The 70,739-nt window shown below is 52.3% G+C and overlaps 1 protein-coding gene across 2 annotated transcripts; it reads right to left on the bottom strand.

The window, feature by feature from the left end:
- Positions 1-30,954: 30,954 nt before the first annotated feature.
- On the bottom strand, positions 30,955-51,954 carry TENT5C (terminal nucleotidyltransferase 5C). 2 transcript variants are annotated; one of them, XM_037499433.2, is made up of 2 exons: positions 51,910-51,954; positions 30,955-36,523 (listed from the first exon to the last, which is right to left on the bottom strand). In XM_037499433.2, exon 2 carries the CDS (start codon positions 36,497-36,499, stop codon positions 35,324-35,326), a length of 1,176 nt encoding a protein of 391 aa, XP_037355330.1. In that variant the 5' UTR covers positions 36,500-36,523; positions 51,910-51,954; the 3' UTR covers positions 30,955-35,323. The 2 variants fall into 2 exon arrangements, with proteins under 2 accessions (XP_037355330.1, XP_037355329.1); XM_037499432.2 differs by lacking the exon at positions 51,910-51,954 and adding an exon at positions 50,321-50,425.
- Between the last annotated feature and the right edge of the window lie 18,785 nt (positions 51,955-70,739).

The following is a 70,739-nucleotide window of genomic DNA, read 5'->3' as shown; positions in this document are numbered from 1 at the left end:
CTAGGGAAGGGTGGTGAAGAAGCCCACCACCAGGGGGTAACATGGAGCAAAATCCCCCTCTCCCATCCCACCTGCAGCTCAAAGAGCCCCCAATTCAACAGCCACTGGTGGACACATTGCAAGGGGTGCATGGGCTTTGCTTGGAGAGTCTACGTCCACTGGTTTTGTTGCTGTGATGTTAAATTCTAAGTGTGTTCGGAATCATCCACAACACCTCATCACCGAGGGCCACACTTCCAGGCTATCCCTGATTTCTGCAATAAGTAGCAGCCCTCTGTGTGCACAAGCAGACAGCAAGAACAGCAGTGGACGTGCTGTGGCAGTGATGCGCTTGTGCTGAGTGAAGGCCGTGCGGTATCACCCCCAGGCTTGCAGGGCCCACTGGCTTGCAGCCCTGGTGCTGAAGAAGCAGCCCTCGACGGCTGCTTAGGCCAGGCAGCCAACTCGCAAGCCCACCCCCTCCACTGCGTTACGTTGAAGACTCTTTGAACTTTGCTATGCTCTTCCGATGATATTTAGTCTGTCCATTTACTTTAGTTTATGGCTGTATGATTTAGCAGTTTATGCCACGCTCTAGGTGTGTACGTGTTTGCACAATATTATAAAAGGAATTTAAGTCAACACGGGTAGGCTGTGAACTTTCATTTCTTGTGACTTACATGACAGACATGATCAAGTTTAAGTGTGGGCAAGGCGTCCTCGGCACGCAGGTGGGCAGATGGAAGAAGGAGGCTGGTGGCTCTTCCTTTGAGGAGGTCAAGACCGATGGGCTTTTGAACTTGGAATCAGAAGGACTGGGCTCCATTCTCGTTGGGCCACTTTGTAGCTGCCCCTTTGCTTACCCGGGCCACCCTTCCTTGGCGTGATGGTTTCTATGTAAAGTTCAGACTGTCCTCCAGCATACCCTGAGCCGGAGGGTGCGCCAGTGGGGAACTGGCTCCGGACCTCGGCAGCCTGCTCCAGGTGTCTAGCTGCTGTTGGCCCCACTGTCCACCACCAATGAAATCAGCAGCCACTGTCTGGTGAGCCCATCAGCAGAGTCAGAGGCAGGCAAGTACCAGCCCATGACAGGCCCTTACTGGAAGGAGGCCAAGCTGCATGTGTGCGTGGCCTGTCCCTCCCATCAGCAGGCCCAGTGCATGTGGAAACATCAGACAGTGTTTCCGCACACCTGAGGGTAGAAATAGGAGACCCTCAGGCTTCCCTGGTGGCGCAAGGGGTTAAGACACAACCTATCAAGCAAGCCACAGCCACTGCAGCACAAGTTCCATCCCCAGCCAGGGAGCTACCCACATGGCGCAGCAGACCTCCTGTCTCACCCGCTGTTCCCCTCAGCAGTGTACTTTGGTCCGTCTGCCTGTTCTGTTCCCCGCTCTGTCTCTGGTGAATCCTCTCACCCCCGCACCTCTGGCCTATACCCCAGTTCTTGCATGCATACATAAATAAATCTTTAAAAAAATTTTAAAAAGAGTATATCCCTTTGAGTTAGCATTTTCGCCTCGTTGGGTAGATACCTAGGAGTGGAATTGCTGAATCACATAGTAAATCCATTTTTTATATTTTGAATAACGTGTATACTCTATACTAACTCTATGCTTCTATAAACTCCATAGGTTCCTACTTAGGCCTTCACAGACAGGCTCCAAAGAGAAGTATATGCAGGCTCATGTCTGTGCATTTTTCTGGGAAGAATTTTCATTGGACTCTAGAGTGTGGTTCCAAGCCTCCAAGTTACCAAGAACCACTGTTCCCAAAGATGAAGGAACCCAGATATTTTGTCCCAAGAATTGTTCTCAGTTATTTGAGAACCATCACATGAACAAAGGTCAGTGCTTCGTGATGTATCCCCAGAAGGAACTAGAACCAGTGATAAAATGTCAAGGATGCCAGTTCCAGCTCCATATAATGATCAGCTATTTGTATGCTATGAAAATAAAACAGACTCTTGCCCCAAACCATGAGCTCCTTGTCACTGGAGATCTGATCAGCAGTTGCCTGTGGTATTGGCTGCAGGATGGACCGGATCTGAGCCAGCCCTTCTGATTCTCTCAGATAAAAAAGGAGGAAAGAGAGTTGAGCTGTCCTTCTCCATGGACTGAATTGAAGGAACAGCCTCAGTACAGGGAGCTATTTGAACTGACACCTTATTGCCTTTTTCATGGCCCAAAATGAAAGAGAAACTCTTCCAAGGCTTGTGGTACCTCAGAGTCAAGTCTGCAAGAAGTTGGCTGGTGCTGGCGTTCCTGCCTCTCCTGCTGACCTGCCTTGCACAGAATCCAGGCACTGGTACCTGGAAACCATAGTCTCTCTCTGCACTAGTCCAACTTTCTTCAATTGAATTCTATGTAATGGTCTATGAGGCATTTATAGATTTTCTCCAACAACTCATTTTTGAAATATTTAGAAAAAAAAATCATTAATTATATTTTAGCAGTTATTTGTAGGTTAAATATTTTGAAGACAGAATATGCCACAAGGAAAACCCCATTCTCCAAAAGGCCTGTGTTGGAATTTCCAGAACAATTGGTGCTGATCCAGCAGACATTGCCTCAGGTCATGCTGACAGCTGGCTTGTGCTGACACAGTCAATGGGCTTCACATTTGAACACACATTTTTTATTTAGTCAACATTCATTGTAAACTTTTATATTCCACAGACATTTGTTTCTTGCCGACCTACGGCTGCAAGGAAGACAGTTTCACATGAAAAGCAGAGTCATCTGGTTCTCAGCCCCTCTGGATCAAATAAGCAAATAGACACACGACTTCAAAGGGAAGGTGAACAGCCTTGGCCTTTGATTTCTAAAAAAAAAAAAGAAAGAGTGGAGCAGTTGTGGATGAAACAATGGTTTTGGAGCAGCCTAATCAGGATTATCACAAAACTATCACAAACTTGGTTCATAGGGGCAAACATTGGCTCTTATCCTGGTTTTCCTTATTTGTGGAGGTGCCACACCCTCGCTGGCCACCTGGAGGGACCCGGCACCTCTCCAGCAGGAGAGCGGGGCCTCGGGCCTGGGAGCCAGGGACAGACCCGAGCAGGCCTCAGCCACCGGCCGCGGGGATGGCCTTCCCGATGCGAAACAGAAACCCTTTGCTTGTGGGTCTACTGGATTGAGCACTCCTGGTGGAAGACCCCAAAACCAGGGAGCATGACCCAGACTGGAGGAGCAGTGTGGTGTGGAAAAGGTAGATAGAGGAGTCCCTGAGCAGGTGCAATGGCAGCCAGCTGCCCCCCTGTGTTTCCTAGGAAGGGTAAAGCTGCCCTTCTCCGTACTTGAGGAGTGGTGACGCAGCCTCCCAGCCACATGGGTGCCCTTCTGAAGAGTACATTTGAGAGCACAGAAGGCTGTGGGTGCGGGGAGCCAGGGGAGGTAGAAGCAGGAGGGACTGTCGGCTTCCTTTGCTGGCCTTGCAGGATCTATGACAGGTGCTCACAAGAAGTCTGTCCCCTGTGGGAGACAGCAGCTGCTGAGGCGGAAACCCAGTCGTGGACACAGCATTGACCCTTGTCCATCCTGGTTAGACAGAGCTCCAGCTTCTTTGGTTCTCTTAACAGCTTTGGGGGCAGGTGGGCAGGGAAGGCCTCCATGGTCCTGGCTTTGCTGCTGAGTCATGGGGCCGTTGGAGATGGACTCGAGGCTGCCCAGCTCATGGGAGGCAAGGTCAGAGTTTGAAATTAGGTCTTCTAACTCTGAAGTCCAACCTTTTCTCAATATTCAGGGGGCCTGCACATATACCCAGACAGGCCTGATGTGTCCATCCATGAAGGAGGTCCCTGGTTACAAACTACTTTGTCAATCCTGGTGTCCCTTTGTGAGATGTGCTCCCATCCTATCTGTATGATGGGGGGCTCATCCTGAAGCTCGGAGATGCTCAATGGCCAGGCCAACGTCACACAGCAAAGTCAAGATCCATTCAAATGTGTGCACCTGCTCCCAAGAATCTGGAAGGGAGTCCTCCGACGGTAAGGGTTTAACCAGCTCTGCCTCTGCCTTGCTTTATGTGACCAGCTCTTTATTTGGGGAGAATCATTTCATTTTGGGGGAGGCAAAAAAGGCAGCAAAGGAAGTGTGACATCAGGGAGGTTGGTAATTCACAAATATGGGTGTCATCTGTTCCTGGGTGGTTTAGGGCCACGGCTCTCCATGGAGGGAAGGGACAGAAATGACTGTCCTGTCTGAAGTCAGCCTAAAGGTGAAACTCAAAATGTTTTTGACTTCTCAGGGGCGATAGGAGCCCATTAGACTGCTCTGCTTTATAAAAAAAAAAAAAAAAAAAAAAAACAGTGAGCAAGCAGCTGCTTTTATTCTCTCTTCTAAGTGGATGAATTAGAAGTGAATTCTCTCTTCTAATGAATGAATGAATGAATGATAAAGCAAAAGTGATTCACTAAAGGAACCCCAAAGGGTAGCAAGTCGTGCCGTTACAGCCTGACTTGGGCAGTGACAGCGCTGGGTTTGGGGTTAGGAGGTCCAGGCTGTGTGATCTTGGACCCTGAGCCTCACTCAGTGCCTCTGTTGAAGACACCCTCTCTGGGAGTGGTGGTGAGGAGCGTGTGACTTATCGTTGGTTCCAGAGGGCACTGGGGCATGCCATCGTCCCGTAACAGCAGCGCGGTGCACCGTGGTGTTGTCTTCTACTTTGCTGATCAGGCCTGGATCAGCCCCACCACATGACACACTCCGCAAATGTTTTCTGAAAAAGTAAATTGACAGTTATGAAGAGAACCGTGCAGACTTCAGCATTATTTTATTTTATTTTATTTTTTTTACATATAGGCACAGGGGTTGCAATGCAAAAAGAAAAGCACTTTCTAAGCTTCTGGTTAGAGCCAGAAGCCTAAGATTATAGAATATTCACAGACCATCAGAAAAGGCATGAAGTTTTTCATGCTTTTATCTCTGCCCTTTTGGCACACTGAGCTCTGGTGGCAATGAGTTCTGTTCCACCCCCCACCAAGCATTTTCCCAGTGCTGACTTCCCCGATTCCACCTCAGTGCCAGATACTAGGGTGCCTGCAGCTGGAACCCCAGGACTGAGTTCTTATGATCCTCATCCCTTCATTGTCTCCCAGATGGGAAAACTGAGGCCCAGGATAGAGAATTGGCTGGCTCTGGACCCTCCAGGAACTGGCCAACAAGCCAAGGCGATCGCTCAGGAGCCTTACTGGCCACCCAGGGCCCTTTCAGCCAGCTGAGCTCCTGAGAACCCATGTGCAGTGACCAGGGGGTTCCAGAAGCCCTGGATGGCTGTGGTGCATTCGTACGGCTCCAAAATTGGGAGGTTGCAGAGATGACCCAGTAGAGTGCAGAGAGCAGGTTCACTGAGTCCACATTACTGAGCATCTGGGGGTTGCAACAGTTTCTGTCGGGGGGCAGGCTGCTGCTCCTCAGGCCTCACAAAGAGGGTTTGTGTCCCTTCTTAGGGAGAGGAACCTGAGCAGGGCAGCCCTGCAGCCTGCCAGTTGCCCCTCCTAACCTTGGGGGCTTCTCCCCTGGGGGTTTTCTGCTCTGGGCCAGACCCCAAGGTGCAGGAGACACTTCCCCGCCCTGGGGCTGACTCTGCTGGCCCACATCTAGCTGCTCTGTGGCATCAGCGTCTACATATTGTACCAACCTCCATCCTACTTTCGGGGGCTGAAGAGAGTTCAAAACACAAAGTCAAAAAAGCAAAAGCCCTGGATTTCCACCCCAGCGGTGCTGTGTTCACCGGGCGGCGACCTCGGGCCGGTCCCTGCACCCATCTGGGCCTCCTTCTTCTCATTCCTGCCGGGGTACTGACCTCAGCAGTTTTAATCAAGGGAATCCTCAGCCTGGACTGTGGAACCGAAGTGTGACTCCGTTTCACGGAGCAGGAAGCCATTCTGTGAGAAGACTCTTCCTTTTCACTTTCTCTCATTGCCTAGGGAACATGCTCAGGCTTGGAGGCACCAAGCAGCTCAAAGGGGTCAATTTCTCTGTGGGTCAAAAAATTAGGTACTTTTGCATCCTGAGGACCTTCTGGAAGAAACAATTTAATTGGTTTGTTTTAAGATTTATTTATTTATTTATTTATACAAGCAATGGGTACAGTCAGAAGCGTGGGAGGGTGAGAGGATTCACCAGAGCCAGAGCGGGGAACAGAACAGGCAGACTGACGAAATACACTGCTGAGGGAGCAGCGGGCGGCAGGAGAGGTTGGCTCGCCATGTGGGACCCTCGCCGGCGGCCGGGGATCGAACCGGTGCTGCAGAGGCTGCGGGCAGCTTCGCAGCCCAGCGCTCAACCGCTGCACCACCAGGGGAGACCCTGGTGTGTTTGTTTCCTGCAGCAGAGGGCATGCTCCCTCAGCTCAGGCCTGCCTGTGTCACCTCTATGCCACTTCTGCCTTCCCAGCGCTCAAGCCTGGCCTTCCTACAAGCTCATCTAGTCAACACATGTGTATTGAAACCAAAGTTCAATGGAAACTGGGGGCCTGGAACCCCAACTCACGGTGCATGGACAGGCACAGCCTTCGAAGGGCTCAGAGTCACAGAGAGGTGTGTATTGACAGCACAGCCGGGCTGCAGAGAGGATGCGGGCACAGAGGAGGAAGAACAGGAGACCGCAGCCCCGGCTGCGGGGCAGGAAGGCTCCACAGGAGAGTCAAGGGGTGAGTAGGAAGTGGTCAGGTGGCCGACTCAGAAAGGTACCTTCTAGATAAAAAGATGACCTTGGACAAAGAGAGGGAGAGGTAGAAGAACACAGTGGTGTGTGAGGGTTTTGAACTCTGGAGAATATATTAAATAGAAATATTTAAAGCTGAGTTACATAAACACAATGAATTTTTGTAAAGACAATATGATCCAACGTGAGTTGTGTTGGGCCATTTTTTCCTCCACCAATTATGTCTACAAGGCAGTTAAACTGTGTCCTACTTTCTACACTTTTACAAAAGTCAAGGGTTACCAGAATTATTCCTGCCATCTATTCCCTTTTTTTTTTTTGTCCTTTTACACTGTACAGCAAAATCCCCACTCAACGATCTGTTCATTTTATTCACAAATCAACTGTGCTGATTATAACATTTGCCATGATGAGGACAGATGACTTTTTTTTAGTTAAGAAACTCTTTCACCAAGTATAATTTCTGCCATTATGGCTTTTTTCTTTTATTTCTTCTACCAGAAATATGCATCATGTTTTGAGTAAACTAATGAGCACTTTTGTTTCTTAGATTATCCACCAAAAAATGGAGGGAGTTTGTAAGATACACAAGGATGTGGAGAGAGAAAGTGTACAAAGGGGGAGACTGAGACATGGAGGGGTCACTGCGCTTTTGGGGTGCAGTGCCTAACACTGTGCAGAGTGGGGGCTCACTGTCTCTTGCTTAGAGAACGGCACTCACCATCCTCTGAAGGAAGACGAGAAAACCTAAGCTCTCTGCACAGCATCATTCACGTAGCTTAACCTACAGGAAAAAAATTGCTAGACGTGTAAAGCAACAGGAAAGTGTGACCTGTCATCGAGAGGGAAAGCGGTAGTTTCCCTTGGAAAATTTGAATTAGGGGAACAAGGCCCCAGCTGTGTGCCTTCGGAAGCTCCCTCGGGTGGCCAGGGACCAAGCACCAGCCGAGAAGACCTGGCTGGGAGAGAGACTGGATCTGGTTGCAAAACCTCCTAGTGGCTGGCCTCCCTGGTGGCGCAAGAGGTAAGTCTGAACACTATGAAGCTGTCTGCAGCCACTACAGCAAGAGTTCGATCCCCAGGCAGGGAGCTGACCCACATGACGCAGCAGACCTCTCCTGTCTCCCCGCTGCTGCCCTCAGCAGTGTATTTCAGTCAGTCTGCCTGTTCTGCTCCCCACTCTGTCTCTGGTGAATCCACTCACCCCCACACACACCTCTGGCCTGCACCCCAGCTCTTGTCTGCATAAATACATAAAATAAAATAAATCTTAAAAAAAAATAAACAAACCTCCTAGTGGCTCTAAAGGAAGCTGCTCATTTCTTGTAGATCTGTGAGTTTTGTGGTTACATTAAGAAGACAGGATGTCGGAGCAGGAAAAAAATGAGCGTTCTCTCAACCCCCTCTCAGCGCATGTGAGGGAACCGGGACTCAGAGAGGGTAAGTGATTTCCCGGGACCCGCAGCCCTTTCAAAGAGGAAAAGAGACGCGCAGCCAAGCCTCCTGACTCTCCTGGGTCACATGCCCGCCGTGCCCCCCTCGTGCTGGGGCGGCTGTGGTGACGAAGCCTCCTGGTGGGGAAGCCCCAGCCCTCGCTTCCGAGACAACGTCGCGGAGCCGTTTCTGCTTTCTTCTCCCACGCAGCAAGGGGACGTTTCCAGTAAGTCGTCAGCGCCACGAGTCGTCATCACAGACCAGACTCCAGTGCCCACTCACCTGAGAGGCTGATATTTGACATTTCCGAAACGAGATTTCTAGAAATGTGTGTGCGGGAACTCACCTTTGAATCTATTTAGTTGTGGCCCAGAAGCAACGTGACAGGCTGCGCCTGCGACTTCGACCCTCGGTGGAGCCAGGCCAGTGTCACCCAGGCAAGCAGCCCTCGGCCTCGGCGTGTGCTGGCCAACGCCAGGAGGGCACCACTGGCAGCGGATGGACCCTGCCCTGGAAACTGTCCTCCCCAGTGGTTCTCTGGGTCAGTTCTTCCCCCAAACACAGCCACATCCCCAGCCACGCTTGCTTCTGTTTCTGTCATTGTTTGTTTTCTTCCTTCCAAGAAGATGCCGGCTCGGGACCATGACATCAAGGACTGGGAGGCGTCTGTCTGAGACGTCTATCAAAGTTGAAATGAGGCGTCCGGAGCATGTGTGTGCACGTCTGGAGTTGAGAAAAGGTCTGAGACCCGCTGAGCGGGGTCAGCAGGGCGGTGCCCTCCAAACAACACCCAACCTGGCAGAACAGCCACGGCTGCACAGGTGGGGCCGGGAGCTGGTGCTGCACCTGCGAGCATGCTCACCCCACCATGTTCCATAGCGCAGCCTCCATCTGTGAGCTGATTTTCACATTTTCCACTGTTTGAAGTGGTCTTCGTCCCGTCTCTCGGGAAGCACCGTCCAAGAACTGCTATGTCTCACAATGAAGCGGTCTCCCTCCTGTAGGAGGCAGCTCCCTAGCCCCTGGAGCTGGGCAATGAAGCTGCCGTCTGGGAGGTCAGTCTAGCTGGGTCTTGTGAGCCTCCCCTCCCCTACCGAGGGCCCGCTGCTGACGGGAGCTGCGCCGAGGGCAGGTGCCGAGAGGACCCCAGTGACCTAATGAGGCACTGACCGTGACTTCTAAGACAGCTCCCTATTCTCCAGTGGTGAGATGCTCCCACTGGTTACAGAGGGAAAGATGGTTCCTTTATTATGCACAGCCACAGGCCAGGTGGCCAGCAGTGGTTTCATGTAATCCTAACCCCTTGATGTTGTGAAACAGGCAGCCTCACACCCCCAGCTCCAGAGGTCAAGTCTTTGCCCAAGGCCACATGGATTGTTGCTTAGATCAGACCCCTCTGCCTTCAGAGGCCACCCTCCCCCTGCCCGCTCATGCCCTCCAGAACGGGGGGACATCCACCTGAGGAAGCTTCCAGGTCCCTGTGAATTTCTAACCAAGTATATTCATGACATCTAAGTGGCAGGAGAAAACAAAAATATGCCAATGAGAAGCAGCAGCTAACACTTGCGTACTTTCGAGCCACGTGTTGTGGGATATTCAAATCTTTACAAACCAACCCTGGCAGAAGATCAGAAACCAGAACAGAAGGTGAGGGGGTGTGTGTGCACGTGTGTGTCTGTGTGTGTGCACAGTGTGTGTGTGTCTGCTCAGGTGTGGACTCCCACCAGCAGGAAGGGAAGGTCACTCACACACAGGGAAGTGAGTGCCTAAGAACAGATCAGGCAAACCGGTCTCAGGCCAAAACGAATTTCTTTTTCCAAAGCACAAACAAACAAAACACCTCCTGCTTTTAGTCACAAAATTATCTTCAAAGATCTGTGTGACTTGCAGCAGGAACATTGCTGGGGCTTCAAACCATTTATCTAACTCCATGAAAGTGCATGAAGTGGCAGATCCAATTTGTGGGCACCAATCGCGAGGAAGCAAACAACACGATTTACCCAAACAAGTGGTAACCAGGCTCCAGCGGGTCAGGTTCTCTGAAAACCCTTATCTGAGGAGGGCACATGTTGGGGCCAGGGAACTCGGACCTGCCCAGTGGACGGAGGGCGGGGCCGAGGGGCCAGGAGACCAGCTGAGGGTTGTCTCACCGGAGGACCTTCTGCACTCTTATCTGCTCCTTCTGGAACTGCCAGAATGAAGCCGGACCCAGGGCAAGCAACTTATCTTTGGAAAGTGCGTCAAGCCCTTGCCAGTGTACACAGGGCTGAAGAGAAGAGCTGGCTGGCCCGGTGGAAGCTGACAGCACCCCCTGAGGGAGCCAGAGGCCTGAAGCTTCTTCAGCGATGAGAAAGGAAGGCCTGCTGGGGCTGGCGGCTGGGTACAGATTTCTGCTAAGGGCTGGGCCAGGCGACCTCTGCGGAGGATTTCCTCCCCCAGCCCTACAGACACTGGAAACACACCTCTGACCAGGGCATGCATGGCTGACTCCCCTAAGAGCCAGACTCTTCTCCCCGAAGCAGGAAGGGGGACCCCAACTCTGTCCCCAGCTTCGCACACAGTGTTCCCCCTCAGTCCACGTTGAAAACTCAACACTCAACTGTTAAATAAAAACTCAACACGCATCGGCTCCCCTCCCGGTTTGCCCGGATCAGATTTCCAGGATAACTCAAAAGGCAATTGTCCTTTTCACCTGTCAAGCCATCAAAGGAAATGTGGATCCTGTTGGATACTCAGGAGGAAATTCATGCATTTCATCAAAGAACACAAAACAGAACCGGCTCCTGCTTTCATTTACCAGATAGGCTTCAAAGAGCTGTGTGGTTTGCAATATTAACTTTTTCTAGAACTTCAAGTCATTTGTTAAACCATTTAAAAGTGCAGCTAGTGGCAATTCTGAGTTTCAATTCAACTAGTACCGCTGGGCACCCGCAGCCTGCAGGCATGTTGTGCATGCAGCCGAGACGCACAGGGAGCGGCTGGCAGAGGTGGTGAGTCCCCCGGCTCTGCAGCCATGTCACGGCCTCTTCCCACAGGGCCAGAGGTGGCTGCGACTGTCTCCGCACAGCCACCCCGGCAGCCTCTGCAAGAGCCAGGGCGGGCACTGGGAGGGACTGTTGGGCATCCCATAGTGGGGACGGAGCTTCTGGACCACGTTCAGGGAATAAGCCACAAACACACAGCCCCCCGGCTCTGGCAACTTTAACTGGGGAAAAACAGGCACCTGGGAACAGGAGGGCCCCTTCCTGCCTCGCAGACCTGCATGGTACTGAGAACAAGACGCAGTTCAGCTCAGGACACCAGGAAACCGGAAACCCCAACTGTGCCCACAAAACCACAGCAAACACCAGGGCGCCGAGCCAAGGTCTCCGGCCGCCCCCGCAGCCCACCACCGCCAGGACTGGGTTCCTTCAAAGCAGGCCTTCCTCCTGCTCGCTGGGGCTGAGTCCCTGCTCCAGGGCCCCGTCTTTCGACGTCAAGCCATGCATCTCCCCACTTCGCACGTCCCCACAGCCCCGCAGTGCCCACTGTCTCCCATCCTCACGCTGTGCATGATTTGGCTTCAGTGACCGTCCTGAAAGCTGCCGGATGTGAGCTGTTTGGAGGCTCCACACCAAGCTGCTCCAGGGGCATATTTCAGCTATTCTTCTCCCCAGCAAAGCTTCCTGGAGGGGGCGTCCCTGGGCTCAGGGACAGTGAGAGGTCAGCAGCCTGGACTCTTGCAAGGACTCCTGTGTTACGAGGGGCATTTCTTCATGTAAGCTGTGCGGCCCCCACTGTCCACCATGCTCTTACTGTTACTGTCCTGGACGGGCAGCGAGTCCTGCCCGGGTACCCGACTTCTGTTCTGCAGCAGCCACAGTCCTGGCGGGGAAGGGAGTCCTCACCTCATACAGAGTCAGTGCAACCCACCACTCCCCGGCTGGCGCCGAGTCAACAGAATGGACACCCGTGTCTTCGCAGATCTTGGGAGGCGTGTTAAAAATTAGAATAAAATTAGGGCCTCCCCTCGTGGCGCAGGCAGTTGAGCGCTGCACTATGAAGCTGTCCGCAGCCTCTGTAGCGCCGGTTCGATCCTGGCGGGCAGGCGAGGGTCCCACGTGGTGAGGCAGACCTCACCCGCTGCTGTCTCGCCCGCTGCTCCCCTCAGCAGTGTATTTCATCAGTCTGCCTGTTCTGTTCCCCGCTATGGCTCTGGTGAATCCTCTCACCCTCCCGTGCATCTGGCCTGTACCCCAGTTCTTGTATAAATAAATAAATCTTTTTTTAAAATTAGTATTTGAATCAATTATAACTTACTGAGTTCTGTGGGTGCAAGCAAAAAAGAATTGCTAAGTAAGATTTTCAACCTTTTTAAAGATCAGAGGCTGTAAATCATTCTATGTTTTAAGTAAAGATTACAAGATGACATAGATCTGAGGCATCCAAGAGGGAAGTGGGGAGGAGAGGGAAGAGAGAGGGGGTAGGGGAGCACAACCTACTCTGATGGAGGACTTGGGGTGCTTTGGTGGTGGGAGAGCTACACCTGAGGGGAGAAATCCTCTACTGTCAAAATATTAACAAGGTTGTAAAACAATGGTACGTCATTAATGAAAAAAATAAAGATCACATTTAAATGTCAAGTTTTTAGCATTTGCCTTAAAAATATTCTTTCTACCAGAGTTGGGGATGTAGATTTTTTTTAATGATGTGAGGCTTTCAATTTAGGGACACCACTGAGGAAACAAATGCGCATTTATCACGGTTGGCTCACGTCTGTGGGAATTCACCATCTCACACTAAACCTCAGCTGCACCCCCTCCTCTCAACAAGCAGACTGGGCCATTGGATCGTGGAATAGGACGAACAAACATCCAGGTCCATCTGGAAAAGTCAGGTGTTCTGTCGTCTGAAAGATCAGACCCTCCCAAGGGCTAACCCGGTTGGACACATCTGCTCTGCTAGGGGCCTTTTAAAAGTCTCGCTTGACGGTTCCTTCCCGGGGTTGATAGAGGCTGACTGGCCCTGCCGTGGCCAGACCCTCACTTGGATCATTCCAAGTCATCCTTCCGGTTCCAGCATAAACACCACTTCTTCCAGGAAGCCTGCCCAATCTGTCTACAGAATGTGTGCTGACCCCTGAGCCCCCCATATGCTGAGAGTGTGTGGGCTTTGGCTTAAACAGATCTGGGCTAAATTCTCTCACACAGGCTCACTGCTGCAGCTCCAACTCCTTCATCTTATTTTTTAAAATTTATTTATTTATGCATACAAGAGCTGGGGTACAGGCCAGAGGTGGCGGGTGGGTGAGAGGATTCACCAGAGACAGAGTGGGGAGCAGAACAGGCAGACTGACGAAATACACTGCTGAGGGGAGCAGTGGGTGAGACAGGAGAGGTCTGCTGTGCCATGTGGGTAGCTCCCTGACCAGGGGATTGAACTCGTGCTGCAGTGACTGTGGATAGCTTCATAGTGCTGAGACTTAACCCTTGAGCTTCCAGGATGCCCTCAACTCCTTCACCTTTAAAAGAGAAACTGCTGACATGCCAGGGTTTTGTGAGAATAAGGTAAATCCTGATGAGTGACAGAGCTCGTGCAGCACGGTCTCCAAGCTGAGGTCTCCTGGATGCAAGTCCAAAGCCTGACTCTGTCTCTCGCTAACTGGATGGCTCCATCCCTGTGAGGGTGTCCATTCTCATCCATTTTGCAAGGAGGCCAACAGTCTCTGGCAAAACACTGCTTGAGGCGCAGCAGGTGAGCACCCAGGGGAGAGGGTGGCACCCGAGAGGCTGTCTCTGCTGCCTGGCCACATTGCTGAGCACAGGCCCACTGTGGCAGTCTCAGTACCTGGGCCCTCCCTCCACCTTGCTGGGCCCCTGGTCAGGAGGTGCCTGGGAATGCGGAGCCTGCCCTGCTCCCTGGCACGCTGCAGCCTGTGTGGCTCATTCAGTTGCTAACCCTGGGCTCACGAGAGGGAGGTGTTGGCCTAGACTACCTTGGTCTAGATTGTTTCCAGACACTCCTGTGAGAAAACTTTCTGGAACCTCACAAACCATCAGGCTTCCCTAGTCTCACTCTTGGAGAATCTGGCCTGGGAGGCCTGGAATGGAGACAGGGAATGTTCTTCAAACAAGCATCCCAGGTGAGTCTCACTATCATGGTGCTGAGGGACGCTGGACTCCGTGAGCTCTAAGGTCCTTCCGGCCGGAAGAGTTCCACGACCCACAGCAGGTGCAAGAGACGGGGGGAGGGAGGGCTGTGCTCAGGCTGATGAACCATTAAGTGATGACTTTTCAGAAAACTTTTAGGCGTCAGTTTCTGAGAATTAGTGACACGTGACCCTGGTGAAGGTCAGGTGGCCCGAACACAGACTCAACCTGCTTATCTCAGATTCTCACCCCACTGTTTCCCCCAGAGACCCCAGCACCCAGAGGAGGGCACTGGCCAGGCCTCCCCATGGAGCGTCCCCCCCAAGCATCCTCCCAGGCTGTGCTTCTCAAGCTTCTGGAACACTAACTCTCCTTCTAGCCCCTCGCAGAACAGCCAGGGGCCAGGTGGCCCATGTTGAGGGAGATGGATGCACGGCCTGGAACCGGAGCCTCCAGGACAGAGGTCGGCGCCAAGAGCTGGGGCAGAGCTGGGTTCTGGAAGACCAGGCTCTGGGGAGGCAGGGCCCCCATGGGCCGGCACAGTCACACACCTTGGGCGAGTCACCGCAAGGCCCAGGTCTCAGTTCCCCGTCTATAAATACCTCCACAGCGGGTAGCTGTGGGGTGAAGTGAGGTCTCAGGTGAGCCTGTTTTGTAAGTGACGAAACTGCCCCATGTGTGCCGTGTCCACACCCGCTGTTTTCTATTGCTCTTGAAAGTCGCACCTGCACACCCCCGAGTTTCTAGAGACCAGACCGAGTTTTTTCTCAGCCCCTTGGCCTGTGGAAATGCAAATGTCTGCGCACCTGGACGGCCATTTACAGCATTCTTCCTTCCTGAGACCTCTTCTCGACCTCAGAAAGACGGCATCAAATCCTCAGGGTCTGAGGACACAGCTGTGGGGGCTGTTGAAACAGGGAAGACCCTCCTGGGCCACAGGGGTGGGCTCTCGGGCCCTGTCTGTGTGGAGTGGCGGGCGGAGCATTTGTGTTTGTCTCTGTGCACGGGGGTGGGGTGCAGAGTGTCTGGGCAGCGGGCTTACTCTCCAGAAGTTGGCTTCCCGCAGGTGTCCTGTGCTGCTAGACTTGCTACCCACTGAACTGAGGCCCGAGCATTAAAAGTGCTAGGACGTGGTTTCAATTCTGTCCCCCTGCGCCCCAGCTCCCACCCACCAGGCACAAGTGGCTGGAGTGCCCGGCAGTGGTGCGAGTCCCCAGCTTCCTCTCCCTCCACTCTACTTGCCGGGGTCGCCCACATGCATTCTCCAGCGAAGCTTTACCGTGAAGCTGCACAGGCCTTAGGACTTTAGGGCTCAAAGATGACCCGAGCCGAAGGAGACCTTGGAGATAGGGAGCCTTCCTTCCGCGCCCTAGACAAGGAAGCTGACGTCCGTCCACAGGGGGAAGGAGCTAGTGGAAGGCCACACGGTTGCTGATACCCATTTGTCATGTATCCCACGTCGTGCCTAGGACTGTGCCGGATGCTGGGCGGGATAACCAGGGGCCTTAACTTAGAATTTTATCTGACCAGCAAAGGGAGCATCTGAGTTGAGGAGCAAAATATTTTTAAAAGGTAGCTCTGGAGGACAGGCAGGTAGGAACAGAAGCCAAGTTAAGCTCCGAGCTGCTTCTCACCAAGCTGTTACTTGCATCAGCTCATTCGAACCTCATGATGACCTTGTGAGGCGATCACAGTGATCCCTGGCTCGCTGGGGCTGCAGGGCCTTTCTGTTCTCAGCGGGGCATCCAAAAAGCAGAGGCACCCCAAACTCAGCCCCAGCCTCAGACCATCTCACCGCCGCTACTACACACCTGCTCCCAGGCCAGCTCTGTCATTCCTGGACCCATCTTTCCTCTGCCTAGAATATCTGCCCCCTTTTTTCAGTCTGAACTCTATTTCAACTCCACCCTGGACAAACTGAAAAGACACCTCCTCCATGAAACTCTCGGAGATTGCTCTGGAGTTTCACAGCTCAAGATGTGCCCCTCCAGCTTGCATCAACTACAGTGTCCTGTGGCCACGTGCACCAGCTCACACTCACCACACCAGGGCCTAACACTCAGTTTATTGATCATTTTATGCCCAGGGCCTATTGAGTGTGCTGTGCACATGGCCAGTCCCATATAGTGCTTCTCCACAGCCATGCCACAGCCAGCCCAGGGGCTCTTGGCCACCATTTGCATGGAAGACTAGGCTTGGCTGTCACCACGACGGCCCACGGTGACAGTGTCCTCACGTGGGATTTTTGTAAGAACAGAGCTGGCTGAATGAAAGGCTCTTTTATGCACAGAGCCAGGACGTTGTGGACAGGGGAGCTTACCCACAGGAGAACTAAGGGTGGAGGCAGGGGACAGCAGAGAAGCAGGGAGTCACCCAGATGGTGACAGAGATCATGAGAAATCCCCATCGTGGGGCAGGTCAAGGACAGAATGTCTGATCTTCAATTTGAAGTTGCTGGCATTGCTGTTAGAGTTTAGAAAAATTTAGAAAAATTATGTAGTTGGGACAGTGAATTTTAAAAATCATTGTTTATCTGAAATTCACATTTAACTGGGTACCTAGTAATTTTTGGATCTACACCTGCTAGGGTATAAGTCCTCCCACGTGTAAATTTTCAGTCATGTCTAGAATTAGCACCGCACCTTGGATGGTGGAAGTCTTTGGGGGGCCTAGGAAGGAGGCTGAATGTGGGTCTGGGAGCACTGGAGCACGAGCCAGGAGCATTGCAGAGATGCAGGGTAACCCACACCCCAAAAGAGTTCATTGGAATCCGATTAGAGTCAGATGTGACCACCAAAGGTAATGTTGGGGAAATCCTAGGAAGGCCCTGGAACTTTCCAAAGGTAGAGGGTGAGGACTTGGGGCAAACTTATGCAGATAATCTTTAGAACTCAAGGGAGGGGGAGGCCAGGGATATCCAGGTGTATTTAGAACACCCCACCCCTCCCTCTGTTGGGGGCATTGCCCACGCAGAATCTGCAACAAAACTGCCAAGTTCTTAAAATTGGGACGGTGCAGAGGTGAGGTGGAGAGAGGGTGCCTCGATAAGCTCAGGGGTTTTCCACTGTGCACAAGGAGAATTTTGAATGAAAGAGGCAAGTTCTAAAATCATTTTAAAATTTATGATTTTTTTGTAGAGGCGCTATTGATTTACAACACGGTGTGGGGTTCAGGTGTACAGCTTCACGCGGTGACGACAGCACGCCGCCCACCAAAGGTCCAGCTTCCGTTCACCACCCACCACCCAGCCACCGGCTACCAGCCTGCCCACTGGAACCACCAGCTGTTGTCAGAGACCAAGGACTTGCTTTCGTTTGTACTTTTGCTTTGATACTTTGTCTTCTTTTTCTTTTTTCTTTTTTTTTAAAGATTTATTTATTTATACAAGTATTGGGGTACAGGCCAGAGGCGCGGGAGGGTGAGAGGATTCACCAGAGACAGAGTGGGGAGCAGAACAGGCAGACAGACCAAAGATACTGCTGAGGGGAGCAGAAGGCAAAACAGGAGAGGTCTGCTGCGCCATGTGGGTATCTCCCAACCTGGCGGGGAATTGAACCCACGCTGCAGAGGCTATGGACAGCTTCACAGCACTGCGCTCAACCCACTGTGCCACAGGGGAGGCCCCATGTCTTCATTTTTAACATTTTTAAATACAGACAAAGCAAAACTAAAACCCTTAAAGGACATACTCAGGTGATAAAACCACAGACAAGTGAGGACCTTGGAGGTCGGGATCTAGGCACCTGCTCGGGATCTAGGCACCTGTGGGGCGGAAGTGACATCAAATAGGGGCTCTATGGGACTTTAAAGACCCTGGAGGTTTTGTTGGGCAAAACTGGTGATCATTATACAAATCAGGAAAAGTGGAGGATGAATATTCTCCTCTCAGTGATTCGGAAATCACTTTCTAGAAAGCATTCACCAGTTGAGAATCAGGGGCAATTCAGAAGTGGGGCAGGTCGTTTTCCCAGGACTCAAGGATGGGATGGGGGGCTTAAGCCCCTCAGCACCGAGGTCCCTGAGCTACCACCGCCCCACTTCTTCTGGGGAGCCTTAGCTTGTCTTCCTCTTGTGGTGGAGGGGTTTTCAAGCATGGTTGTGGGGTCAGGGACTTCCTGAGGGGCAGTGAGCTGAGCTGGCTGAGGACTCTGCTGCTTCAGGGTCTCACACTGGTGTCCAGAGGAGCTTTCGCTGGAAGAATAGCTTTAGAGGCTAAAAGAAAAATGTTAGGGCCTCCCTGGTGGCGCAAGGGGTTAAGATGCAAGCTGTGAAGCTCTCCACAGCCTCTGCAGCACGAGTTCGATCACCCAGCCAGCCAGGGAGCAACCCACATGGTGCAGCAGACCTCTCCTGACTCGCCCGCTGCTCCCCTCAGCAGCGTACTTTGGTCAATCTGCCTGTTCTCTTCCCCACTCTGTCTCTGGTGAATCCTCTCACCCCCTACACCTCTGGCCTGTACCCCAGCTCTTGTATGCATGAATAAATAAATCTTTAAAAAAAAATGTAGAAAATCCATAGGGTACCATTACTCCTTTAAGTAACAGTTTTTAAAACTTCTAAAGTAGCTGTTTTTCAAAAACATTTCTCCATTCCAGGCTATATATTCCAAGAGACGAGCTTCCATTAGGCTTTGCGCCCTGTGATCTCCAGTGCTGCTCCCCAATGCCCTACCTCACCCCTTGCCATTGGCCACTCCCGCCCATGCACTGAGGCCAAGGAGCTGCCTTGGGGCACATGGGCAGCCCAGCAGTGATGGCTCACCCGGGGTCAGCGTTAGGGGAAGTGTGGCTTCCAGGAGGCCGCATCCTCTGGCTATAGAGGGCAGGGCCCAGAAGAGAAAGGAGCCAGGGGCCAGCTGCCTCCAGTCCAGTCTGGATTCCACAGGAACTGAGTCATATGCTGTTGAGCCTTCTCACATCAGAGACTTGTCTGCTGCTGGGCCTGCGGGAGCCTCCAGTTCAGGACGTCTGACATCCTTGCTGACCTCCCCTATGGCCTCCTCGCTGACCTCTCCTCTGGCCTCCTCGCTGACCTCCCCTTTGGCCTCCTCGCTGACCTCCCCTCTGGCATCCTCGCTGACCTCCTCTCTGGCCTCCTCGCTGACCTCCTGGCATCTGGAGCTGCTGACAGAGCAGTCCCACCCGTGCAGGTCGCCCAGTCCCTGCTGTGGGCACAGCGAGAAGTGGCTACAGGACTGGCCGGAGCCCAGCATCAGCGAGCCGATGCCCAGGAAGCCCAAATGGAAGAAGCTGGACTCAAGGGGCTGCCCAGTCAGCCAGCACCAGCCCAGCCCAGCCTCCCATCTCCCAGACTAGCTCCCGCCAGAGAAATCGCCCCATTGTGACTGAAAGTAAACTCAAAGTCAGGGTGGGTTACGTAACCAAAGGCAACTGTTCCTCTGGCCTCATGCCAGATCCATTGCTAATAACAGCTAAGACCATTTGCTGAGTTATTATTACATTCCAGACATTCTGCTGAAGTGCTTTGTGCACATATCTGGGTCGAGCCAAGTCAATCCTACCTAAGTCCTAGCGTTGATTTTCCCAGCATCACCGAGGAAACACACGCACGGTGGGGCAGGTAGCCGTCGGGGTCAGTCAGCGCCAGCAAGCCCAGGGCCCATGGGCCTATTCAGTCCACGGAAGCCTTGACTTCATGCTGGGGGCTTTGTGCTGCACACTGGGGCGAGCCCAGTATGGCCGCCACTCACACACCTCAATACCCTCCATCAACTTGTCATGGGTCCCTTAACGAAGCTGCTCCCCACCCCGTTCTCCCTGTCCCCATCAATCTCCCTGACCTTCATTTTCTAGGCTAAGCCTGCACAGCTACTTCTCTGTAGGCTCCGAGTAAAACAAACAATGCCAACACAGGGCTCTCCATGAGCCCCCAAATAACACAATTTTGAGGGATCCCGGGTCAATTCTCAAGCCTCCTTCTTCATGTGTGTACATTTATGGCTGTGATCCATTTTCAATGTTTATAGTATCTCTGAATTACCAAGGACAGGTAAAACAACACCTTGGACAAATTCTCATCTCCCTGCTGACGTGTCCTCATCCACAAAATGGTGGTAGCACCTGTACAGACCGCACAGGGCTGTTTTGAGGATTAAATTAATGAATACACACAAGCACTTAAAGCTGTGCCAAACTATGGTTATTATTGTAGGTATTGTCATTTTACTACCCTGGGCAAAGCAGAAAAGCATGCACGGAATTTTAGATAATTCTTTCAAGAAGGTAACATTTTTGAAATTCTGGTCTTCAAGGGTTAATCTTTGATAAGTGAGAAACAAGCTGGCCCAGCAACACCCACCCCTGTCCCACGGGATAACCCAGCCGTACAGCACCACGTGGCCCCCGGAGATAAGAGATAAAGCCCCAGAGAGTCATTCGGTGAGCTCGATCTTTCTCACATTGCCAAAACAGATCCCCTAATTAGCAATGCCTCTCCTTCCAGGCTCAGAGAGAGACTGAGTGATGAACAGCTAGATGAAGCTTCCTAATAAGAAAAGCAGCACTGCTAGTATCTCTTTCTCTGATGATTTCATTTCTATCCCCACCCCACCCCTTTATACCCCTTCTAAAGACAGAAACTGGGTTTCTGATCATTGGGTAAAATCAGTCAAAGTCTCCACTGCTGATTCATCGTTGCCTTGCAGGTCCTGTTCCTGGGAGGGGGGGTGGGTGACGGGCCTCCTGGGTCACTCCCCCAGACCTGAACCTGTGTTCAGTAGATTTTACTTCCATCGAGACAACAACTACTGTGGATTCTAACTATCTGAACACTGCAGGAATAAAGGCTTTTTTTATTAATGAATTGGCTCGATTTAAAAAGAAATCTTTAGACTTTCCTGTGAAATAAAAGGGACCATCCTTACCTCTTGCCTGAAATAACTTAAAACCAGATGAAATATATTAGAGACTCTGGACATCAGCCACAAGAGGCAGCAATTCCTGAACGACGGGAAACAAAAGCAGTGGTCGTCTGATTGCCTCTGCTCTTCGTTCAGAGGTTTTCAGGTTCCTGAGATAGAAGGGAGAAAGGCATGCACAGTCGAGCTTTGGAGATAGAGAGAGGAATCAGGAATCTGGGTGCCCGCGAGCCAGAGAGGCAGGAGCTGCATCCAGGGGGGTCACAAAGCTCTGCAGGGATCTCCTTGGTCCTCAGGGGAGTAATGAGAGGCACATATATGGAAGGAAATTACTCAGATCTGGGGTAAGAGCCACCATAAAGCTCCCAGCCCCAGTGGCTCCCCAGAGTCTGGAACTGTTCCTATTCCCACCAGGCAGAGTGTAAGAATTTACCATTCGTGGAGCATTGAATGAAGGATCCAAAAGGATCCTCAAAGGATCTTGACTCAATAGTGAGAGATCATTACCCTCAGACAAATACTAGGATCCTATTGAACAAAGCTTAAAAGACTAAAAAGAATGTTTCCAAGTAACTTAACTGCATCCTGAAAACAGCTCGAGTTTTTTACAATACAAAAACATCCAGACCCAGCAAAGGGAAATTGACAATAGCTGCAATCCAATAAAAAGTTATCAGCCATGCAAAAAGGAAGGAAGGTGTGAGAGACCCAGAACTGATGCAGATGATACAATCAGTAGAGAAGAATAATAATTCTAAAAGTTACTACACATTAAGAATAACTAAAATCCCAAACACTGACAAGCAGCTGGCAAGACTGTCGAGCAACAAAAACTCTCATTCACTGTTGATGAGAATTCAAAATGGTACAGTTACTTTGGAAGACAGGTTGGAAGTTTTGTGGAAAACTAAACACACTCTTACCATAAGACCCAGCAGTCTCACTCCTTGGTATTTACCCAAGGGAGCTGAAAACTCACATCTAGGCAAGAACTTGTAGATGGATGATGATAGCAGCTTCATGCACAATTGCCTGAATTTGGGAGCAACCAAGATGTCTTTTAGGAGGAAAATGGATAGACAAACCCTGGAATGGTCAACACCAATAAGAATGTGCTTTGAAGCTGTGAAAATACACTAAGGACCTTGAGCTCTTATTGCTGCGTGAAAGAAGTCAGTTTGAAAAGTTACGTGCTCTGGTATTCCAGCTATCTGACATTCTGGAAAAGGAAAAACTAGAGGCAGCAAAAAGCTCAGTGATTGCCATGGGCCTGGCGGGGGGAAGGTGGGTGAACAGGTGGGGCAGTGAAGCTGCTGTGGGTGAACAGATTTTTGAGCAGTGAAGCTGCTATAGGATCATGTAAAGGTGGATGCAGGTGTCGCCCACAGAATGTGCGACACCAAAATGGAATCTTAATGCAAACTACGGATTTTTGTTAACAGTGGTACGTTGATAGCGAGTCATCAATTATAAAAAACTGTTGAGAAGTGGTCAGACAGGCTCTGGATTTGGGGATATCAACAGTAGTTAAGGTATTGCTTTGAAAGTGGAGACTAGATAAAAGCCTATATACTTCACTGCGAGTCAGCTTGGAACTCCAGATATACGTATGACTGGAAGATTCCTCTTGGGGAAACTGATCAATCCAGAGAAAATACCCACAAATATCTACACAAACGAAGCTGGCCACTGGGTCACCCACCCACACCCTGGAGGAGGCTCCTGGCAGAGGTGTGACTTCCCGCTGGGCGTGTGATGCTGGGAAGTGGAAATCTCTGTCCACCGCCCTCTGAATGGACTTCATTCCCCTTGAGTTGATCACCATTCAGTTCACAGCTCCTGCCCTGGCCCAACGACTTTCAAAACCTGAAGTGACGGTGCACTATTTTAACAATAGCCAACTAAAAGCACAAAAGCCAAGCTACCTTTCCCATCTTAAGCCGACAGTCCCAGATGAACCTGTGTGCGCAGCCCTTAAAACACCAAGCTAGGGCCTCCCTGGTGGCACAAGGGGTTAAGTCTCAGCACTATGAAGCTATCGGCAGCCACTGCAGCACGAGTTCCATCCCGGGCCAGGGAGCTACCCACATGGCACAGCAGACCTCACTGTCTCACCCGCTGCTTCCTTCAGCAGTGGATTTCAGTCGATCCACCTGTTCTGCCCCCGACTCTGTCTCTGGTGAATCCTCTCAACGCCCCGCATCTCTGGCCTGCACCCTGGCTCTTGTATGCATAAATAAATAAATCTTTTAAAAATAAATAAACAAACAACATGCCACACTACTTCTAAGTAAGGCCATCTAGTGTATTGGTCTGTTGTCTTGTTGCAAACCCTGACGTGTGGGCCCACCCCCAAGAGTTCTTCTCCCCCTGCAAATGTCATCTTTCACACGGGGCCCCTGTTTTCTGGCTCCTTGCGGGGGCGGGTGGCCCTGCTGCTGTCACATGCGTCTCCTCCTCGCCCTCACCCCATCAAGTCCAAGCGCCAGAGCACGTGACAATTACCTGAGATGATCCTGGCCCTACCCACACCTGCTGAATCAGAATCTTGGGCGGATGCCAGGACTCTGAATTTTTAACTAGTGCCCAAAGTGATTTTAATCAGGTGATCTGAGGACCCAAGTGAACACCCATACTTTACTGAAGAATCACTTTGTTTAAAGACACACACACACGGCATCCTTCATACACAGACATGTATACCCACACGCACGCACACACATGCACTCACACATACAGACATGCTTGCACACACATGCACACACACAGACAGGCATGTGGGCACATGCGCCCTGGCTATCATTTGTTAACCATCTGCTGAACACTCAAGTCTTGGCTAACTTGATCTGCTCTAATCCTGATACTAACCATCACGGCTAAGCATCCCCATTTTTGTAGCCAAGGAAACACAGAAGCTAAATAACCGACCAAAGGTCACAGTTAGGAAATGGCTGGGCAAAGTCCATCCGGCTCCTCTGTCCTCTCCACTTGTCCCTCTCGCCGGCTGTGCCCTCTGGGGGGAGAAGACAGGCCGGGAGGAAGGGACCCCCAGATCCATCTCACTCTCTGCCTGACCAGGCAGGGGCTGCCCTTCCACGTTCTCCTTAGTGCAGCCAGGCCTTTGCAGATATTTTCTTCCCTGCTGAGCCTTCTCAACTTATCCTCAGGAGGGTTTCCCGCTCTCATCGCGGCCCCTCATCCTCTCATCCCTTGGACACCTGGACAGCCCGTGGGGTCTCTCCGAGGTTGTTAGCATCCTCCCGTTTCCCCCTTCCAGACTCACTAAGGAGAACACTGGTAGTTCCCTCATTTGGAATCTCCATCCTTCTGGAACTTTCAATGTGCCTGGCGTTGCTTCTCCAGAGTGCTGGCCGCCTGCGCGCCCACTGCTGAAGCAGAGGCCGAGGTCCTGAGGCGGGAGCTCCAAGCCCGGGACACACTGGCTGGACACGCCAGCAGCTGCATTTCCAGTGACTCCCCAGAGGAGCAGTAAAGGTCCCTGGGGTCTGGGCAGCGGCCCCCCACGCAGCAGTACAAAGGCCGTGTCGGCCTTCGGGAATATTTGACTCGACACTGTGGGGCACGGCTTGAAAGTCTGGAGCACAGAGTCCCACATTCCTCAAAGGGGTGTCCAGGGGCCGGGCCAGCCTGCCATAGCAGTGGTGATATTTGGGTAGGGGGTTCCTATGAAGATCGAGGGAAGGAAGTTACTCTTCCCCGGCTTATAGAAGTTGTGCCCGCAACTGAGCCCTTGAGGGGCTGCCCCAGGGAGGTGAGGGGTGTGTTGGCAGGTTGGCAGAGCAGTCAGCAGAGCTGGAGGCAGTGGTGCCCGCAGGGAAGGCAGGGTCACACCTGGCATCTGCAGCCTCCCCTGGCCCAGGAGCACGGGTGGAGACGGGGGACAAAAAGGCCTGATCCGAGGCCACGGGCTGGCCCACGCCCATCAGAGGGTCCTTCTGCCTGTCCATGTATAGCCAGCAGGTCACGGACAGCCAGCAGGTCAGAGTGGAGTTTACCTTTCAATGCTCAGAAGAGTCAAATAAAATTGTGTGATATTTGAAAATTCAATGAAATGCAAAGTTGGGGTCCATAAATTAGGTTTTATGGGGGTGCAGTAGTCCCCATTTATTTACAGATCGTCTGTGACTGCCTTTGTGTTGGCAGCAGCAGAGTTGAGTACCAGGGACTGGCAAAATGAACTGGTGGCTGACCCTTGAGCTAGAAAAAACTTTATAATGTCCCCAATACGTCATTATTGATTGACTTGGTTCCACAATGGCCAGAACAGGAACTCGCCAAAGCTGACCCACAGGATCCTGGTCGTGCCCATGAGCCTGTGGGTAGAGCCACTGTTGCCACCTTCCCCACAGGTGCCAGAGTCCCGGATGCTCTGCAGTGGGGAGGCACCTGCCTCCCAGACCAAGGGATGAAGTCCCAGGTGGGGCAGCCCAAGCTCCTTCCAGCCCCATCTTGGCCGTTCCCCAGGCTGCGTGGCCCAGGGCCAGGGACGCAGCTCGCCTGTAGGGGCCTGGGGGCTGGCCCTGGGGCTCGGGCAGTGGAGGGACATCTGAAACAGCAGCTTTGGGGAGAGGAAACATCCCTTCCCTGCATAGTCCTCTGTTTATCATCACCATTATCAGAAATGTGCGCATCCAGCAAGCCCAGCAGGCCACGAGCTCACAAAGGGCCCGACGCACAGAAGCAGGAGGTCGGGGCTATTCGGGCTCACGGTCCTAATTCCGGGAACAGGGAAGTTGCTCAGTGAAAGAACAGAAAATGTCATTGTATGGCGAGTTGGCTGTCGTCCTCTAGAACAGGGTCTTCCCTATCTGCTCACCCCCAGCTAGGGGCGGGGGCGGACATTTGAAGTTCTGGGGAATTGTGTGACTTGGCCATGCTTCGGGGGAGAGGCTAATTGGCTGTCTAGTGGAAATGATGATGACACTGCAGTCCGCGGGCCCGTGGGCGGTGGGGCGGCCTGCCAGGACAGGGTGCTGCCGGCACCCGGGCTCCCAGCCTGGCAGCTGGACAGGGTCCACACGCTTGGCTGCAGGTGCGCGGGGTTCGGCCCCGGCTGACTGTCCCCCAGCGGCTGCGTGGGCTGAGTGTGTACTTGACCTCCCTGCACCTTGGCTGTGCATCGGCTCAGTGGGGGTGGAGTGTGGGAGGACCGTCCCGAGCATCAGCGACAGCACAGGTGACGTCCCGCATCAGCCCTGGAGGTTTCGGTAAAGTGGGCGCTGGTGCTTTTCTCGCTTTTCTGATCTCCAGCGGGGCGAGGTGTCCGCGCCACACCTTAGTGCTTTAAATACCACTTGGTTTCTCTTTGCTCCCGAGCAGAGTGTCAACTCCTGGAGATTAGAGGCTGAGGAACAGATCCGGTCCTGTGCTTGAGGCTCCATGCCAATCGGCTGTTCCTTCAATTCTCAGCAAGTCCAAAGTCAGCAGTGTTGCCTGCTGGGGGGCGGCTGGGCTTGGCGAGGCCTTGAGAGCTCTTTGGGGGCAAAAGGAGGCCTTGGATCTGGACCTTTGGGCCCTCACTAAGTTCCTGCTCTTCTGCCTCTCTGCAGCGCGTCTCCCCTTATGCCGCTGGTGCAGGCCTGGCATCAGGCAGGAGGCGAGAAGCGTCACCCTTGGGGCTCAGAGCTGAGAACTGTGGCCTCTGGCCTGTGGTCCGACGTTTCTTGAAATAAAGGCTGTGCTCATTCAGCAGCAGCCAAAATCTAAAAGGCAATGTTGGGCCTCCCCGGTGGCGCAGCGGTTGAGCCCTGGGTTGCGAGGCTGCCCGCAGCCTCCGCGGCATCGGTTCGATCCCCGGCTGCTCCCCGGCCACCGGAGGAGGGTCCCACATGGCGCGCAGACCTCTCCTGCCGCCCGCTGCTCCCCTCAGCAGTGTACTTCGGTCCTTCTGCCTGCTCTGCTCCCCGCTCTGGCTCTGGTGAATTCTCTCACCCTCCCGTGCTTCTGACTGTACCCAGTGCTCGTATAAATGAATAAATCTTTTAAAAAAAAAATAAAATAAAAAATAAAGGCAATGTCAAAGAAAAAAACCACTTTCCTTTAGTAGGATCTAAAATAGGGTGGAAAAGAAGCCACTGCAAAGCTGCCTCTGGCCATAGCTGCGGAGAGGGATTCTCTTCTGGTCTGTTCGGAGCTGATCAAGGTAACCAGGGGGACGGGACAAAAACCCAAGGTCAGTCGGGTGCATGGAGCACACCTTAGGGAGGGGGGCACTCGCAGAGGGACATTCTCCACGGGAACCTGAAATGGTGCAGCCAGTGGCCACTCGGAGGCTGTTCCCAGCTGCCCAGCGCTGCTCACCCGCCTCCAGCTTCATGAGCCAATGTAAAGATTCTTCTTTCAAAAAGTCCTTGCTTAGCTGTCGTGTTTATTTAAAGATAAGATGACCCAACTCCCACTATATTTAGTGCATGAAAATCTGCAGGTGTGTGTGAGTCCGGGTTTCGTGGGCCGTCTTTGGAGTCTCCCCTACCCCCGCCTTGGTTTTATTGTTCGGTAGGTGGGGGTGAGGCTGGCTCCCCGACTTCTGCACCCCCTTCCCTTCTCCAGCTTTCAGGTAACTTAAATCCCCCTCGATTATGTAACTTCTTCTTTCAAGAAAAAAAGGAAGCTGTTTTCATTTCAATTCTGATGGAAAATGTTGTGCCAACCGCAGTGCCACGCGGGCGCCCCACTTTCATTATCAGCTGGCTGAGCTTTTGTCTTCAACTCATCCCTTTGGCTTCATGCAGTTCAGTCACCATCGACTTGGGAGACAGTCTCATCCCTCTTCCAAGGCTCCGCTTGGAGGCGGTGCCTCTTCCATGTGCACCCCCCAAAGGGTGGAACCCCAAGTCAGACACCCCTACTGCCTGGTCCTGGCTCTACCAGCTGTGTGGCGTTTGGGATCCTCTGTAAATGAAACCATCCTATGAGACCGACGGGGAGATGGCTGGCAATTCTCCCAGAGGACCTGGGGCTCCGGATATCCTCAGACATGTCGGCAGCCAGCGCTGGCCCCTGCCCGCCCCCCCCCCCCCAGCTTCACAGAGGGAGTGTTGTCCAAGAAAAACTGCTGGCCTGTCCAGGGAGCTCCTTCCCTGTGGAGGTGGAAGTGAATCTATCACCAGGCAACTCGACACCTCAGCCCTCGAGGAGGGGCTGGCTTAACAGCAGAAGCGTCTGCACAGGATGGACATTTCCAGGGCTCCCCCAGGGCTTTGTCCCCGAGGAACGGCGTGACCAGCCCCACCAGCCCGGCTTCCTGCCTCCTTGGCGGCCCACACAGAATTCTGCTCCCCAGAGGGACGCCGGTCAAGGGGCTGAGGGACGCTGGCTGGTCTGCTGGGTTAGCACATTCTTTCAACGACCTTGAGTCAGGTCGTCTGCAGGCCTGTCCTGGGGAGAGAAGCACCTTGGACAGCTCGGAGGTGCATGGAGTAACGGCCCCTGTCTGAGGGGTGGGGGCGGGTGCTCCCACATGCGGTTTTGGGGTTCCTGGGTGACATGTTTGGGACAGGTACTCGGTTGTGACTGTAGGGAGCCCTTGGTTGACTGAATGATTATCAGTCCATTTTCTTGCGACTTCCTCGTGACTTCAGTTTCCAGCAGACCCCCCGAGCACAGGCTCATAGTGAAGGGATTAAAGTTGTCCTGGAGAGTCTGGCCACAGTTGCTGCTGTGACACACACACACGCACATACACACGCACACACACACACAGTCATCCAGCTTCTTGCTCTGTCCTAGATGCCACCCTTGCTTTGCCTCCCAGCTCCACCTGCCACAGGTGCTCAAGGCCTCTGGAGGCGTGACGTCCCCCCACATTAGGCAGCAGTGGCGCCATGCACAGAAGCTTCGGCCTTTCCTCTCCCCGAGGTGGAAACTCTCAGCGCCTGCTAAAGCTCTTCGCATCTTCCAGCAAATATTCACCCCAAGTTGCAGCTAAGTGTGTTACTGCCCCACAAGTCACCCCTTGGACAGCGGAGGAGAAATAAGCACCGGCTGGCAGTAGGAGAGGGGACTGAGGGCCCACCTGGACTAGAGGACCAGAAAGGTGCGTCTGTTGGGGGTGCTGGGTGGGCGGGCGGGGAGTTAGGACGACACAACAGTGTGTGAAGACTGCGGCCCCCAGCACTGCCCTGGCTCCGGGGGTCAGGAGCTGTGATCGACAGAGTCGCAGAGGCCAGGACATGACGGCTGAGCCCGGGGGCTGCGCATCACTCTTCCCACACACGTTACTCTGCCCGTAAATACTGGCCCGGACACTACCTGGACTGCTGTTTCCTGGCTCCAGCACGAGGGTTACAACACATCCAGGTTAATATCCAGGATTCAGCCTCCCCATTGCTAGTGGCCCAAGTCCAAGTCCTCCAGGAGGAAAACATCAAGTTCAACATTTTAAGCACCAACTCCATGCCAGCTGTGTGGGCGGCAGGGGGGTGGGAAAACGAAATGTACTGGCGGCGGCAACGCAGGTGAAGAGCCGATGGAGACCAGCAGTTCACGGACAGAACAGCGGGTGGGCGGAGCGGCCCGGGAGGCCAGGGAAGGCATCTCAGCAGCAGGGCAGCGTGGACGTGACCACGCCTCTGGATCTGGAGGAGGCAAAGGGCTGGGCTGGCTGCAAAGATCTCCAAGCATCACGTTTTGGGGGCTGGCAGCACTGCTGTCTCAAGCAGTTTCCGACGCATGGGGAGGGCACGGTCCCATCTGGTGCAGCAAGAGCCTCGCACGGGTCAGGAAAGGTGGACGGAGACAGTGAGATGACTCCCAAAATAGCCCAGGCAAAACCCGAAGGCCACAGCAGAAAGGCAGCGCGTCGAGGAGCATCTCAGAAGGAACACACAGTACAAATGACGGGGGACAGACCCTGGAGTCGGCTCAAAGGCAAACAGAAGAGGATCGTAAATTTGCCCTTGGACTGACGGCCGTTCTGTGATGGTGGAGGGCAGGGGGAAAGCGGATCCGACCGTCTAGAGCAGATCTGGGTCCTGACGGTCCGGTCCATGCCCAACAGCTGGAACGGGGCGGTCAACTTCCAGGCTCAGGCCCCAACACGGACGCTGGTGGGGCTGGGAGAAGGCGGGGTAAAGATGGCACACGGGTAGTTAGGGCTGGGCTGGCGGGCTTCGGAGAAGGGACCCAAAAACACACTCCACCGAAGCGATCTGGAAGGACTCCGCACCCCCTGAGTTCCAGAGGAGCCTCATTGTCATCTGAGCCTTCAGAAGAGCAGCTAAGGGAAGCTGAAGGCGGACACAGTTTCCTTGATGGTGGTCCCGGAGACTCCCGTAGCAGTTCGAGAAATTCAGCACCGACTCGAGGCCTCAGGAGAGGCGGGGCTGGGGTGCAGAGGGTCTGTGAACTGCATCAAAGGGATTTGGAAACGGGGTCTACAGTACCTCTCTACACCTCCCAAACACCTAGCAGCTCCTCAAACATCACGTCTGTTACACTTTTTTTTTTTAAAAAAAAAGGAGAGAAATCACTGTAGCAGTTGCACATGGTATAGTGAGTTGAAGTTATTTTGATTCTCTTATTCAACTGGGCTTGGGGCTCAGGTCAAGCTCAAGAGAAATCTAGCGGTCAGTACCAAACTTAACGAGGTGCCAGGGAAGGCAGGTTTCCAGAGGGTGTGGTCTGCGACAAGGCTTAGTTAGGGACCTTGGAAAAGAGGCCAGAACAGTAAAGAAACTGCGACCCCCAAGGTAACCACCCCCAAGGTAACCAGACACCGTCCCCAGGCAGACAGGGCCGCCCCTCAGAGCAGCCAAGGCTGCAATGCTGATACGCAGCCACCCCCACGGGGCAGTTTCCTAAAACCGAAAACAAGGTTCACCGGCGCGGAGGCACGAGAGAATGCATGTAACGGACAAGGTTTGCTTTTTTTAAATATATCTTTATTTCTCAAACTCAAAGCTTTAATTCATCAGGTTCTAACACATTTTGCATTGACAAGTGATTTTACCTGCAGAGGTAAGGTCAGCGACCCTCACACCGAAGAGGAAGTCTCACGCAGCCTCCGTAGCCCTAAGAAACTCATTTTTCAAAGGCTATGCAAATATCACCAAAAGGAAAAAAAAAAAAAGCTCCCAATTTCGTCTAGTGAGTATATTTACTTTTCAGCTAGATCAATTTGGAAATTAATGGATAAAAACTCTTAATCATCCTAGAGAAGCTATTTTTTTTTTTTACCCATTAAAAAGAAAAAAAAAAGCAAAAAACACAGATGGCTTGAATTTTCAAATGCCCAGAGATCCAGAGTGGTTAATGACTTCCTCTTCAGTGGATGATCTTCTCACCTTCCTACGTAAACACACGACAATTTGTACCAACTCTCAGAAACCCAGGCAACACTCCAAGCATTTTCTTTTGCTTACACTTGAACATTTTTTTTTTTTTGAAGTGATAAGTAAACAAGATTTAGAACTTGAACTCACAAAAACAGCATTTCCTTTTCTGATCCTCACCTTGGAAGGCTCCACAAATAATCCTGAAGGGTTGCCAGGTCTTGTTAAATACCCACCTACCTCCCTTGGGGTTCTGAATTTAACGGCCTGAATGGGAGGAGGTTCCAAAGTCAGCTGTGAACGTTCTGGTGGCTGCCAGATGAAGGACGGGTTTTGCACCTTGGCAACTGCCAAGTTCTCGCACCTCACAGAATCAGAATCCCCCGCCCCCAGGGTCTCCCAAGTTAGCACCTCAGCCGGGCAGCCTAAGGCAGGGCCCTGGGGAGCAAGGGGCTCCTCTCCCAGCTGCGGGAGCATCATTTATTCTCGGAAGAGGACACCTGAGCTCAGAAGGTAGCTGCACTCTGAAACAAGGCACCTGGAAGTGAGCTAGAAAGGCACCGTCTCTTCAGTCAGGGAGTTGTTTTGAGTTGTCACCAGTTTCCCAAGTGAACAAAGCAGTACTAGTGACTGCCCTCGCCGACCCAGCTAGGGGGGCTGCTGCGGGGAGAGTGGATTGAAGGCTTTAGCAGTTGACGACGAGTGCGTCACCGCCAAACACAGGCTTGCACACAGCTCTGTGTGACGCAAATCCCCAGGGGAAAAAAAAAAATCAAACTGGAGGGGGAAGAAAAAAAAAAAAACAACTTGAATGTCGAAGCACATCTGCACCCATATAGCATCTGTTACCACATGCCAGGAGCCCAGAATCTTCCCCACCTGACTTTTTTCCCTTTGCCAGGTCCTCGAAGCAGCCGGCAGGAACCTGGATTTGCGGGTGTTAGTGACAGAGCCCAGTTTCAGAGTTGAAGTTACTGAGTGAGGACTAGTGTCTCAGCGCCAAGGTAGGACTGCAGGGTGAGATTCAAGTTCAGAGCCAAGAATTCGGTGTGTACCACCTTTTTCCTACCACAGGGGTGGGGGAAAAAGGTTCTTTTTAAATCTCACTGCTGCTCAAACGAATCCCAAGAAGCAGACTGGGACGCCAAGCTCGCAGAGAGCATCAGAGGCTGGTGGGAATTCTGGAGCAAAGGAGTCCGTTCACTTTACATGAGAACTTGCCTTTGCGCTTTAGTGCCCAGGGCCGCTGCCAAGTTTCATGTTACTCAACACGCACGCAAGAGGAGCCACTGGACCCAGCACAAGTTCAGAGTGCCTGCTGCCGTGTGAGCAGCGTGAAAGGCAGGTTTCAGCTGGATTTTCCAGATACCTGAAATGCAAGGTTTACCTGGCCTATTCGGAGGCTGGGAGCCGGCTCGCAGAGCAGGTGCAGACGCTCCTGGGCCGGGGCTGGGTTCTCACAGTGCAGCGCTGGTCTGCTGCCGCTTTGACGGATGGTTCTAGAACCCAAGTCTACTCTCAGACTCCAAAACAGCTGGGCTAATAACGTCAGGGGAAAGAGCCCTGACCAAGACGGTGATCGTGCGTGGTGGTAAAGAACTGGCAGGGTGGGAACTTCTAGCAACTTCCGTGCCTCCCTTCATCCTCAAAGGAAGGCTAGTACCGGATAGGGAAAAGAAAAATGCCCACGCAGAGAGCACACCAAGGACAAACTGCGGATTTAATTGTTGATGAGATCCCGATCCTGTCGTCACCCGGAGCCTCATCGACCTGATCCCCACGCCTTCCGGGAGATGCAATACTGACTTCTGTTAGCAAGCGCTCAGGCTGGCGGCGGCGTCACATTCCAGAGCTTTGGTTAAACAGATCTGTCACTTTTGTGCAAACACGTCGCCATTTGACCACCACGGCAGTTTTTTTTTTTTAAGGTCATGGATCACCACACAGTTTTTAAAGTCGGGATTCACTCTCTTTATTGCCACCCTCTTAACACTAACGCATCCCGGGGCCCCTCAATGGAGAAATGTCCTTGACGTCAGAGTCAGTTAATTCAAATTACACCCACAGCTCACAGCGCAACGGGAGACGGCCGTCCTCGCCAGGGCCTCTCACTCACCTGACGCCGCGCAACGTGGGTACCAGCTCGGTTTTGGATTTCAGCTATGTCCCGGCTGCGTTTAAAAGCACAAAGACCTCACCTCGCATTGCAGAAAAAAATCTGGCTCTCTCTTTAGAAAAGGGTAACCCACTCCTGTGCCACCTGGATCTGCAACAAGGTAACTTCATTGCTAAAAGCAAGGGGATGGCAATCACTCGAGGCTGGGATTTTGATGGCCACAGGAGAAAGTAAAAACTCAGGACCTCGGTGCTGACAAAAATCACTGCAGAAACCAAGCCGGATGGCAAACCCGAGTTTCTTGGCCCTTGATGGCCGAGAGTGCCGCTTTCTGAAAGATTCTGGAAAACGTTTCAAACCCCCAAGCCCCTTATCTACATCTACTGGGAAGCCATCGGGAGCCTAGAGCTCTCCCACTTACTAAGCTCGCTGCAGACTAGAGATTAACACTGTTTTCCTTCTAAAGTGCAGAATATAAACAAGTAAGGTCAAACCTATCAAAATAAGGAAGATCATTCTTCAGTCACTCAAAAACACCAGAATTCATCATCGCAAAGTGCATGCCAGGCCCGCTGAAGGCCAGGCCCGACCCCAGCGCAGCGCGGGGCCGGCAGGTCCAATTCTAAAGCAGTTTTGAGCCAAAGAACTCTGCTCACGGGAGCGGACCCCCCCCCCCCCCTCCAGCGGGTCACCCAGTTCCACTGAAATCCCTGAATTCGTTTGCTGTCCAAAAAAACCCGGAGAAGGATACGTCGCTATTCTGGAAAACAAAAACACTCACAAAACAGAAACAAGCAAAACCAGCCAAAATACTCCAGAAAAACAGCTTGTTACACTCGGAATGTGATCAAAGTGGGTTTCCAGCGACAACACGGGAAGACCCCGATGCCAGTCACGACAGGTTCTAGACTCGGCACAATCCTTGGTCTCAGGAAAAGCAAAACGACCGCGATGAGCTAAGGAGGGGTGGAAAGTGTCATTCAGCAAGAATTCCTTCAAGAAAAATTGAACATTCATGCTTCCTATTTACAATCGCCCCCCCCACCACCACCACCACCAAAATTCTACTTTAATAGTATGTCCCACATTGTATTTTGTTTTCAAGTTACATTTCAAGAAAAGGTCAGGGTTTTTTTTTTTGTTTGTTTTGTTTTGTTTTGTTTGTTAGTTTTTCCCTCGGCCATCTTTCGCCATTCCTCCTGACAGCACAGCATCAAAACCACAAAACACTTCCAACCAGATCTCAGATCTCCAGCTACTGGCTTTGGTTTATTGATGAAGAAAGTCTCAGCTCTGCTGATGGGGAATCAACATAAGCAATTCAGTCTCTTGAACAAAAAAAAAACAAAGTCACAAGCACACCCTCCTATTTGCCATTTTCTGCCTAAAATTGATACAAGAAAATAGACTGTCGGCACAACTTCCATGAAATTGCTGAGAACCCAGGGAAGGGCCAGCACCGCTGACTCCACAGGTGGCACAGCCTTCTCCAATGCCCCCGGCATCAACCCCGTCTCAACGCCCGCACAGAGCTCAACCCCCCTGTGCTGAGGCCTGGGACGTGACATGTTGGTGTCTATCTTGGAAAGATGTGGACGGGGGACACTTCCTCTAGCATTTTCCAAAGTGGCACTGAGTAACGGGTCCCTTTAGGGTTGGCTCATGAGCTACTGTAGACCCATTCCAATGGGCACACAAAGAAAAGCAAAGCAGAATCAGAGCTGAGTTCCCCTTTAAAAGCCAAACACCTACATCTAGAAGGAGGCTCCCCTACCTGAGAGCGCTTGCCCTAGCGGGGTGCCCACTGTGGGACCCCTCGGGTCTTAAGGTTAGTTGCAGGGCAGCCAGGTGGGGTAGGGCTGGCTGTAGGTCACGGGAGGGTGGGCCACGTAGTAGTTGCTGAAGTTGCCGTCGCTGATGTAAGGCGCCGGCTGGTAGTAGCAGGTGACGTTGGTGGCGTTGGGGATGGCGTTCTGCTCCGCCAGCACGCGCAGGGCCAGCAGGGAGATGAGGTTCAGGGTCTGCCTGCGCTCGTGGCCCATGAGGCACACGGTGCTCTCGTTCACGACCCTGCGCAGGATCATGAGGTAGTCATACTTGCTCTTCTCTCCCTCGGCAAAGTGGTTCTGCAGGTAGGTCTCCAGCTTCCGCTGCTGCTCGAAAATGTCCGGGAAGTCGATGAAGAACCGGGAGCACATGTACCGCTCCAGCGTCTTGATCTCCTCCTGGTCGGTGGGCCGGAAGTCCCGCGCCAGGAGGTTGCTGTACTTGAGCAGCCCCCCGCCCCGGATCTCCTCCGGGTGCTTGGTGGCGATCAGTCTGTTCTGCAGGTGGCCGAGGGCCTCCTCGAAGTCCCCGTACACGCTCTCCCCGATCACCGCGGGGTGCTGGTGCTCAGAGACGGGGCTGCCGGAGCAGTCGTAGAAGACGAGCAAGGAATCCAGGATGATCTGGAAGGAGTCCACGCTAAACTCGAACTGACGCCGGATGGAGTCGACGAACTTGAGCTCCACGTTCCTCCCGTTCTTGTTGGAGAGCGAGATGAGGCTCCAGCGGTCGGTGTCCGTGCAGACCTTGACCAGCTTCTGGACGTAAGCCTCCTTCAGGGTGACCGGGCTGATCTTGAGCTTGCTCACGCCCTCCGGCAGGAAGTTCAAGAGGGAACACAGAACCACATCTCTGACCAGCTGGAACTCCACCTCGGTGGGAAGAGCCACGTGGAAGATCAGGTCCAGGTCTTTGCAGCCCAGGCCGTTGTCTTTGACCAGGACGTGGCCCGCCGCCGAGCCGTTGAGCCGCACGTCCTGCACCCGGATGCCCGCCTCCTCCAGCTGGCTGCGGACCGTCTGCACGATGTCCTTCAGGGTGAGCTCCAGGGTCGGGAAGTTGCCGCGGCCGTGAATGGGGACGACTTCGGTCAGGACCTCGTGCAGCCGGCTCACCTGGTCCCAGCCGAGCACCCTGCGGGACACGCAGTCCCTGGCACCGCCGTTCTCCTCTGCCATCTTGGGGGTGTTCTTCCAGGGAAGCTGAAAGGCATGGGGTGGGAAACACAGTTAGGATTCACTCGGACACAGCAGAAGAGCTCGGGGGACTCAGAGAAGGTGCGCATTCGCCTCTGAACCTCCTCCTGGCTGTCAAATGGCAGTCAGTGGCACCTCCGGCTGGGGGCCGCTCTGAGGACTAAATGGGCCGGAGGGTAAGACAGTGTCTGCGCAGAGTGAGGGTGAAATACAGTCGACGGCTTCTTCACCAGATCCGATAATTTCATAATTCCCTTTTATGTGGCTTTTGCTTGGTTGGTGGTTTTCTGATTTTGTGTTTGTCTGCGTGAGGTGGGGTGGAGGGTGCTGGCGAGAAGGGAAGTGGACAAACTTCTTAAAAGAAGCAACCTTCGCGCATGTAAAGGGCCTAAATGTTTTGCTAATTTTCCTCCCTGCAGAACTCGCCTCCACCGCTTTGGGCTCCGACTAGATCTTAAAAGGAGGGATGCTGCCGCCCACAGACTGCCTTCCCGCCATCAGCAGATGGACCCCAGCTCTGGGCTACCACCACACCGACACAAGGGAGGGACCTCCGGCCAGGAGCAAGGACACTGGCTGTCCAAGAGCGAGAGCCGTGTGTCCGCTGCACCTAAGGGAGCAGCCCGCCCCATGGCCTACTCCCGTTGTCCAGAGGGAGACAGGGCATGCGCTGAAGGAAAACATACCCGGGTGAAAGGGTCAGGCCAGCCACATAGTGGCAGTGGAGCCGCCCTGCCCACCCAGGCGCCCCGGGGCAGCGAGCTCTTTCAGCTGTCCTCTGCAAAACAGATGCCTTGAAGTCACCAGAGGAGAATCAAGATAGCGCTGAGTACCAGGAGAAAAAGGTCACGTCCACATTCCACCTGCCTGAATCGCAGAGTGACCGGAGCAAAGGTATACTTTCCAGAACATGAAACGCAACAGATCGCTGGAAAACCTAATAGTATAAAAGCAAATGCTGACCTGTTCCAAAGCCAAGATGCCTGTGGATCCAGCAGGTCAAATATTAGCTAGATGAATGCAAACGCTGAGACAAAAGGCCAGGGTGCTAGCCTCAGGCCTCGCCCAGAGCAGACAGCTCCCCCACCCCGCTTCAGCACTCTGACTTGCCAGACATGAACAAAATCTACCCCCAACAGCTTCTGAGTTTCACTCTTTCACATCCAGCATGTGTGCTCCTGGGTGAAGTCCAAGCCCAGCTGCTGGTCTCACGCTCTGGCAGGAATCCCTGGTTTTACCTACACGGGATGGCTGATCCTTAGTGCAAGGGCACCACTGGATGCACCGCGACAAGCTTTCCTGCAGCTGGTGGTTACAGAGGTGGATCAGAACACGACCTGGCCAGGCAAGGTCATGTGTGGTAGAAAGCAGGCAGGCAAGGGGAGCTCCCTTGACTGGGTGGCCGGGAAAGCCACAGAAGCATCCACTCACGCAGAAGGGACTCCAGCCAGGAAGCCGACACCAGGAGCTCTCCCACAGCCCAGCGGAGAAAGCAGCGCGCACCGCATCTGAGGCCAGATCACAAGGTCCCTTTGAGGTCTACGTTAAGGGGCTGGATTTGCTTGGCTGCAGTGGGAAGGCAGATCACGTGGTCAAGAGGCTCTAGAGGGCCAGTCTGGGGATGATCCTCCCCTGATTGCTACAGAAGAATACTTGTCAAGGGGAAGATAAAAAAAAAATTTCCCTCGGACCTGTTTGGGCAACATTGAAAAGCCCCAGGTTACCTTGATGACACTATCAAAGTACTCCAAGGTCAGGGATGGCAAGCAGGATCTGATGAAATTCGTAACGCTCACGGTGGTTGGCATTTGGCTTCCAGTCAGACTTGGGACAGTGCAGGTCCCTATTTGCTGAGCTCCACATACACTCAGTTCTCTGGGGCCCCTTCATAACTCACATGCAGCCCACTTGTGCCTGTCACGTAGGGCACCACACACGGGAGTCCAAACGGTCACAGAAGCGATGGGTCTAAGAGCTCTGAGCGACTGCCGGCCTACCTGGGGCCTGCAACACAGGCGTCTGCCAGGTGTGTGGCTCTACCTAGGGAGATACAACTTGCTTTCCTCCATGTCTCACCTGTAATTGTGCCTACAAGGTTCATTTTTGTGCGATAGGCAGAAGTCACAGTGATTCAATCAGTATTGAGAGGGAGGGAGGGAACAAGATTTTTGATTCATTTCCAGAAGAACGTCAATCATGCAAGAGGTCTGGAGTAGGCATGACCTTTGATTCATGTGTCTGCATTGTTTTAAGGAGTTGTTTACAAAGAAGACCTCCAAGGTGATGTCAGGAATACTCCCACCTCGAGACTAGCGGCTCCGAGCATTAGTGGAGGAACCCGTGAGGCTGGCGAGCCTCTGCTGAGCGCGATCATCCCGTCCTCTGGGGGAGGGGAAGTCACATATGCCGGGAATGTTCCTATTTTTTTTTTTTTTTTTGAAGTCTGTAAACTTGTACTAGGCTTCAAAGTGAGTCTGTTTTAGCTGAGAGTTTGTAAGGTTTGTATGGGAGGAAGAACAGGAATAGTAAGAAAAGTTATGGAAAAAAGGAGAGATGTATGCTACCCCCACAGGAGGTATCAGAAGCCACAGTAATTGAAACATGGCGACGACAAAAAAAAAAGACAAATTGACAGAACAGAAATTTTAAGTCTTGAAATAAATCAAATACATAATGAGATTTAGTATATAAATGAGATTTAGATTTAGATTTAGTATCTATAAATACATAATGAGAAAAAACACTGAAACATCTAGATATCTAGATTTTTTAAAATAAAGGTGGTTCCTTGTTCCAAAGTAAGAGTTGGGTGGGTAAAGGACTTGAAAGAAGAACGTCCCCAGAGTATTAGGGGGAAAAATGGAATAATATGCAGTTACTTATAGAGAATAGGTAGCCCTTTCTGTATTACATAACACCTAAAAGTCAAATAATGGTATATGTTCCTATATGACAACAAGTTTCTACAGTGTAAAAACACCATAAAGAAGTCAAAAGGCAAAAACTAGGAAAATATTTGTAACATAGGGCAAATTACTCATCTCCTTAATGAAAAAGAAGCTGCTACAAATCAGAAATATTAGCCCTCCAACAGAGGGGACACAGGACTTGCGTAGACACTCAGATGCATAGCATGGTCAAGTGAAAACTTCAATGTGTCATTTCTACCTATCCCTGATAGGCGTCAGAGATACCGATGCTGATAAGCACCAAGAAGCCTGGCATGTCGGGCAACAGATGCCATCAGTAACCAACCACTCAGGTTCTGTCTACAGGACAGCGTGGGACTCTAATTTTAAGTGGATGCAACCTTCGACAATGCAATTCTAATTCCAGGATGTCTCCCCTGGACCCTGTCCTAGGCGCATGCTTGCAGACTATGCAGAGATGCTCGCTGAAATATTGTTTACAAAGCTACACGTATTCATCAGCGGGAGATGGTTAAACGACTCAGTTCACATATTCAACGCCATACACGCTGTTGTCCAGAAGAACAGCATCATCTCGGTATGTACGAACATGACGTGCTCATCAGGATTTATTCTTAGAAAAGCAAAGCAAGCGCAAAACTGCTTACACGATCACAAATTCGCGTAAAGATTCACAAGTAGGCTGCACCAAACGCTACCTCTGGGGGCATGAGAAAACTTCTTTCTTATTTCCGGCCTATTCAATTTGGAAACTACACATCTATTAGCTGAAAAAAATTAAGATCTTACGAGTCATATCTAGAAATCTTTACCCTAGGACTGTTCTCATCTGCCGCCTCGTTTAATTCCGTAATTTAGTTACAAGAGCTCCAAAACTTTTAAATAATGGATAAGCCATCTCGTCCCATCCTAAATTTGTTACCCAAAAATGCTTTTTTTGTGGCTTTAAGGAATTGGTATTTCTCATCTCCAACACATTATAGGTACCTCATAATACTGTCAGGTTAATTGTTCACTACAGCTGCAAGCACTCAATAAATGCAATAAACACTTTTTTAAAAGGACCCAAGATGCCTGTGGTTGTCATCTTCCAGGGCAACTTTTTCAGGCACACAGGAATAACTGACTGAGGGAGGTCTACAGAAAGGCAGTAGAGGAAATGGCAAATACAGAGACTGTGGTGTTTTTTTTTTTTTTTTTTTAATTCTCCCAATGCACCCTCATTAGAGGAGCTTCAGTTATTGAAGGCTGAAATTCAGGGCTGAGCTCACAAGGAGAGTCCAAATTAAGTTATTGGTGCCTATTAGAAAGAAATTCTTTGTTTCCCCTCACCCAGCCAAACAATTGAAATACCAGAACTACCTTTTTGAGCTACTTAGACAAACAACAGTATCGCTAGAATAAATCCAAGTCACAGGCCCCCTAGAGCTTAGTAACACACCAGAACTTAGTGTAACAGTTTCAGTTTTAATTAACCACTTGAATCCACACTGATATTACCCCCATGTGAAAGAATCACATGAAATGCACATTCCCAAGTCGAGAACGGCCCTGGTTAAGGGCAGATCCCCATTAGCAGAATTAGCAGCATTAACAAAATAGAGACTAGAAAATAATTAACTTGAGACCTGGTGAATTCAAACTAAAATACCTGGTTTTCCTTTTACTGTCTGAGGAGCAGAGTCGTTGTCTTTTGCACAGTGGAAACTGGGGAAGGTGGGAACCACAATTTTCTCACTGGCTTGAAAATTCACGCCTCTTTTGAAGAAGACCAATTAATCCCTGCCCAGGTCAAGCAACTTAACCTTCCAAAAAGTTTGACTCATGATTAGCCATTATCTCAGTTACCAGGTCCCTTTCTTCTGTCATCTGGCTGCAGCCGTGGTTCGAATACACACATTAAAAGAGAGCAGGTTTGGACACAGAGCCGCAGAGGGGGACAGGAAAAGACAAACAGGCTGGGTGAGCAGACCACGCTCCAGGAGACACGCCGACAGGCAGCCCGTCTCCGCGTGCCGCGGCCGGGACAGAGGCACTCAAGGCGGCTCGGTCTGAAAAACCTAGCTGAAGTAGGGAAAAGGCATTTTCTAGTGCTTCTCCATAGCATATCTAGAGCCCAGAAACACGGATGCCAGAGGCTGGGAGACAAGCTGGAGATGAAGTGCTAAGAGCATCATAAAACTTCCAGGCTTACGGTCAGTTTTAGGCCAAGCCAACACGGATTCCTCTCTCTCCTGCATGGAGGATGTGTCCACGAGCTCTTGGCACATGTGGAGACGCACATCAGGAAGTTAGAGACGGTACATATTTAAGACTAGTCTGAGCTACTGAACACGAAAGCCCCAGAAGCTGCTGTCCAGAGGTTTCATGGAAATGCTGCGCCTTGCAGCGAGCACCCTGCTGTGGTTGTCATCCATCCACCCAGAGACAACAGGGCCCGACCTCTTCCTCTGACTCCGCTGTGGGTGTAACAACATAAAAGAAACCTCACACAGGTCAGCATTTCAAGACAAAACGCCCTTTCTCTCAGACTGGGTGTTACCCGCAAAGTGCGGCTCTTCCTAGCAGCATTTCCTAGCTCAGGGCCAGAGCCCCGTTCACCGGCACAGACCAGGCCTGGGGACACATTCCAGGGGGGAGTGGACGCGGCTCCTGACCCAGTGGACCAGCGTGCCCTTGACTGGCCTCTTCGCACAAACTCTTCTCCCCAAGTACAATGGAAGACGTTAGAAAAAGAAGAAACTCTTCTGGCACACAAAAGCCCAGCGAATTTAAGAAGTGGGAAGTGGATGGGTGATACGCGTCACAGCATGCCTCCCAACTGCGGGCCTCCCTCGCCTGGGGGCTGAGCAACAATTCCAGGCCTGCTTCCGGTCCACCTGGGAAAGGGAGGTGCAGCGTGTGGAGCTGGCATCACGCGCCGTCTGGGCCACCTCACAGCAACGCCCATCAGCTCTCACAAGCCTCTGGGGAAGCCCAGTTCCCTTTTCACGAATTCAGGAATGAGGATCAGAAAAAGCGAAGTGGATTGATCCCGGGGCCTCAGCTCAGGCCCAGCGCAGCATGCCAACCCTGGGGCAAAGTCACAGTCGGGCCCTGGGGGGTGAGGCAGGGACACGCTGTGCACTGCGGCCATCACCTCCCGCTGCTCCTACAGGGGACCTTCCGAGCGCAAAGGTCTTACTGGCCCTACCCCAAGCAGGAGAAAGCCACCTTGTGAGCCCTGGAGCTGCGGCTCCTGCCCTGACCCTGCATGCTAAAGATGGCAAACCTCCAACAGATCGGCCCTCCCTGCCCACTGTGTTGCAGGCTCCAGTTAGAGGACAGGGTCAGCGCTTGCCTTCAAGGACACTCAGGTGGCCCAGGGGCACCCTCAGAGTGGCAGCAGAGATGACACACTGGCAGGGCTGAGGGGGACACACATCGGCTTTTACAGCAAACCTCTGACTAATCTACCCATATCTGTTTCCCATGGGGTTTGTCTCACTCTTTGCTCAGAAGCTCCAGCAGGTACTTATGGGCATTGAGCTTGCCAGGTGCTCCTTGCGTAGCTGCGGGCAGGGCCAGGGAACCCCAGAGGTGACTCCATGTCAGCCAGCTTCCCTGAGAGGAGCCTCCTAATGACAACATCCCCAATGGGCTGCCAGGCAGCACCAGCAGCTTTATTAGGATCCACCCATTTGACCCCCACACAGGCCCTGCACCCTCCTGTACAGGTCAGGAAACGGGACACTGGAGGTACGAGACCTGCAGGGCCACCCAAGGCCGTGCTGCTGCTGAGTGGCAGACCTGGGATGCAAGAGGCTTCCTGGATGGGGGGTGGGGTGAAGAAGCTTTGGCCCACATGTAGGGCTGGGCATGGAGCTTTGAAGACAAACGGCGCTCAGGTGGCTGTGGGAAGTAGAGGGCAATAAAAAGAAGGAAAGGGGAGAAGAGTATGAAGGATTTTCATAAAACGGGGGGAAAGCAGCTGGCTAGATGTGCGTGCTGAGGCCAGACGGCCAGCGCTGAAGGCACAGGCATTGCGTATGGATGGACTGACACACGGAGCAGATGTCAGCATCCCAGTCAACATGGATTCTGGCTGGAGTCACCAGAATTGAAAGCAATGAAGTGTAGAAATGCTAACAGTACTGCTGCTTGCTTTTAAAAGAAACAATAGCTAAGAGGCGAAGGCCCGGATCCCAGTGTCTGAGGGAGCTCTGAGATTCTGGCCTGGGCACAAGGCAGTGGTGATTTTAGAGTCACCAGTTCAGAAGAGAAAGAGCCAGGAGGAGTGCAAAGAGAAGCATTAGGTGGAGAAACCAATGGCACGAGAGCTAACGACCGGTCCTGAGCGAAGCACGAAAGCACGGCGCTCTCTCTGCTCACGGAACAGCGCAAGGGCCCGGGACATGCTCTGCTGGCCAGATCAGGAGCGCAAATCTGCGATAAGGCAGGGAACAGGACACTCCCTGCAGACGAGAGGACAACTTTGTCAGATCCCAGAAACAGATAACCCGATAGGAGATGCAGGGAGAAGGCAGGTGAAATGTGTACGAAGTGGCCAGGGCCCTCACAGCTAGCCCAGAGAGAAGCTTACAACAGAACTGAAAACAGAAACCACCTGGAATAGACGGACAAAGGTGTGCGTGTTGAGCCTGGAACTGGACACCTGCCACTTTCCCCACCTGCATCTAGTTTGACCTCTGCGACTCTTTCATTCTCAGAAGAGCCAGGCACTTCGGATGACCGTGGACTTGATACACGCAGGGTCAGTAAGTGAGCAGAAAGGAGGCAAACCAGGGTCAAAGTGGATTTGACCTTCTGAAGAGAAGCCCTCCCTTCCTCCTTGAATTCCTATGGGGAGTGAAGGCCAGAAGTTATCTAGGACCTGGGGGACAGCCTGAGGAAGCCTTTTGTCTGCTGGCTGCCAGCCTGCTCACCCCAAAGCCCTAGCCCACCCCCAGGGAGGAGATAACCGAGGCCCACACCTGGGTTGAATGTACATGGAATGAGTCTTTAGCAGACAAACCAAAGCAACAGGTCCTGATAAATTGCCTCATTTTTACAAAGGATAAAATATACTCTCTGCTAACTTTTCCCAAAAAGTTAGTTTTACAGTTACCCAAGCAAACACCCCACATCCATCCATCCATCCATCCTACCACCGTTCAAAGAAATAACTGCCCCGGGCCACCAAGCTGCAGCCCAAGGAAACATTTCTCAGCCTGGGACACGATAACCTCGCAGATGGCCTTTTCTCACTGTCAGATCACCTTCGGCCAGAGGTCTCAATCTATTTCCTCAGGGTTATCAGCAGCCCCCTAGCCATTTAACACCCGTGTTTACAAGCGTCAAGAAATTTGGTTAGATTCCCACGACACTGGGGTGCTGCCTGGGCCAAAGGGAGATAGCCCTGGGCCCAGGCAGGGACAGGCTGCACCATGAGGCCTCTGGCTTTGTGCCAGGCCTTGGGAGGTTGAGGGGCCCTTGCAAACGCCCACTTCTCATGCTTACTTCTCCCTGAGGTGGGCACAGGGTCTTCAGGCTGGCAGGGAGGGAGTGCTGTCTGCAGCACCCACCCTAAGACTCCCAACGGAGAGTGCTTTCCCGTGTTTCAAAATAGGATGCTTCAGCAAGTGTGGCTGGAGAGATAACACCCACTGGGCGGACTAAAGCTTTGGCTGCAAAACATCACCAGCAGAAAGAAAACACCGGCCCAGATATCAGAGCAAGCACAGCACGCGGGCGCTCAAGCGCAAGGAGTGCCCTGACAGCGCTGTGAACAGCGGCACCGGCCGAGGTCAGAGGCAGGAAGCTCGAGCTAGAAGCACGCATGCAACCCTTGGTTTATCCAAGGTGTCACACTATTGTTTATTTTTAAGTGTGTGTGTGTGTGTAGAACAATTGTGTGTGTGTGTGTGTGTGTGTGTGTGTAGAACAACTACTCTGGTATAGGCCAGAGGTTCGGGGGGGCGGGGGTGGATACATGATTCACCAGAGACAGAGTGGGGAGCAGAACAGATAAGTCTAATGAAATCCACTGCTGAGGGGAGCAGCAGGGAGACAGGAAAGGTCTGCTGTGCCACGTGGGTCAGCTCCCTGGCCAGCATCAAACTCAGGCTGCAGCTGAGATAGCGCTGAGACTTAACCCCTAGGCCACCAGGGAGGCCCTGTCACAGGGTTAACTGTTACACATGCAACACGAACTAGAAATAATCCTGGTTGCAACTCGGAACCCCTGCTCCACTCTCACGGAATGCCTTTTTCTGCCTCCGAGATGTTGCCAGTCTGAACTCATTTAAGAGATCCCCAAGGCTCTAGTTCTGGAGATGAACTAGACCAAGAAAAATAGGACAGGAGATGCTCTACTATACAGATGGCCAAGTTCACATAAAATCCATGGGTTTACAAACTGAGAGCCTCCAGGCTTTATCAAGGGGTGGCGTCTACCATCTCCACTGACTCTCCAGATCAGGGCTTTGAACAGTTGTCAGTCATCCAACATGAAACCTCAGTTCACTAACAGTTCCTGTCTCGAAACCAGCTGCATCGTGGACGTCATTGGGAAGGAGACGAGCAACTCCTAGTTGCTGGAATGGCTATAGCTCTGATCACACTTTGGATGGACATGCACACCCCACCCACACGCGGCTGGCCTCCAGTACAGGGAGGATGTACCTACACCCACAGTTCCAGTTTTGCACAGACCCTCCCCTGTGGGGTTAACATTCACATAAAGGCACCTGACCTAAGGGAACTGAGCATGGCACCAGCCTGAGAGAAGCACCAGCAGTTCCCCAGACAACAGCATAAATGCCACAAAGGAACAGAAGTTTTGCAGCGGGCAGAGTGGGGGGTAGAGGGATGGGATTAAGTGAGGGAGTCAGACCAGGGAATGGAAACTATTTCTGCACCAACTATACCTCAGGTGGTCCACCACCTTGTCTTTGGTGTGCCTGTGGGGAATGCAGGGTACAAGCCACAAATACAGCTGCCGGGGCTGATTAGCATTCAACTTGCTAATTGAACATCTCCCGGGGAATGCGGTGAGGTTAAGTATCTCAGACACCTTGTACTTGAGTTTTTCCCTCTTGCATTTTCATTCAAATTGTAATCAGTCATTTCATCCGCTGATAAACTGGTGGAGTCCACCCTGTTTCGGTCTCAGATTTTTATCTGCAGTTCTTTGAAATTCTGATACCTCTCTAAGAAGCTCCAGGGAAACCAAAGGGACACTGAACTGGGAATCAAGCAGCTGGTGCTGCAGTGCCAGCTCTGACTTCCAGGGCGAGTGGCTGTCAGCCTGTTCACCACAGTGACCGAATTTCCTTCCACTCTTGCAAAGAGCTGAGCGCTCGCTATGTTCCCGGTGGTCCTAGGAGCTTGCTCGCACTGTAAGATGGAGACGAAGCTCCTTGCCCTCCTGCCCTGCCCGTTCTATCCCAGCTCATGCTCTTTTTCCCGAGCTTTGCGCTGTTAACTCCTGCTCCCCACAAGTAGACTCAGAAGCTGAAACAGTTTTGCAGCGGGCCTGGACCTACACTGCCCCAAACCACAGCCACAAGCCTCATGTGGCTTGTCAGCTCTCGACATGGGTGTGAACATGAATGCCACACTCGACTTCAGGACCCTAAGTGAAATGCCTCACACATGGCTCTACGTTGCTTACAAACTGAAAAGATAGTTTTTTTTTTTTTTTTGTGGGACCCTCGCCGGCGGCCGGGGAACGAACCAGCGCTGCAGAGGCTGCGGGCAGCCTCGCAGCCCAGCGCTCAACCGCTGCACCAGCAGGGGAGGCCCTGAAAAGACAGTATTTTAAAAGGACAGGCTAAATTACTAAAGCTAATTGCGCTTGTTTGATTTGCCTTTTGAAAGTCACTACTTGATGGTGTTTCTCGTTAGATTTCTCTTGGACGGTGCTGGCCTACTGCCCTCGTGACAAGAAAGCGAAGCCTGGAGAGGTAAAGGCTCTGCCAGGACTGGGACGCAGCTCTGTTATGGATCATTCTCTTCCTACTGTCGCCACTGCACAGTCCCTCACGGGGCTGGCGGGAGCCGGCCAGGACCTCACAGAGTCAGCTGCTGCTGCTGTCACCAGCACAGGCCAGGGCCAAAGAGGGTGTGTTTGGGAGAAAGGGGCCGACAGGAAGGTAAGGGGGCGGATCACCCCTTGTTCTGTCTTCATGGGGGCTAAGCAAGGTGGGAGAAGCAAAGTATGGCAAGGGCGTAAGAGGGCTTGAGATTCATGGATAATTTTCTTCTCAAAATATGTGGCAGGTAGCAAATCTGGAGATGGATTTGGGACCTTATGTGCTCGAGCAATCAGAGATTTTTAAAACTAGAAAATACAGTGCAAGGAATGACTATCAAGCAGTACTGAGGAGCAGAGATTGGGAGGAGACCATCCTCAGAGGGCATCAGAAGCCTCCAGAAAGAGTTCAAAGCTGGAGTGAAGGAGTTGGGAAAGAGAAGCATCAGTGTTAAACATTGGAGTATGTGTCCTAGGAAGCAAAGGGGCGCAAGACTCATCCAGGAGGGTCAAGAGCGAACAGGTTAGAAAGGTACGGGTCTTGCCAAGGAGCTCAGCTGCTGGAGGGTGGCTCCAGGGAGTTCCTGAGTGGCATCTGGGGTGCATGGGACACAGAACCGACCAGAGGCAACCAGACCAACCATAAAGCAGGCCAGGGAGAGCAGTGGGGGATGAGGGAAAGAGAGGGGAAAAGATATCATGAGAGAGAAGGAAAGGAAAGGAAAGAATCAGCAAAACCAGCAACCAAGTGACCCGGGAGAGAGGCTGGGAGAGAGGCTGGGAGAGAGGCTGGGAGGGAGGTTGGCCTGGGGTGGAGGGAAGCCGGGGCTGCAGCTCAGCTTAAGCAGTTTCAGCTGTGGACTAATTAGTGCCTCTTCCAAACCTACACCCCTGAGGATTCCACTTAAAAAAGGACCCAGAAACTGCCCTGCTTTTGAGACTGGGGAGATTCTGAATCTATTTGTGTGGGAGGTAAGAGTTAATGGGGCAAAGTTATGGAAGAGGAGCGTGAGCTGGGATACAAGGAGCAGGGCAGGAGGGCAGTGAGCTCCAGGTCCATCTCCATCCTACCAACCCTCTGATTCAAAAGCTATAGCACCTGGGCCTACGGGAACAACACCTGTTTAACACAGGCCTCCCTCGAGAGGAACGGGCGGGCCAATGTGGTGCCAGCAGGCTCTGCATCCCCACAGAGAGTGCTCTCCCACATGCCAGGCTTGGCTCCAGGCCTAAGCAGGAACCCCTGCCTGCCTGGAACTCCTGAGCCAGTGATTAAGACAAGGGTGTGACAGCCGGGAGAGTCCTGAGTACACTGTGGGGCTCACACCTCCTGGGGCCTTTCACACCACCCCCTGGGCCTCCACAGCACCTGGCACCAGCTCCTGGCTAGGAAGCACTTAACTGCTTGCTGACGCTGATCACCACTATCAAGAAACACACACTGCCCAGTTTAGTGACCAAGACTCCCAAAGGCCCTGAGTCTGAAAAACACCCTGCATGAGAATTGCTTAACAGCAGCAATTATTTCTTCATATTCGTTTTTTCCTGTTATTCCAAGAAGTTCTGCAAACAACTCTAGAACAGGCAACAGGGCCCAGCTGTACAAAATCTACTCATTTTAAACAATCTACGAGGTTTCCTTCCCTAGTTGGGTTTAGACAAAGATGCTCTCTGGAGCCCATTTACATTCCAAATGTAAGTTTCCTTACAGAGTTTGCAAAAGGATTAAAAAAAAAAAAAAAAAAAAAAAAGTTTGAGATGAGACCAGGAGCCCCCGGGGGCATCCCAAGAGATCAGCACCACTGCTGAACCCAGCTGGGTTGAAGTAAGTGAACATTTCTTCAAACTCACAGGGGTTTGCTTCATCAGAACTCAGCTTATGCCAATGCGCTGAGCGTGGAACACAGTCGCAACGCCAAGATGGAAAACACATTTTTCTATACAGCCTTGTTTACCGCCCAGCAACACAAAAAAGCAGGCTTTCTCCCCTGTCAGCTCAGGCTCTGCCCTGCTCCCCCTCAGCCCCCACATGCATACGAGCCCACAAGATAACAGAAATGGTCGCAAATGCAAACACAACACCTGTTTAACTTGGCTCAGAAACGAAACTTGAACTTGAGATTTTCTTCTCGGCTCAGCAGGTTTAACACTCGGAGCTCTGGGATAAGCTTGCTCCCGGGACTGAGCCCAGGTATCTAGGGGAGGAGATACCCAAGACCAGGTACTACTCACTTGAACAGCTGGAGAAAAAAAAAATGTTTTCTGACTCTTAGGCAGCGTGTTCAGCCACTGGTGCTATGAGAACAAGGGCACTATGGTCCGGTCTGAGTTATCTTTATTGCCCTGTGTTCCTTGGATTGCAGAAGGACGGAGACCTCTCTGTGCTGATGGGTAGTGTGCCCTGGCCTTGAACACGGGCGGATGGAGGCTAAGTGTGGGGCTGCCGGGAGCTGGAGGAGCTCGCACAACTCAGGTTGGGGGTGAGCTAAGGAAACTAAGGGAGAGCCTCTGGCGCTCTACTGAATCACCTCCTTCTGTGACACCCAGGCCAAGAGCCAAATCCTTCCCTTCCAAAGTACCCCAACTTAACTTCTGGATACAAGGGAGCTGCTAGGGAAGAGACACAACATAAACGGTTGCTGTCAGCTATGCCTACACCCAACTGTCACTTAGGACGTGAGGGATCTTGCTTTTGGCCACAGTTTTGAGGCTTCCTGGCAGAACACAATTTTTTTTTTTTAAGTCTGGTGTTACGGGGCTCTCACCACAGCCACCCGAGTAATGACATACAACATACCAAAATCTGCTTTGTAAAAACTCCTTATGGAAAATAAAGGGGCTCTAAAGAGAGGGGTATACCTGAGGGCACAAGGTTTCAGTTATCTCAAGTAAAAGCTTGACTCCAGAGATAGTAAGTTTTCCATCTTCACAAACAAGAATGTCAAAGGACAGACCCACTGCTGGTCACGCTCAGACTGCTTCCCTGAAAGCGAAGAGAAAAGTCAGCATTCTCTCCTAGTCCCCAGGCCCCCCTTCACTGCGGGGTGTCCTGCAGCAGGTCTGCTCCCCAGCAGGACACCTCTGGGGACTGCAGCTGCACTGAGACTCTTGGAAAGTGCTCCCGCCACCGTCTGAGGCTGCCTGGCTGGCTCCCCTGCCAAGTTACTCACTGGACTAGGTCAGTGTAGCCAGCAGTGGCCACCCTCACCCCCCACCCCACCCCCCAACTGCCCCAAGCCAGCATTCTCCTTCAGGAGGCTTTAATCATCTTAACTTGATTTCCTGGGGCGCCTCTGGCTCCTCGCCACCCCCAGCCCCACCTAATACCCTGAAATGCTAACTGCACAACACAAACCATGACATGGTCTTTATAGACGCTTAAGGTGAGTGCACTGCAAGCTCTTCCTCGCATGTTAACCCCCAGGAAACAATCCAACAAGTTAAAAAGCAGGTCCCGGCTGGAGACAGGGCTCGGCCAGCCCTGCAGAAGCCCAGCCAGACCCAGGGAGGCGGTGAGGGGTCCCTCCCCCTGGCCCAGCTGTAAACCCCCGGCTCTAGCCAGGAGGGGTCTGCAGGTTCCTTTTCCAAAGAAACTCGCAGGACGGGGGCTCCCCCTGACTGCAGGTAGCGCCTTCTGCTTTCCAGCGCGCCCCGGGCTTCAGGTGTTGGGGCTGCCAACCTGTCCTCTCCAAGCTCTTCATCCTCACCCCACACCCCCTTCCTGCACCGGCAGGCCCGGCTGCACACCTCCCCCGAGCTCCTGCCCATCGGGCCCCCCGACTGCCGAGGCTCCTGGTCCCCAAAAGGGAGAAGTCGGGTCACGAACCCCGTATTCCCGGGAAGTTTCCAAGAGACGCGCAGCACTCAGGGCACTCGCTCGGGCCGCTCTGCGGCTCTGGGCGTCCATGGTCTAAGGGAGGGATCTCCGCATCGTCACCCCAAACCAGGCCCGGGCCTGGAGCCTGGGGGGCCCCCACTCCGGGCCGACACCGGCCCCGACCGCTGCGCCTCCAACTGCTGCTACGAAACCGCCGCGTTCGAATGTGCGCAGCGCGCGCCGGGGGGTGCGTGCGGGGGGGGCGCACCCCGCCAGCCCGAGGGCCGGCAGCTCGTGGGGGGCGCCCCGCGGGGGCCCCACGCCCCCTCTTCGGCCGCCCAGCCGCGGGGCGCGCGGTGCAGGAACTTTCTGGAACGCGCCGAGCCGGGCTGCTGAACTCTGGAAAGTCGCAGCCCCCCTCGGCGCTCCTCGCCTGGCCCTCGGGAGCGGGGTGCAGAAACGGGGTGCCGCTGCGAGAGCCGAGGGGGGCGGGGGCGCCAGGTGTCCGCACCTGTGCGCTCCCCCCGCCCCCCCGCCCCGGGCTCGGCCGGGACCTGAGCGCGGGCGCCGGGCAGCCCCCGGCAGCGCTCGCCGCAGCGTCGCCCTTTGGGGGTGCGGGCCGCGGACTAACCTGGGTGCAGAGGGGGGACGGCGCGGCGGGCGCGTGGGTGGGCGGCCCCGGCGGGAGCGGCGCGGTCGCGGCGGCCCCACGCAGCTGGACCGAGTGAGCCGCCCGGCCGCACCCCCCTCGGGTCTTAAACGGCCTGGCCACGCCCCGCCCCGCGCCGCCCCCCCGGGCCGCGCCTCCCGGCGGGGGGAGGGGGCGGGGCCAGCCCCCCGGGCCCCGCCCCCGGGCGCTGACGCCGGGGGCCGGGCGGAAGCGCGCCCGCTGATTGGCTGCGCGCGTGAATGGTTGCCGAGCAACGAGTAAACCTTCGCGGCGGGCGGGGTCCGGGCTGCACGGGGGAGAGTGCGCAGGCGCAATAGAGCGGGGCTGTGTCGGCAGCGCTGAGCTCGGGAGCAGCTGGGGCTCCCCTGCGCGCTGCTCGGCCCGCGGGGCGCGCTGCGCCCCGACCCCCGCCGGCCTCCCCCAGCTCCGGCCTCCCCCTCCACAGGCCTGTTCGGCTTCTCGGAGGATTTTCTCTTAGGGTGTCCGTGCAGAAGCGAGAAGGGACACTCACGCCTGCTCCGACGTGCACTTTGAAGCAGGAAAAAAGTTAGGGGTTTGGGGGTGCGGGGTCAGGGGGTGCGGAGGACACGTCCTGATTCCCCAAGTGCATGCACGGGAGGCGGAGGGGTGGTCAGCGGGGAGGGGCCGGCGCAGTTGCTGGGCGCCGAGGCCGCAGGGAGGGCCCACCTGTGTGCAGGTGCTGGGTCGTGGGGAGCCCCATCTCCAGCCCCCCGCCCGGGCAGCGGCCCTGCAGGGAGCGCAGGCTCGGGCGCTGGTTATGTAACGTGCGGGCGGGGCCTGGACACCCTCCACGCGTTCCATTACAAGCGATTGTGAGTCCGGGTTCTAAATTCAGATTATCCTGCGCTGGGATCTCCGCTCACCACTTAACTATCTGCAAGATCTTGGCATGTAACTCAACCCTCCATAAATCTCCATTTCCAGCCCGGGTGATGGGGCTAAAAGGCAGCTTTGTAGGATTTTCTAAGTATTAAGAAAGTGGAGAGCTGTGCGTGCAGCGCCGGATGTAAAGTGTGTGGCAAGCGCTGTGTCCAATAGAGGCTGTTATTTATCAGCATCGATCGAGCTCGCGCTGAGGCTCTGCTGGGTGCTGGGGGAAGAAACTTTTCCCTTTTCCTCTGCAGCATTTCCCGCGCCAGCCCCTTCTGGGGGCTCCACAGCTTCACCAGCCTTGGTATTGTTGGTCTTTTTAATATGCAAAGAGTGTATTTCATTGTGATTTAAATTTACAAATGCTGAGTGATGTTCAGCAACTTTTCATGTGCGTTTTGATTATTTTGATGCGCTTTTGCGCTTGTGGCGAAGTGGCCCAGGTGTAGGGAGTTGTCTGCCTTAATGAACTGTAAGAGTTCTCTGTCTGGATGAGAGTCCTTTGTCTAAGAAGTGTGGCATAAATATCTTCTCCCAGTCTGTGCCTCACGTTTCATTCTTTTAATGTTATCCTTTGATGAACCTAAATCCTTAATTTTTAAGAATTTATTTATGCATGCATGCAAGAACTGGGGTGGAGGCCAGAGGTGCCGGAAGGAGAGGATTCACCAGAGACAGAGTGGGGAGCAGAACAGGCAGAGTGACTGAAATACACTGCTGAGGGGAGCAGCCGGAGAGACAGGAGAGGTCTGCTGCGCCTGAGCGGGGATCAAACTCGTGCTGCAGTGGCTGCCTATAGCTTGATAGCACTGAGGCTAACCCCTTGCGCCACCAGGGAGAAATCCTTAATTTTTAAGAAATTTATTGATTTTATCTTTTTATGACTAGGGCTTTTAATGTATTATGTATGATATTTGCCAGGGACCTCCCTGGTGGCCTAGGAGTTAAGTCTCAGAACTATCACCACTACTGCCTGAGCTCTATCCCTGGTCAGGGAGTTAACCCAGATGGTGCAGCAGACCTCTCCTGTCTCACCTGCTGTTTGTTCCCTCTCGCAGTGCATTTCAGTAAACCTGCCTGCTCTGCTCCCCACTCTTGTCTCTGGTGAATCCTCTCACTCTCACCCCTGCGCCTGTGACCTATACCCCAGATTCTGTATGCAAAAAAAAAAAAATCTGAAAAAAGAAAAGCCTTTTGTTTTTTGGATATTTGCCAGCCTCAGGCCATAAAGTTCATTTCCTTTATTTTCTTCTAGGAACTTCATTGTTTTACCTTGCACATTTAGAGCTATAATTCACCTCAGAATAAGCTTTTCTACAGTTGGGGTCAGAATTATTATTTTTCCTGTATGTATGTCCAGTTAGTTCAGCACCACGGGCACTTTTGTTGAATGACTAAATGAATATTTGCTGAATGAAAAGCTCAGTTTGAAAAACAAAGTGGTTACTTAAAATCCAGTTTGTCCTAAAAAAATTTCAGAAACCGTGATCATAATAACATTAATGCAAATTACAACATGACCTTGGCCCTTGGACCATTCCTACCCTTTTAGTTCCTCATGAATATCATTAACCCAGGGAACCTCAGAATAGAACACTTGTCCGAAATTCTTAACTAGGATTTCATCTGGCATGATTTGGCTCCACCTTTGCTTAGGTAAGATTCCGTTCAGCTTCCTGCCCATTAGGTAATTTTTGTGGTAAGGAGAACAGGACCCCCAAGAGCCAGATAAAAAAATTCACTTTGGGGCCTCCCTGGTGGTACAGGCAGGTTGAGCGCAGCGCCGTGAAGCTGTCCACAGCCTCTGCAGTGCCGGTTGGATACCAGCCACCAGGGAGACGCCCACATGGCACAGCAGACCTCTCCTGACTCGCCCGCTGCTCCCCTCAGCAGTGTATTTCACTCAGTCTGCCTGTTGTGTTCCCCACTCTGTCGCTGGTGAATCCTCTCACCCCCCACACCTCTGGCCTGTACCCCAGTTCTTGTATAAATAAATAAACCTTTAAAAAAATGCTTATTTAAAAAAGTTCACTTTTCATATATGTGTATATATTTTTCCCCTGGGCGCCTATTTATTTTGAGGCAGGCTTTGACTTTTGTAGAATTTGTTTTGGGTTTGTGGGGGCGAGTGTGGTTCTGTTGTTTCATCATTTTTTTTTTTCGGCCTCATAAAATGGAGGCATCTGGAGCTGGCAGTCTCTGGAAGTCACTGCACACTGCCCATTGAACATAAAGCTAAAGGTTGAAACTATCCTTGAGGTCATTGGGACCTCCTCCTTGTCAGATTCCACCTTCAGCTGGATCACAACAATCAAAATAGTTTAAAGACCTCTGCATTCCACGTCGCTCACTGAGCTGTAAATGGAGAAACCAAGGAAAGGAAAGCAGAGGAGGAAATAGTCTTTTAACTGCAGGCGTGGGGGCCTCCCTGGTGGCACAGGCGGTTGAGCACAGGGCTGTGAAGCTGTCCACAGCCTCTGCAGCGCTGGTTAGATCCCGGCTGGCCGCGGAGCAACCCACATGGTGCAGCAGACCTCTCCTGTCTCACCTGCTGCTCCCCTCAGCAGTGTGTTTCAGTCTGCCTGTTCTGCTCCCTGCTCTGGTGAATCCTCTCACCCTCCCGCATGTCTGGCCTATGCTCAGGTTCTTGTATAAATAAAATAAATCTTAAAAAAAAAATGCAGGTGTGTCCCACTTGTGGCGATGACCCTAGGAAAGTTCTGTCTCAACAGTATTACTTTCAATACTGCGGGGAGGCAAATACATTTTATCATTAATCCTTTCTGTAAGGCAGAAAAACCTTTGCACAGCACCCAGTTTTCCTGATTTATCTGTTCCTTACATCCTAAATTGTATTGCCTCAGCTCAAAATGATCACCATGATACATGTTTAACACAGCGCCCCTCCTCTAAGTATCTCCTCCACCTTACCATGATTGTTCAATAAAGTTTTATTGCTGTACATTGATGAACAGGGAACTGGGCAGATACATGAGCCCACCCAGCTCAGGGAATTTTCACAAGCGGAACAAACCTGGGTCACAGACGCGGAGCTGGAGACGCACAGGAGCACACTGGACCTGCTTCAGACCCTCAGGGTGGCCATGTCTTCATCGCAGCGCCCCATGGGGGGCCGAGGCATGACTTGACTCTCCTCTTCCTGTACATTGTATAGGTCTGGAGTAAGAAGGTATAAGTGTTATTTGGAACAAAGCACAGGGCCATGGACCTAGTGTTGGGGGAAAGGATGTCCTGAACAAACTCCACCAACACAGGTTTACAGACTCCACCCCCACCCCAGGCCAAAGAGAGCCAAGACACCAAGGACTACAGATCTTGCAATGTCATCACCAGCGAAGGGAGGATTGCTGGGGACTGAGGGTGGGGTGAAGCAGCCAGGGCTGGTGTGTACCCAGACATGTGGGCCTTGGCAGCTCTTGGCTTTTCACTGGCTCTCAGTGTGAAAGGTTCCAGCTCTTGGGGTTCCAGCTCAGCGGAACTGGTAGGATACGTTCGTTCACCAATTTATCTCCCTCTCTTTCTCCCTGAGTTTTTCATTCCCCCCTTTGTTTTTAAATATTTATGCATACAAGAGCTGGGTACAGGCCAGATATGTGGGGTGGGGGAGAGGATTCACCAGAGACAGAGTGGGGAGCAGAACAGGCAGATCTACTGAAATACACTGCTGAGGGGAGCAGCGAGCCAGCCAGGAGACTTCTGCTTCACCATGTGGGTTGCTCCCTGGCCTGGCCGTGTTATAGAGGCTGCGAATTGCTTCATAGTGGGGTGCTTAACCCCTTACGCCACCAGGGAGGCCCATGTCTCCTTTTGTAAATAAACCCTTTATTACCCTTTTTGTGTGTGCCTGCAGTTAAGTCTTCTCCCTTTTAAGCGCACAGGTGAGGACCCACAGTCAGGCAACCAATTTCCTATCGGGGTTGCCTTGTAACATTAGCACTGGTCAGATTTCAAAGGGCAGAGGGAAGGAGAGGGCTGATCTCTGGGCAGTGGGCTGAGGCATATGCCACAAGGAAGGCGCTGGGGCACCATAAAAGAGGTAAATAAGGGTCCAGAGAGGGGGGGAGGGTGATAGTGGCACTTTTAGAGAATAGCACTGATGCGATCCCTCTGAACCAGGTGTGTCCCGACACCCTGCCCATCTCCCTGACCGTGTCACGGGAAACAAGAAGCAGGTGCAGGCAGAGGCCTGGCATCCCCACCAAATGAGTCTTAGCTTCCTAATCTCATCCCTCTGAGTCTTAGCTTCCTAATCTCAAAATGCCAGTGAGCACTCACGCCCTGCTTCGTGGGGTGTGTACCGACCAGATGAAGGAGCAAATGCATGTGAAAGCAGGTGCCTGTTCACAAGATTTCCCTTCTGCTGACCGTGGGCCCTGTTCTCACTGTACTGCCAGGGCAGCTTGGCACACAAGTCAGGTAAGAGCAGAGGCAGGCAGGTAAATTGTCAACACCTTGCTGTGGATCTCTTTACTTCTGGGGCCCCAACTCCTTATCTGAGGATTAATGTTTTCAAATCTCCTTTCAGAGCAAGTGGATCCCGTGGAAGTGTAACTTGTTAACGGAGCATCTCACATTACATGACCAGTCATTGAGTTCATGCTGAGCCTGCCTCACATTGACACCCCAGCATCTTTCTTGCCCACAGTCACAGGGCCCGAAACTCCCCACCCTGGAGCCCAAGCCCACCTGCAGGACCAGCTACCGGACTGCCAGGCAGGCCTCAGGTCTCTTAGTGTTCAAGCATTTACCTGTCAGTCCTCATACCTGTCGGGATTTTTAGTTGCCAGCAGTCAAAACGTATGCTGGAATTGATGTAAAGGATTTTGGGGGGCTCACAGAACCAGCAGGATGGCTGGAGACACTGGCCCCATGGGTTCTGCCACCAGGAAGGAAGGAAGCTTAAAAATCATGCTGCAGAACTGGTCCAGGGAAGGTGCCCTGGGGTTGCACAGACACAGGCAGTGTGAGGCCGTTGCTGACTCTGGAAATGGCGTAACTGTCACCACTAGCACTGCCAACCCCCCGATAATCAGAGCTGGGATCTCCTTGCTGCTTCCCATTACCTCTGAGTGGGTGCATCTGATCAGCAGGGCCCAGATCAAGCCCCCAAGCCCTGATGGCAAAGAAGCCTCAGAAACAGATTATCTGATATTTGCAACTTTAACTGTGGGAAGTGAACTCTACCTCTTAAAGTGGGGGGTTCTCCAAATAGGAAGAGGCTTAGGTGCTGGGAGGTCAGAACATGGCCTCTTCTTTCCAGTCTTTGCATCGTCTTCTGCAAGTTTTGCTTGCCTGCTTGCTTGAATCTGCATCACCTGAACCCTCGCGCACTAGGACTCAGCTGCGGACGAGCTTCTGAAGCCTGCAAGTCAATACACAGGGAAAATGGGTTCTTGCGAAGCTTTGAGGATGGAGGCCTTCCAGCTGGCCCGTCCTGCCAACACTCTCAGCCCTTAGCCTGGTGACACTTTTCCTCGTCAGAATTCTTAGAATAGACACCGAGATGTTTGCAGGAAGAGAGAAAGAAAATGCCCTGAATCATATTCCCCCTCCTGGTCTCCAACTCCCAGCTTCCCTTGCTACTTCTGTGTGATCCTAACCACTGCCCTGCCTCGGTTTCTCTATCTTTTAAAAAAAAAATGTATAGAACCTGGGCTGGCTCACCTGCAGCACCTGTGGCTCCAGCAGAGGATGTGAAGGAGGGAGGGTGTGGGGCCAGCTGCCCATCCTGACCTGGCCGCCGTGCGCAGGCATCCCAGAGCGCGCGCTTGTGTAACAGGTGGATTTACCCAGAAGGGGCGACTGTTTGCTCAGCAGCTGAGAAGTCTATAATTAGACTGTCACAACATCAGCAAAAATACAGGATCAATGTAATCAGAGAAGAAATGGAAAAGAACACAGCATCGTTCAAAGCCTCCGTGGGTCCCCGTGGTTTCCGGAGCGCTAATCGCCCAGGCGGGTTGGGCGTCCTGCTTGTGGGTTTCCTTCTGGGGATGACCAGGGTGGTGTGGGCTCACCCTGGCCACCCATCTCTGCCACATGGCTCTCTCCTGCTTCTCCCCGTCCTGCTCACTGAGTCATAGGGATTCCAGTCCAAAGGAGGCAGGACTTGACCCTGCAACTCAGTGGCAGAAGCTCCTTGGTTCCTTGGGATATATGTAGGAGCAGGGAGTGCAAAAGGGCAGTTTCATTAAAATACAGACTCCTGGCCCCATCTACTGAACCCCCCATCTCGGGACCCTGGCTGGACATCTGCTCTTACCTTGCCATGTGAGGACCCACTGCGTGGCGCACCTTGGGGACCAGCAGGCTGAGCCATCCCCCTGCCCCCCGTCCCACTGTCCCTGGCTCAGTTAAGCACAGCCAGGATGCCAGCGAGATTCAGAGAAGCCAAGGTTAAAGGCCCTTTCCAAAGCCAAGGAATGATAATGGGCCTCTTATTTTCTTTTTAATCACAGTAAGAATTCCAAGCTGCAGAAATGTTTATCTCGTTAATCCTCATGACATCGGATCTAGGAGGCAGTGGCCAGTAGTTTTCATTTCTTTCCATCATGCCCAGCTCTGCTCCTGAAGGCTTTGGACCCTGGGGCTTCTCCTCTCCTCTGCACCCCCATCCTTCTAGATAGAAGCAACTCGATTTAAAAAAATCTGCAAACTTTTACTTTCTCCCTTAAATAATTTGCAACATAGGAAGTTGTCTTGTATAAAAATCAGAAAATGCCCAGAATCAGAAGGAAGAAATAAGTCATTGCTAACTCACAGCCATAATTCTGGAAAGACAGTGTTGATGACCCTTCCACACTTGGGTCCGCTGTGTCTGTGACCCGTCACGCACACGTATTCTTTTTCTGCATCGGCTGGGCCCAGAGGAAATGGATGACATACTCGGACAGGGAAACCTTAGCAGGGCGTGGGGCAGCCCCATAGGATTTCTGACAAGGGGGAGCTAGTTCCACCCATGGCCTGACTTTCCTATGCATCCATGAGTGTGGTGATTGGCCTTAAAGTTCTAGATCGAGATCTTCCAGATCTAGAAAATTTAGGACTTCGGTTTCCATGCCTCAGTTTCTTCACTTATAAAATGGGGGTTGTTGAGACATGAAGGAATATTAATACCCAGAAAGCACTTAGAAGAGCACCAATACAGAGCGAACGTTGCTGTCATTAATAAATATCTATTACCGGGCCTCCCTGGTAGCGCAGCGGTTGAGCGCTGGGTTGCGAAGCTGCCCGCAGCCTCTGCAGCGCCGGTTCGATCCCCGGCTGCTCCCCGGCCACTGGAGGAAGGTCCCGCATGGCGCGCAGACCTCTCCTGCCGCCCACTGCTCCCCTCAGCAGTGTACTTCGGTCCTTCTGCCTGCTCTGCTCCCCGCTCTGTTGAATTCTCTCACCTTCCCGCACTTCTGACTGTACCCAGTGCTTGTATAAATAAATAAATAAATAAATCTTTAAAAATAAATAAATAAATAAATAAATATCCATTACCATTGGCCGGAAGATTTAGTTTTTATCAATAAATCACTATTATTGGTGTGGCCCTTTGTGCTTTCCTCACGGGACTTGCTCCTCTACCTGGTTTGTGGGTATTGGTGTCACTGGCATCGTGCCCTTAACCCCTCATGGAGACCTGTCTCAAATCACACCACAGCAGCAGCGAGGGACCACCCCCCCTCCCGCCACCACACACACAAACACATACACACACACATACACGGGCCTCCACGTTGGCGGCCATCTCTGCTTGCTCAGGTGGCTCAAGGTGCCTTCCCCTTGACGTGAGACACAGCGTTGACCATGAGGGGGCTTGGGGAAGGCTGGTCTCTAGGGGCCTGGGGCTTAGAGTCATGACTCCCATTCGCACAAACCAGGAGGGCCGAGCCCCTTGAGGAAGACACAAGGCCTATGCTAATAAGAGTGCACTTTTGGAAAAAATTAACAGTAACCGAAATTGACTAACCACTGCGCTACTCTTCCCCGTGGGTTCAGAGGACAGCCCGTTCAATGTGGATCACACTTATTATCACTAGTTTCTTGGCCTATGTTAGAGGAAGATTCTACACTAGAAAATTATAAAGCCAGAGGGAACCCAGAGAGGCCATCGGCCCATTTTCTGGGTGGGGCACTGCCATGCCAGCTGGTAGATACCCCTGGTCGATACCCCTGGTCCCAGCGCTATCATTGGCCTATGCCATTAGTGCCATTTCACCTCTTTTTTTAAAGATATTTATTTATGCATACAAGAACTGGGGTGCAGGCCAGAGGTGTGGGGGTGAGAGGATTCACCAGAGACAGAGTGGGGAGCAGAACAGGCAGACTGACTGAAATACACTGCTGAGGGGAGCAGCGGGGAGACAGGAGAGGTCTGATGCACTATGTGGGTAGCTCCCCCTGGCCAGGGATCGAACTCATGCTGCAGCGGCTGTGGAGAGCTTCATAGTGCCGCATCTTAACACCTTGCACCACCAGGGAGGCCCCTCATTTCTCCTCTTGCCCTGGGATCACTCAGGGGTGAGAAGGTACCACACGCCCACCTTGGGTGGCTGGAACAAGGCAGGCAGTGTGAGCTGACCTCTCTGGACAGGGCGATCTACTCCTGGAGTTCTGGAATAGTCGCTGTTGCTTTGCTGCCATAGGAAAGACCATGTGTGATGAACATGAAATCTACACACCAGGTGGGTGGAGCCAAAGATTCCAGGACAAACAGCTGGAAGGGACATTTCTCTTCCCAGAGCTCCAGACTCCACGTGTTTTAGCCAATTTAAATGTATTTTCTGATACTTAGCAGCCAGGAACATTTGATATCATTAAATTACTCTTTTCCAAATCAAATGCTTGCAGAGAAAATTAGGGCTGTCATGTGGCCAGCGAAATGTGTGAAATCCAGCAAACTAAGGAAAACCCTGGTTTTATATTGGTCTCCCTCAAGCCTACCTCCCAAGCCATGTCTTCACTGCCCCAAAGACCCCCTCCGCCTTCCTCACAGACAGCTCCTCTTCTTGTTTTTAGTTTTGTCTGTTTGTTTTTATGCAGCTGGATTTTATTCATATCCTTCAATCCAAACATATCTCAACAGACTGAATACAGAAGCAGATTAAGAGACTCTGACTGTCCTTTTTCAAATCAGTCATTACAAAGATTTACAAATGCAAAACATTACCATTCATCTCACTAATTTCTCTTTTGTTCTCAAAATACAGTTATTTTTCACCAAAACATCCATGGTATAAAATTGGATTTATTGTTATTTTTCAATGATTTGATAGGCAAACATTCTTAAAACTTGTTTTGATTTCTTATATCACTAGAAGCCACACAAATCACTTTCTGGTCTCAGAACCTCTTTCTAGTCTCGAGAATTCTTGAAGACACCAAAGAACGTTCCCCCCAGTTTTGTTTTTCTTCCTAAAGAAAACTCTTCATTTGCGTAGTGACCAAGCATTGTAAACTTAAGCCCAACTCCCTAAGTTTCTCATATTTTAAGGGAAACAGACCACTCACCTCTCCATGCTTATCTGGGCCAACTTGACTCCAGTTCTCTGGGGCAGGACACGCTGCAGGGTGAGGGCGGGGTTTGCACGCAGCTTAGAAGGACAGGCCTGGATCAGACTTGTTAAGTCCAGCTCAGCCTGTCTTTCAGGGAGAGTCATTTGACCTTGTTAAGCCCCAGCCTCCTTATCTCAAGACAGTATATAGTAATAATAAGAGGACCTTTTTCATCTGGATGTGTGAGGATTAAATGAGCTCATTTATGTACCCTCCTGTGTAGGCAAAGAGAACGTGTTCCCTAAAAGCCAGTGAGAGGCAGTCCAGGAGACTTCCCGCCTTGGGACTCAGTCTTCCTCCTGACAGAGGACAGATGCTCCAGAGGGCCAGTTGGGCAGGGGCGGAGCATGGCACTGGAGGGTGCATGGTCTTTTCATTGAGGAGCAAGAGCGCCCAACGAGAGCTCACTCTCACAACATGCAAGGCTAGTGCCCTGAGACTCCTCACCAGGACATCTGACCATGAGGGGGTCTCCCGGACTCTCTGGAAGGGCATCTATGTCTGCTATGTTTTCATTTTTGTGTTTCAGTGTAGACATGGTAGCAGCGAAACAAAAGGTCAGCCCACACTGATGATCGCATGCGTGGGCACCGAGAGCAGGCGGGAGGGCAAAGAGCAAAGGTTCTGTCATTCTTGGGGCCTGGGGTTGTTCATCTGTAAATAAAGATCACCTCCCTGTCTCTCAGAGGAACCCCAAGGAGTCCACCAAATAGCACACGCGACATCGGAAAGTACCTGTCACTTCCTGTCACAGAGCCTCATCAATATTTATTTCCTTCCTCTTTCCAAAGCCGAGGCTGATGGCCACCACGGCGGTGAGGCACCGAGCTGGAGGGACCCGCACCTGACGTTGCAACAGCCTCAGCTCCCTCCCACGGCCTCAGATCACAAAGACTTAGAAAGTTGCTCTGTTATAAAATATAGTGAAGTTGCTGAGGTTCAGAGTGAGGGGGTGGGAGAAGGGGTATAAAGGATGGTGGGGAAAAAATTAAAAATAAGGCCAAATCAATGCGTAAAACATCTCAGCAGTATGCATAAGAAACTGATAACAGTGACCCCCTCCGGGGGCCAGAACCGGCGGGCAGGAGGACGCCTTTTAGCCATCTAGACTTTCACCTTTAATCTTTGCACCTGTGGTTGAATTACTTATTCAAAAAATAAACAAATCAAACAAATAAAGTCACAGGGCCTGCTTGAAAAAACCTTATGTCTGGAATGAGTGGGCTATAAATATGTCCTTAAACTTCACAGACCCACCCTGGAAGGAAACCCACAACTCCTGGATTCTTTAAAACAAAACAAAGCCTGTTGCTCAAGACCATTGTCACTGCCCCGATGCGATGCTAGAATCAGAAAGAAACTTCCCTCCAGGAGCCACGTCAGAGCTTCTTCCGTGTAATGCATCCACGAGTCCCTGCACCGACGGCTTCACTGGAGATGGAAGACCCTGCACCAGGATGATGCACCAGGACGATGCACCAGGACACCTCCAGAGCAGATGCCTCACCCAAGGCCATGGCGCAGCCACAGCACAGCCAGAGCTCCTGGGGTGTCATCCAGGAACATCACCCCTATGTGCTGAAGCCAGACAGAGGCACTGGGTTATGTAGGAGGGGGAAGGAGGAGAGAGGAGGGGAAGGTGAAGGGAAGGGAGAGAAAGCTGCTGGGGTGCTAAGGAGACCCAGCATCAGAGGCCCAGTGACAGGCAGCCGGCCGCAGAGCTCCAGGACCCGGTGGGGAGCTGTTGGGGGGCCTCCAGGGACGTGTTTCCCCCTGGCCCTCCCAGCAGCACCTTGAAGATTCCCGATAATCAGTGAGACTTGCTTATTCTCTTGTTCAGAGTCACTCCCACCACCCGCGCCCACCTCTTTCACTCTGTAAAATTCAGACTCCCAGAGAGAGAAGCTGTGGGCGCTTGGCACCGGCGAGTCTGTTCGGACATGTGTCTCTCCCGGGGCTTCTAGGCTGGCCTCCCGGTCCGGTGGCCACAGGGATCCAGCACAGAGGACGCACCCGGGGGACAAGGACGAGGTTGCCCGGAAGGAGGGGCAGCTCCCCTCACAGGGCTGGGTCCGTCCCAGGGCTGGACACGCGGGAGCAGTTGTGCCCCTTGGATGGGAGACGGCTGAGCTCCCTCAGAGGAAGCCCGTCCAGCTGTCTTGACCTTAATGCCCAGAGAGGGCCCCCAGCAGTGGACACAGCTTGCTCCTTCCTGTGGGACCTCAACCTTCAAACCTCGAGGCCGTGGAACCGCCTGGGTATTTGTTAAAAAGGCACATTCTTATGCCCCAACCCTATTCCCCAGCCCCGGACTTCAGGGGTCTTTTTGTCTTGAAAAGATAGTAAAGTTAATTTTCAAATAAACAGAGTCTATCACATTATTTTTCTTAATGGTCAATTTGTAATCATTTGTAAAACTGGCAACGGACTAGTTCAGGGCATTTTCCACACGGTGGACGTTGTTTTCAGTTTTGTTTTCCCTCCACCAGGCCTGTGGCCCTGGTCCCTGTGCCTCCCCCCTCCCTCCCAACCTCAGGGCCCTCGGGATGTTTGCTGGTGTCCACTAGTTTTTGAAAGTGTTTGACACTGTGGAATTGTCGGTGATGTGAATGCCAACGTTTGTTGCTATCATTCTGGCTTCCTGTGCTGTGCACCATTCTCTCAAATTCCCTCCATTTTGTTGAAATGGTTGCATTTTTTTTGCTTGTGGCCAATACTCCCTGGTGTGTCTGTTCCACATCTTCGTGGTCCATTTGTCCAGCAAAGGACACTCATGTCCTGGCTACGGTAAGCGATGCTGCTGTGCATACTGTGGAACATGGTTTTTGTTGATGGTTTCATAGTCTGCGGGTCGATGCCCAAAATGTACGGAATTGCTGGGTCGTACAGAATTTCCATAGTTAGTTGTTCAAGGTGAATCCGGATTGTCTTCCTTGAAGGTTTCACCAGTTCCACTTTCCCTCCAACAGTGCAATGAGGGTCCCTTTCTCCCAGGTCGTCTCCACCACTTGTTGTTGGGGAGCTTTTTTAATATGTGCTGCCTCATGGATCTGAGGTCTGTCTCCTTGCAGTTTTCATCTGCATGTCTCTTGTTAGAAGTGATGATGGGCATGTTTTCACGTCTTCTGGCCTCTGGATGCCCTCACTGGTGAGTTCATATCTGCTCCCCATTTGTCAACAAGATTATTTGGTTTTTTAATTGTTAAATTGCATTAATTTTTCCCTATGTCTTGGATATTAATCCTTTAACAGTTACATATGATGTCAATATTTTCTCCCACTCAGTAAGGTGTCTAATCAGCTTGTATTTTCTTTTGATTACAGAAGCTTTTTAACTTGAGATCATCCCAATTTTTTTCATTTCCTTGTCATAGGGTTGGACCACTAAAAATAACTTTATCGTTGACATTGTGGAACGTGTCACCTGTGTTTTCGTCTGTGTTCGATCTTTGCAGGTCTTACATCGAAATCTTTAATGCATTTGGAATTTATTTTTGTGGATGGGGTTAGAGAGTGATCCAGCTTTATTCTTTCATGTGTGGCCAATTTTCTTAGTACTGTTTACTAAAGAGTCTGTCTTACCCCCACTTTGTGTTCATGAATGCGACCACAGATTAACAGAGATTAGGTGCTTGGTGTACGTGGGTTTATTTCTGCACTTTCCATCTGGTCCCTTATTTTATATCCTCCATTCTCCATTTTTCTAAAAGATTTATTTATTTATGAGAACTGGGGTGTAGGCCAGAGGTTCAGGGGTAAGAGGATTCACCAGAGACAGAGCGGGGAGCAGAACAGGCAGACTGACAGAAATACACTGCTGAGGGGAGCAGAGGGGAGACAGGAGAGGTCTGCTGTGCCATGTGGGTAGCTCCCTGGCCAGGGATTGAACTCTTGCTGCAGTGGCTGGTGATAGCTTGTAGCTCTGTCTTTAGCCCCAGCACCACCAGGGAGGCTCCTCCATTGTTTTTTTTAACTTCCCTCAACACCTCCAGCACCATTGCTTTGATTTCTCCGTATCTTTCGCTGCACCACCCCACCAAGGTGGACTCCTGTCCTGAAATCCTTCCAGGGCTTTTTGCCCTGGCATTTGTGCTGTGTTCTTGCATCTCCCATATTCAATTTTGCGTGGGTTTTAGTAGGTCCAGCTTTCCGACTGTTTCTTTTCCTTCACCTATTGGAGTAGTCGGGGACTGGTACTGGCAAAGAGCATGGGGTGATAGGCATCCCAGTTTCAGTTCCAGCTCAGAACTTCCTCTTGGGAGGCATTTCTTTGGCAGAGAGGAGGAGGGGACAGGCATTTGGGCCTCAGCCTGAGCTTCAGCAGTGGTTTCTTCTCTGAGGAGCCCGGGTGCTCTGAGGCCAGCCAGGCTACAGCTGTTCTGTGTTATGAGCCTCAGGTTCAAGCCAGTGGTCCTCCCTCCAGGCGCCACGTCTGCCACTCTTCAGCAATGCACCCCCTGATACAGAGTGGTGCTGGGGCTCAGGAGCTCTAGTGTGGGTGCGTGCCCCAGCTGCAGGGGGCTCTGCCCCTCTTGTGGGCTACATGGCTCCACCATTACCCCAAACAAGGCGCAGATCTTTCTGTGCACTGGTGCTGCTAGTGTGTGCGCTGAAAATCAGGTGTCCCTCGGGGCAATGGCTTGTTCTGCAGCAGCTCTGTTGCACGTGCCTGGAAGCAGTGAGCCCTGAGTCTTTGGTTTGCTGTCATCTCACAGAGCTTGCCCAGGGGCCTTTGATTAGTGGCCAGCACCCCTTGAGAGTCCTGACCCAGATGATCAAGGTCCTGAAGAAACCTGGTCCAGGAGGACCGTCTCAGCATAGCTCAGCTCTGCCACTTGCTGGCTGTGTGGGCTTCGGCTCGTCAGTCGCCCTGTGCCCTGATGTCCTACTGGGAGACTTGGGAAATACACCCACTTCATCACGTAGGAGAAAGAAAGTGTGACATGAGATCAGCTCTCATGCATGGAAAGGGCGGGCTCAGGTGCTGGAGTCTCATTGAAAACTCAGTGGTGGAATTGTGCTCGTCAAGGGACACTTTCTGCAGAATGAATTTTCATTCTACTGTCCCGAAGAAATGCTGGCTCAGCCCATTCATCCAGAATTTTCTATGATAAACTAATGAACCCTAACAAGCTCCCCCACCCCAGCAGTCACACCCCCCTGCTTTCTCTTTCAAGTCCCTGTCAGCCCCCAGGGCTGCACAAGCCTGCTCCACAGTACACCCCGGGCCCCTGGAAGCAAGGAGAATGTTCCTCTTGGGGGCATCACAGCAGCACAGACACCTCACGCAGCCTCCATCAATACTCATGTCTTAGACTTCTGGCTTTTTAAGTTATATTCCAAGCAGCGGCACCCAGACTTTGGAGAAATGTGATATTCCATATGGTGAAATGTCTGGACTCCCTGAGTGATGGTGCTAATTAGCTGTTTGGCTGATTTTATACACTAATATTTGATGATGGCTACTTTACGCAGAGCATCTGGCAACTCCCAAATGCCACTAAACTTGATTTAATCTTCTAGGATTAGAAAGCTACTTTAAAATCCTCCAAAACCCCTGCTGTCCTTATTATGAATAATGATTATCGTTGTAGCTGAGAATTCCCAAACTGGTATTTCTAATAATTAGAATTCAGGGTAAACCAGCTTCTCCTTCATTAAGTTGAAAGCTCCGGCAAACATCGAAGAATCATGTCTGTCTCACTCAAAACCGCCTGTGGACCTGGTGGAGGGGCTTGGAGAGTGTCAAGAACTTGTGTGACCTTGGGCAAGTTGCTTCTGAGTTTTGGGGTTCCCATCTTGGGACACCCTTCATCTCATTCCATTCTAGCTTATAGCCCGTGGGTGCTTATCGCAGGGGTGCTGGCTTTGTGTTTCCGTAGAACGTTACTTGGTCTTGGTTCTAGCTGAACAGAGCGGCAAGAACTCGCTCCTGCTGCCAATAAGCCAATAAAAAAATACATTTTGTTTGTTTTGCACTGAACAAATTTCCCCAGAGCAATCAGAGGAGTTCGTGGTAATGGAGAAAGTCCAAGATGAGGACATAGTTTCCAGGATCAAGAACCTTCGCCAAATCTTCCTGACCCTGGACACTGACAGCAGAGCAGGCGCTCTCCCAGGCGCCCGCCCGTTTGGCCTGTGTCTTTTCCCACCACGCTGACACAATCCCTTCTTTGATATTCTTTAAAGGAGGCCCAGCCGAGGGGGCAGCCGAGTAGCTGCGGCCCCGCTGTGCCCGGCCGTGCCGTCCAGGAGAGCAGGTTAGCTCACAACCAGGGCTGCTGGGTCCAGTGTCAGCCAGTGCATGGAGGCCCAGCCTTTCATCTGGCCAAACCCTGGTCACACTGATTCGAGGAAAGGCTCTGAGAGGGCACACAGCTTTCAAGCAAAGCCCCCCGGCTCCCCTATTGGGTTTGCCTCATCCCTACACTCGTCCTCGGGCCTGGTCCCGGCTGACCTGGCTACAGCAGAGTAGGAGTGACTACAAGGGGTCAGTGGCAGCCTCGTCTCAGCAGCAGCTCAGCAGTGGCCCATGGTCACAGGCCTCACTGTGTGCCAGGAGCCGACCCGAGGGCTGCTTCCTGAAGGTGGGATCTTTTGTTTCATTTGGAAAAGTGGAGGCAAGAGAGGTGGAGTGACTGGGCCAAGCCACAGGGCCAGCAGGCCGAGGAGACTGGTCCCGACCCACGTCATCAAGTCTGGAACTGGTCGTGGTGCAAGAGCAACACCACCTAGAATTTTGCAGGGATGGGGCATCCCCCAGACATCTCTGGGACACCTCTGGGTGCTCCTCTTTCTACCTCCTTTCTTGGACTAGACGTTAGAGTCTGGAGGAAAGCAGGTTTCTCCTTCGAGAAGTCTCCGCTCTTGGGCAGGCCAGCTTACTTGGTCCTTCTCTCCCGTGGGACTGGGGCCCAGCGGGCTCGGAGGGGCCCAGCTTTATAAAGGCTCCCCAGGCTGCGGGCGAGGTCAGCAGAGGGGGTTTTTAAAAAGATCATTTCTTGCACCCACCTCATACCTCACACCTTCTAACTCAGGATGTTAAGCACCCAAAGGGGTTCTTGTGTAGGGGTACCCCTAGTCTAGGGAATGGAGCACCAGCTTCCAGGGCAAAGGAGCTGGTGCTCTCAGCGAGGCCCTGGCCCTCTGTGCCTCTGGCCATGGTAGCCGTCTCGCCTGGACCAAAGCTGCCCCGGGAGGGTGAAACGTGAGCGTGGCCAGGACAGCTTTCCTGGGACTTGATAACTGTCATCGTCGGAGTTCTCAAACTGTGGACCTGACAAGCGTGATCTCTGCTTTGTAAAGCTGTGCGAGGGCACCGCAGGCGAGCTGAGGAAAAACCCAAGAAGCTGCAGCTTGGAAGCCGCGGGGCCCAGCTTCCTCTGGCCTGAGCTGGAGCTGGGAACGCCCTTTCCCGGCACCAGCATCACACAGATCCAAGTGATGGGGAGTCCACGTCCCCGGAGGTGAGCCCTGCAGCCGGGAATCCGGGCGGAGCAGAAACGCCCTGCAGGAGCCTGAGAACTGTGTGCTTACAGGAGACCCTGAAAAAAGTTTCCTGCTGATAAAAACTGCCACTTGGTCACTCAGAACGACCGTGCCACTGCTCTGCTGCGGCTGGGAGCAGCAGGTGACTGGCGCCTCAGCCAGGCCTGAGGCCACGCAGTGGGAAGAGCCTTCAACTGTGGTCTCGGTCGCACCTCAGAAGCCTCACCAAGGAGCAGGGACACGAACGGAAGCATGTGTCCTGGCAGCATCCCATCCCTTGCGCCCCTGCTTCTCCCTGCTGCGTCCCGTCACCCCCAGCAGGCCAGTCTGCCCCAGACTCTCAGCCTTCACAGTCCTGAGGGGCTCAGTGAGCTTCCCGGGAGCCCAAGGCAGCTCAGGCACGGCTGGGGACCCCACGCTGCTGCTGAATACTTGTGGCTAAATCCCCAAGCCTGAGACAATGTAGGTCCCCAATTTGTGTGATTAACATCATTACAGGACCTCCCGGGTGGCGCAGCAGGTTGAACACAGCGCTGTGAAGTTGTCTGCAGCCTCCAAGTCACCGGTTCGATTCCCGCCCAGCCGGGGAGATTCCCACCCGGCCAGGGAGATTCCCACATGGCGCGACAGACCTCTCCTGTCTCTCCTGCTGCTCCCCTCAGCAGTGTATTTCAGTCCTTCTGCCTGTTCTACTCCCCACTCTGTCTCTGGTGGATTCTCTCACCCTCCCGTGCCTCTGGCCTATACCCCAGTGCTTGTATAAATAAAAAAATCTTAAAAAAAAAATCATTACAAAAGAGCTGTTACTATTACTGGACTTACTGGGGGACTAGATACACATGGGGCCC

This window comes from Talpa occidentalis, unplaced genomic scaffold (genome assembly GCF_014898055.3).
Source record: "Talpa occidentalis isolate TD23 unplaced genomic scaffold, MPIMG_talOcc4v2.1 talOcc4.9, whole genome shotgun sequence".
NCBI lineage: Eukaryota > Metazoa > Chordata > Mammalia > Eulipotyphla > Talpidae > Talpa > Talpa occidentalis.
This window is presented reverse-complemented; position numbering and strand designations above follow the sequence as displayed.

Excerpts from the sequence above, each read along its gene's own strand:
- TENT5C (XM_037499433.2), bottom strand. The coding sequence starts at position 36,499 with ATGGCAGAGGAGAACGGCGGTGCCAGGGACTGCGTGTCCCGCAGGGTG.